Here is a 72,089-nt window from a genome sequence, read left to right as displayed (position 1 = left end):
ACGCACCCAATTACGGCGTACGCGCTTCGCTCAACCGCTGCCGCTCGATTTCCATCGAGCGGCCGTGGCTCAACCCCCCGGTCGTTTCCCAGCGTACAGCTCGTGGCAGACGTTTCATCCCCTGTGCTCAAGCTGCATAAATCGTAGGTGGGCTTGGTACACCAGCTCGCTGGATGGCTTCCGTGCCGTGGAGGAAATGTTTCCCGGCCCCGCGTTTCTTCCTACCGCAACGTTACGTCCACTGTGGACTACTGCCGTTCAAAGCCTTCGGTTGTTGCCACACACACACACACACACACACACACACACACACACACACACACACACACACACACACACACACACACACACACACACACACACACACACACACACACACACACACACACACACACACACACACACACACACACACACACACACACACACACACGCACACGCACACGCACGCACACGCACACACGCACACACGCACACGCACACGCACACGCACACGCACACACACACACACACACACACACACACACACACACACACACACACACACACACACACACACACACACACACCACAGCAGACGCAATCGTTAAAGCCAGTTGCGGCCGCAAGTTTAGCAGGTCTCGAGCTAACTATGAAACAATTGCAGCCTTACAGCCTTGCAGATAGCGGTGCTGAAGAACACATCGGTGCCCTACGGGTGACAGTGCTCAACGGTTCTTGTTGGAAGTATATAACAGGCCCCGCAGGAAGGAGTTTCGCCGTGTAGATATTCGCCAGAAGCTGACGTCCTATAGTTACCTCGTGTTCAAACTCAGCTGCTGTACCACTCCAATGTATTTGTGCACTATCATGTAACTAATAAACTTTGATTTGATTTGATTTGAATGCCGCATGCTGTCTCCAGCCATCTTGGCGCGGCACTTAGAACTGAGGCCTATCACTTCAAAGTAGCACATCCAGAGCAGCCTTCAGAACGATGTCACTGATAAACGCAAACTCGTACAATTTAGTCCTCCCAATTAACATATGCCTGAAGCAATGGCTATCTAAAATCGCAACAGGACTGTCGCAAAAACCTAACAAGAATTCCTGCCGTACGACAAAAAACTTTGTTGTGACAACAGAAGTCCTTTTGTTGCGACAAAGCCATCTGTTGTTACGACACACATTTCTGTCGTAACGAAAAAGTCAATTTTCTCAACGACAAACATTCCTGTAGTGACAACAGAACTGCCATTTACGCTACTTTTCAGAATGGGCAAGAACGTTCAAACCATGCGCAACTACTGAAGGAACATCAGTATCTCGACAAGACAGAACTTCGGCGTGACGGAACATCAAAATTAGGACATGAATGCGACACACGACAAAAGATAAAAATCTCCCCACGTCAAGAATACGACTCGATGATTCTATGACACCCAAAAATACGACAAACAGCAGAGATTTTTCTTGTCATTTTCGACTGGGTGATACTCGAATGGAAAAGCTTCCGCTCGATGCATGTGACAGAGAATGTAAGGGCTGCTTCATCTGCAGTGCAAGACGGCGATGACGGATTAGGCACAGGACGCAGAATTGGCTCCGAGGAAACCACGAACACTACACGAGGAGCTCCAGCGTGAGAAGTAGGAGTAAGCGATGCGATGACGTTGCGCGCAGGTCCTTGCACCATTGCGAAAAAAAAGGCCAGTGAAATTAAGCGAGCCTCGGGCGGCACAAGGTAAGAAAGGGTGGGTCACAAAGGCGATTGCGCTTATGTGTAGCGTGGATCGGAGCGACCGATACGTCCCTCCGGGGGACGGTATCCGTGAAGCCGAAGCTCCGTGCGTACGTTGTAAATACACATGCGCACACACGAGGCCACGTTCGGAGGGACGTCAGCGCCAGCAACAGCGCGGGTTTCGGTCGAAATGGGGTGAGACCTCATGTTGAATCAAGGTTCCTCAATGCAAGCGAGCTTCTAGCGTTGACGAGCCTCACGATCTTCTGTGGTCCCTTCATAGGTCGGAGGGCTCACTTACGAGTGCAGTCACGCACCCCCACTCACCACTGATGAGTGAGTGGTGAGTGAACCTCGCCATCGTTTTGGAGTGGCGAGTGTGAGTGCGAGCCCCACGCGTAGTGATCCCCGCTCACAACTCGCGAGTGCGAACGCCACTGGCGGCGAGCCCCTCACCACTCGTGAGTGCGAGAGCAACTCGCGGGGAGCCCCGCTGACCACTCGCGAGTGCACTCGCGCTATTCGCGCCATCTGCGGGGCTTACCGCGGCGATCGCCACTATTGCGCTTGTACTCGCTGTGGGCTATTCGTCGCAGGAACCGCTTGCTGACGGGATTGCTTTTAGCTTCGGAAATGTGTCGTCACTGACCTGCTCCGGGTGACGTGTTGATTTATGAATATGGTTGGGTAGGCATCTGACGCCGTAACGCACTAATACTGTTCGGTTCCATGACTCATTGGGGGCCTGCTGCACACACTCGCGTCCGAGGGGAGACGGCGAGTGGTGAGCGCGAGCGCGAGTGAGTGCGAGTAATGAGGGTGGCTCGTGAGCGTGAGTGTGAGTAAGTGCGCGAGGAATAATACATTTTTCTGTGTGAGTGTTAGTGAGTGGCGCCCAGTTTTTCCGGGGTATGGGTCCCTTGCACGCACAGATTTCAGCGTGCTCGCAAGCAGCTGCTTCAGCTCTGTGGAAAAAGGCCTTTTACTGGCCCGCCTACAATCTGTGTTACAATCTTTGTTACGAATCGACCATGTGTGTGTGCGTGGGTTGAGGCGGTGAACGGGCTTCGACAGCGCACAGCGCGACAGTGCGCCTATAGATACGTTCTTGGATAGCACTGATGTTCGGAGGAGAAGACTACTTGCTTTGGTCACGCGGTTTCGAAAATACGGCGCGGCCAGAACCCTCTCGAGCAGCTAATGGCGGAGGCGACTGACTCGTCGCTTCTCCGGCTCTGCAAGAGTGCTATTGTTTGTGTGTATTTGGCTCTGGCGTCCGTTGGAGCCCTCCTGTTTCCCTCTCTGCTTCTCAGCGTACGGCGGGCCTTATCACGGGACTTGTGGATTGCGTTTTGTATACTTGTACTTTTGTGCAATGTGCAGTGCGTTGGAAGGTTGTGGAGCGTTAGGACTCCTGGTTATAAAAAGTATCTCTCGACGAGCACCCAGTAGTTCGTATAACGGGCTCGACTGAGAGCGTTGCTCTGCCCGTTTGACTCAAGCGTTGCAAGAACGTCAGGCGGCCGCCACCTGTATTATCGCTGCTCTTTTCGAGCCATGCATTACACCCGTTAAGTATTGCGCTGGGCTCTGCATCATCGGAACGGAGGCAACTCCCCTGCTAACCGCTCGCCCACCACTCTTCCACGACATTGACGGAGGTCGGTTATGGGACGCCTTCGCCTATTAACACCTTCCTGCGTGCCCAAGTTTTTGAATCCTTTCTAGAAAGTTTTATTATTATTGTTTCGGAGCACGGAAAATCATTCAATACGATGTAATCTTTACCGGGTTTTAGGTCAACGCTGGAGTTAGTTAGTGGCAACCGATTATCAGGTTATAGACCTGGGTCGCCGAGTAACTGTAAAAATTGACCTTATATTATCGCACTAAAACGAAGGTGGTGATTTATGAACGAATAGTCAGTCATTGCTAAATGTGTGAGAGATTGACAACAAATATTACAGGCCACTTTTAGGGTTAAACAATGCCTTTTGTCCTCACGGCTATGTTCTAGAATGTCCAGGACGATGCTCGCTTCGTCTAAATGAACACTCCCCCAGAGTTGAAACGCGCGCTTGGATCTGGATGGTATTATCACGGCAGCCAGAGTAACTGTTATTCAATAAACTCCCGCAGTCATCGTCCACTGAAGAGGGGATCATAATGATCTAGGACTTCACCACACGAAAATAGTTACTCTTTTTTGTAAAACACGGAGCAGGCGTAAACGTGACGGGCGCTCAATTACCCCTAATGGACTCGCGTCATGCGGATGCAAGGCCAAAAGGTGCGCCTAGGTAATGTACAGGGATAGCTCCGAGCTCGCGTGACCACTTTTCGATTACGAACACCTCGTTGCTTGCGAAAGAGCGCGTTTCATGAGGATGGAGTATGTGCCATAGATAAAGGCCGCGTGCAACCCGTTTACAATAGCTGCGCTTCATGACAGTGAAGACGCAAAACAGGGGAATAATACTGAGACAAATAGCAACAACAACATCATAAAAACTAACAATGGCAACAAAAAAATTACACCATCTTCCCACGTGGGAACCCTGAGGGGATGCAAAGTCGTGGAGTAGTAGCGTGTTAATTGGTTGTTAGAGTAAAGACACGTGTAGTAGCGTATTAAATGTCTTCTTTATTTATCGAGTAGTGGGGAACGTTTTGCGGCTTCTCGTTCTCGAAGCGAGGAATCCGCTGTTCGACGCTGGCGTTTTGAAGCGTTGTCACGTTGCCGAACGCCATCTGGATCAGCTACTCGCCGCTGGCGTTCCAAAGCGGCTTCTCGTTCTCGAAGCGAGGAATCCGCTGCTCGACGCTGCCGTTTACGTTCGGCGTCGCGAGCTCTCCTCTGTGCAGCCTTGTCTTCGGAGGTGCTCGCGGTTCTGACAGTGTGCTGGCTGGCGCTAGTTGAAGGTGTGCCAGCCAGTTCGCTGACGGAATCGTTGGCGTCCATTTCCAGTCATCGGACGGCGCAGTACCGAAAAAGCAACTGAGCGGAGCGCGGACCTGGTTTATTTGCAGAACAGAGGGAGTGGAGAGGAGGAGCAGCGCGCATGCGCGTGATTGGACAGCTGGTGTGGAGAAGAGGAGCAGCGCGCGTAGCGCACAGGTGGTGGGGAAAGGAGAAGGGGAAAGAGTGGTGTGGAAAGGAGTAGAGGTGCGGACGCCGGATGACGGAGGGTCGACTAAGAGATGCTTTGCATCTAAAATAATAACGGGCAGGGAAAGAAGGAAAAGGAAAATTAATTTTAGGAAAGGTTATTGGCGACAACGAACAAATTTCCTCGCTTATTTGACGGCTACGTGACAAGGTATGGGCCAGGTGATGATCGCCCACATCTTTGTCTTTTCCTTCAGCGCGACGACACACCCAAAAAGCACACTGATAGTAACCGAAGATTGGATGGAAATCAAGGATCTAAAGAAAGTAGGACGGAAGAAACAGGAAAGAAAGAGGAGGTATCAAAAAGAAAAGAAAAAGGAACTAGCATGCCGATTCAGCTCTATACATTCTCCCTCTCTCTCTCTCTCTGTCCGTTTTTCTTTCAGTAGCTACTTATGAGAGGACCATACGTGGTCGGGCGCCTTAAGGGTCGAACACATGGGCGGAAAATCACGCGTGCGCCGAGAACCAGTTTGGGTGCCGGATGGCCCGCCGCGTCACCCTCTACCGCGCGCATACAACCTGCTAGATGTTTTCACGCGCCGCGTCGGAAACCGGATTGCTCGGACAGACACAAGTCCCCCGCTTTACACCGTGCTCTCAACTAAGAACTCCCTGTAAAGTATGCTTCAGCGTAAGTTAATTCATGATGAGAGAAAGCGAACTTCACGAAGAAGTACCCAGGGGGGTTAGCTGTAAATCGCTAGAACCTTTTACAACAACCTTGCAGGCGCTCAAACCGTCGGCCCACACCCTAACAGAGTATTTGCCTACATGAGTGTAACGGTAACTAAGATAACGTTCTCTACGAGGATTTAAATAAAAGAACACGTTCCGTACGAAAAAGATTTGACCCTTAAACAAGGTGGGGTGTGGCTGTGCACGTCGGGCCACCTTGGATGCGAATACGAGCTGTCGATGGAGTTCACATTTACTAGATGCTTTTATATTTCGGCAAAGTCCGTCCGTACGTCCTCGGTATTCATCTAACTGTTTTCATTTATATTTTAATAAAAAAAAGCGTGGTGTTTTTGTAGCATATTGCACACTAGGAACAAGAATTTAAATTAGAGATTTAACGAGCCAAAGTATATACGCTTGGGGTATACCGCGTGGGCGGGCTGAGGTTGGAGGGTTACACTTTTAACTTGCGCAGAAACTTAGTATCCAAACTGTCGCTTTTTATAAATTTCGTCTTCATTCGAGAAATACATGCCACACCCCACCGCCTGGAGTTGCATCATGCAGTGTGGACACGCCTTATATGCGGCTCCCATAAGAGGGTGTGTGGGCAACATTACAACGCTTTCCTGTGGTCATGTGCTTAAATGCAGCTCCAATGTGCAAAAATTATGCACATTACGTTATCGTTTCGCGTCGTCACAAAGTAAAAGAAGACATTAAGTAATGTGGGAGCCCTCCGGAGAGGGGGGGGGGGGGGGCTAAAAATTACTCCCAACTCCCCTCGCGGGAACCCCTGTGTAGATGTGACGCATAGGGGGTTCCGTTGTTGTTTCCGTTAGGTTGGTTCTCCCATCGCGTGAAACGTGCCGTGAACCCCTTGCTGCGGCTATGACGCAACACAATCCACTTTAATCCAATCCAATCCAATCCAAATCCAAGCCAAGCCAAGCCAAGCCAAGCCAATCGAATCCAATCCAATGCCCCTCGCGAGAGAGTGTTCGCTATCGGAGAGGAGAGGGGGTGAGCGGCGGAGAGCGCAGCTCGCGCGGCGAGGAGAATGGGGGAGGGGTGTGGACGGACAACAACAACGCCGTATGGAGGGACAAGGCGAGTGAATGAGATGCCGTCGCATCCAAAATTAATGCAACTGAAACACTTAAATTATGACATCCAGCATTTATATCCGGACATTGGTCACTGCTATAAAATAGTGGCGCTCAGTGAATAGACACCGATGGAACTCTTTTCTGGTAACGCTTTCAGTCAGCAGCGATGCAGTCGTCCTGTGCAGAGCCATGAACCATCATCAGCGAATGTCTTATGCGTTTTCCCGATGTGGGTCGGTTCCAAAGTTGTATATTTGTTTCGGTTTTTGTTTTGAGAGCCTTCGTGGCCCGTGGTATTTAATATAAGCAATAGAAAACATTCGAAACAGGAAATGGTGGCTAGATGGTGAAATATAACAGAGTGCTAGTGATTCGACGTTCTAAAATTTCAAACATTCAAACAATCACAACTCTAATTGCCTAATTTTAGAGCCGGCGGTTTCACCCCGAAAAGACGTCACTGCGTGCAACTTTACTACGCCTACCTGGCTTAGGGATAGGTTAAAACAGTTCCCGCCTGTTTCGTAGGATCTTCTAGGGATAGGTTAAAACAGCTGCTTCGTAGGATCTTCATGTAGCGGAACCGCTACACCGCTAACGTGCGCGGAGCTACAATGACACATCGCTACACACTAAACATCACATATCATTGATCATCGTGCATCATTCTCATATATACCTCATGTATTTCACAGCATTACAACTTTTGCAAAAGCTCCCCCAGGCAGAGCAGTGTGCAGCGTTCCGCAATGCTAGTCCCGCCTATTTTTCAAACGACGCATAACAAGCAACCATGAAGTAAGTCTTTGTGTAACGAACGAACAAGGGAAATTTCGAGATGATGAACTAAACAGAAAAGTACCCATCTCGATAATAAAAATTGAAATTACGAACGAAATAATTTAAAGACCAATTACCAATTCCACTAACGAGCCATTGAGCCAACAAACTACCTAATTGGCGAACTTACAGATTTTATTACTGCCTTGTTTATTAGCAAACAAAAGGTGCCTTACGCTTAGTAAAGCCTAAAAACATGGGTAGCTTTTTTTGTATGACCATATCGATAACGCAGCTCCCTGGTCTGGAATCTGGACAGAGCAATTAACTTTTTAACAGCGGAGCGGTTATAGGACTGCGCCTGACGACAGTCTGTCCTGGCATAGCGTCACGCTCCCTCCGCAGCAGGCTTCTCCCCATCGAAAAAACTGGGCAGCAGTATAAATTTTTTTAAAGATAGTAAGAAAATGCCCTAAAGCCTACTTTTTTTATATATACAAAACGACTTATACTGCCCCTCAAAAATTGTCGTTTCAGCATTGCATTTGTGTTGCGATGTGAAGCCGACTTTAAAAATTGGCGTAAGCCTGGTTTTTGAAAGCTGGCTTCTCCACAGTGCCTGTTCCGCAGTGAAGCTTGGCCATTGATGGAGTAAATGAATGAATTTATTGTCAAGGAAAAGGAAAGGAAAGACCACCAGCAGGCGTAAATTGTCACACCTAAGGGTGGACACCATAACGCCTGCTGGTGTGGGTGTTGGGGCAGAGGATGACAGATTCATAGAGAGGACGCCCTTTCGATGGTCGCCCTCCAGCTGCCGCCAGTTGGGTCTCCGCAGGGTGACCAGCGGCAGCGCGTACATCAGTAGCCCCACGGCCGAGGCGCTGTACAGCCGCCGGGCTGTCTGCTGGGAGCAGCCTTTGTCTCGGGCGACCATCTTCTGCACGGCCTAGGTGGCCAGTTGTGTATGATTGCAGAAAACGACTGTAACTATTTTGTTATCAAAATTATTGCGAAACAGATAAGTGACAATTAGCCGCTAAAACTACTCCACCAGTATGCCGAGTTTTATTTGCTTCTCATAATTAGTTCACAGGGAAGTTGTAAACGGTACAGAATTACTTGTCTGCTGTCACCACACGACCTTCCAAGGAGGGAGTGTGGTTACAGAAAACGTTTGTAACTGCTGGTTTGCAGGAAATAACCGAATGCTGGAAACAAATTATATGATAATTAGCCGCTGAAACTACTCTAACATCATACGCACACACACAAAAAAGCCGAAGCTAACAGGAATATTTGTAAAGACAACCGGAGCTTTGCTGTTTCAACAGATTTCACACTGGGCTTATAAAAGGTTTAATTCTTTTTCGCTCTCTTTTTAAAACCACCATTGCAATTTCTTCACCCCAGCGCCCAGTCAAAGAAAGCAATGAACACGGGGTGGTTAATCGATTCATCTCTGTCCTGTTCCACTCGCAGAAGAGTATTGTAACTTCAATCACGAAACAAACAGACGCTCGTAAACTTGCCTCCTGTCCAAATCGACAAGCAGGAGCTGCTGAACGAAAAGCACGCGCCTCTCTCCCGCTCACAGCCGGGTTCAAACAATGGTCGGCTCGTTTCTAATTAGCAAATTGCACGCAGCCGTCCGCGGCGGACTCAGATAGCACCGAAAGCCCTGACGCACGCTCCCATTCGATGGCGCACAATCCGCCGGTCGCCGCTGCCTAATCTCTGCAGCCCACTGTGCGGTCATTTCTCTCGGCTTCTTCCCAGCAGACGTCCCCCTCTCCCGCTGTGCTCCCACTGTAGTCCCAGTTCATTTCTGATCTCCTTTCCTTCACTTATTTATCACGAACCGCGTTGAGGCCGCGCAACCTCCATGCGTGTTCGCTGGCGTTTAGGTACTCGTGTACGTGGTGGAGTGCAAAAGGCACGCCGGCCTGCAGCCCTCTTCACTGCGACGCACGGACCACAGATCCGGGCTGCAGCTAAATTATGGACCGGATATAGCGTAGGGCTAGTAGAATAGAGGAAAGGATTGTGTGAAAAGGAAAATTTGCGCGCTTTTATTTTCACAGTGATTTGATTTCACGGGAATCGTTGATGACTGCACCTGATAATGGCGTCCAAATTCCTGTCGACTCACTGCTGCGCTACCTCCGAATAGCATGCAGCCCTGTCTGGCCGTGGTCACATGGCATCCATTCGGATAACGAGATTAGGAGCAGAAGGAAGTTAGGGAGACAGGCATTTATACACACCCCCTAACAACCCCCCCCCCCCCCAACACCCCTTCCAGATTCCAGAAGTATTTCGACAGCCCCCAAAAAGGGGCACCCTGCCCAACACCCCCATCATCCCCCTAGGAGGATTTCGACACCGCCCCCCCCCCCCCCCCCCCCAAATCAAAACTCTGGATAAACACATGGGAGGGGCCAGCTTTAAGTTCCTGGCAATGGACCTCTCCCTGTATGTGTGACGTCACGTGCGCGACGGGTGGTACCTGCTGGCGGCCGCAAAGGTGGTTGCAGCAGGGATTCATACACACACCCCTAACATTCCCCCCCCCCCCCCCCAGAAGGTCGTCGACACCCCCCAAAAGATTCAACATCCCATAGCAAGCACCCTGCCCAGGGGTTTATACGTAGCCCCTAACATCCCCCAAACACCGCCTGCCCTTGGAGGACTTCGACACCGCCCCAAAATGGCAATTATGGATAAATGCATTCAGGGAGAGACCCGCCTCGTGCACTGGGCATCAGTAGGTTAGTAGGTTGATGATGCTGATGATATCCTGACATACATACATCTACAGGTGAGGATCCTTGGATCCTTGCAGGATCCCTGTATCCTTACAGGAAATAAATCTTGTAGTACGTGGGCGTCTGGGTGTGCCTTTTACCCGACAGTGTACGCATACGTCAATCTACGTCAATTACCTTTTATTTATCTATGCTGAAGCTCTAAACAGCTTAGTGTCAGTGCTGTGTCCAGATATATTTCCGGCTTGTTTGACCTTGCCACCCCCCCCCCCCCACCAAAAAATAAAATAAAATAAAAACAGCTGTTTTATCCTCAGCCGTACGAGAAAAGTATCAAGTAAAAACCACGCTCCGCGGCGCAAAGAAATGTCGATGGTGCGCACATGCTGAGGTATACTTATTTCTAACCACAGCTCCTGTACGTTTACATGCGAATAGAAACTGTTCTCGGTCCCTTTATATCACAAAGTACACTGGCCTCAACGCTCATTGAAATTCATAAAGTGGAAATTTAGAAGAAAACGAAACTTCCCAATTATTCAATGCGGCCCTTTAAACACAGAGAGTGAGTATAGCGCCAGATGATATATTGCATGCACATCTACTTCGAATGTACAGTCCGGCTAGATAGCAACAAAAAATACATGCTCAGGACAGATACAGCGGTTTTCTTGTACCTAGACCATAGTGTGCGTGCCCAAATATGTTTTTGTGACCCACAAAACAGGTAGTTCATATGAGCCTTTATTCTAATTAAATATATTGCGCAGGGAAAAAAAAAAAAAAAAACGAGCCCGGAATAAAAGCGGCGCTGTTGCAGTATAGCCTCGCCCCCAGTAAGCCGGAGCGTGCCTCGAAGGGCGCCATGACGGCGTCACGCACCTGCGGCTCTTATTAATTTTGTCGTGGCAGCGGAGGTCGTTTAATTGATAACGTTTTTCCGGCCGTGTGTGGTCACCGGGGCCAACAAGCTGCTCGTTTTCGCCTCGACCCGTAGCAACCCACGCAAGATACGGGCGCTGGAGGTGCATAAACGAAATAAAATACGGACAATGACGAGGAACACAAAAAGGGAGTTAGAGGGAGAGGTGAAAAAAAAAAAAAAAGGCGTTAGGGCCATATTGCCTCGCGCAGAAAAAAGACCGTCGATCTTCGGCTGAAAAGTACGTGCTCAAATGCGTCAGAAGCACGAGGCGGTCAGAAGTTAGCAAAAAAAAGGAGGGAAAAGAACACACGCAGTGCACGCAGTGTATTCGTGCAACAAAGAAACATACGGCCGCCGTGGCTGAGTGGGTAAGCGTTGTGCCGCTGAGCCCAAGAATGCGGGTTGGAATCCGGCCACGGTGGCTGCTTTTCACATGGAGACGAAAAGCGAAAACTCCCACGTGTCGAGATTTCGTCACACCCATCATTAAAGAGACCCTAAAACACTTTTTCCAACTTTTTTTTTTTTTGAAATCTTCAATGTTTGCAGAACGTAGTCACCCGATAGACAAGTACTCAGATTAGGGGGTCGCAAAGTACCTCAGCCAAAAATTACTGCCCATCAGATAACTTGGAAACTCGCTCAAAAGATTTTTGTTTCTTTCCCAGTTTTGGCGTTCATAAATGGCGCGAATTACGTCACTATGGCCATGTAGCTGCTGTTGGCCGGTTTTCTTTCAGTTGCAGCAATGAACGCATCCGATAGCAACTTTACAAATAAAGCCACAAAAACAAAGCAGAAATGGAAGGCGTATCTGCTGCGACGAGCAAATCGCGCCGGACCACTCCGTGCTAGCGATAACTATAGCTTTCGCAGTGCGTCCAGACGCGAAGGAAAGAGGGAAGGCGTTTATCGGAAGTGTTGCAGGGTCCCTTTAATACGGTGCGCCTCATAGCCCGGGTGTGGCTTCGGCGAGTTAGACACGCAAATTTCTGAACAAAGCGACAGCAGCAGCAGTAGAGGATTATCTGACCAGTCCTCGAAAGTGGCGCGAGAAAACGCCGGAATGCGAGAGAAAAAGCGAGATTCGTCGAGAAAAATGGGAAGGGGGTGGCAGGTTAGGGTTTACTCGGGTACAACTTAAGAACGGCAACGCAAGTTGCCGCTGTGTCTTATCACCGCAGCCGGATGTTACTCCGTGCGGCGCAAGTTGTGCGTTACAGGGAATATTTTGAACATGGCGTGAGCCGTTTCCGTGATTTTTTGTACTGAATATGCTTAGAAATTACTGCAGCGACGACAAACAAACTGTGTCAGAAAAGGCAGGTGATATCACGCCTTCATAGCAATCTCATTTCAAAACGCGCGCGCCCGTTGACATCCGGGTCCGTCGCTTAGGCGGAGTGATACCGTACATGAGTTATTACCGTTCTTAACTTGTTCTCGAGTATAGCGGAAGACGAGGCAGTGTAGGTTGCTTCAACGCCGAGGTCATGGCGATACACTGCGGCTGCTTCATTGACAATTTCTCTGTTCTGATTGTTTGAAGTAACGAAGTAGGGAAGTCATCACATACAAAACGGTAACGGGTCGGTAAGCCTAACGGCGTTGAGAGACGAGTATGCGGTACACGGGGAGAGAAGGATGCGCCAAAGGCCCTGTCTGCATCTCGGTGGTGACGCCGGGCAGGAGCGAGTCTAAAAGAGGCGAAAGCGTTGGGAGGGGGGGGGGGGGTGGAGGAGGAGAGGTAGGTTTAGATAATCTTGGTTCGATTTATCCACTTCCCGGCTAACTCGCTCCCCGCGCTCTCCACGAGAAGGCGAGGCGCCTCAAATCAAACAGCGCTAAGCGGTCGGGTGCCAAAGTGAAAGGGACGAGAAGGGGATCGAAGCATCGGAAATTCGTGCGCGCACACGAACAAAAATCCCCCTGCAGAGAGACAAAAGCAAGTTTCTTTTAGTCACAAATAAGTAAATAAAGAAGCGATGTGTCGCGGGAGCGGCGCATCAGCAAAGAAAAAACAAGGGAAATGAAAAACAAGAATGAAAACCAACGTGGCGCACCCGCCATAGTTAACGCGAACACGCGCACGGTCACCAGCAGCGGCTCGACTCCCGAGCACCGGCAGCCAGAGGCCGCGATCAAAGGGAGCGTCGCCGAAAAGGAAAAAATAATAATAATAACGCGGGCGCGCCCTCGCTCAAACGCTCCGTGACGTCACGCGCTGGAGGGTCGCTGACTGGCGCGAGGGGCACGTCACGGGGCGCCGCCGATTGGGCAATTACGGCGAGCCAATAAGGGCACGTGCGCGACGGGCGCGCGCTTTTTTCCCGAGATTTTCCCGTTTTTCTTGCCCCACCTCCTCCTCCCTTTCGGAGCTGCGTCTTCCTTCTCTCCCGAAAACGGGAGGAGGAGGGAGGGCGGAGGAGGCCCGGGGTGTCGGCGACCGGTGGCAAAATCGCTCGGCCTCGCGCGCCACTTTGAACGGTGTGAAAAATCGTCGGACGCTCGGTGGCGGCTGCGCGCCGTACGCTTTGTTTTTTCCTTTACTGCACCGGGTTTTTTTCTTTTCTTTTTGTCCAGCGCACGAGTTCGGCCTCGGGTCTGTTGTGCTCGCTCGCTGGCTCTGCACCGGTCGTCGGAGCAGCCACGTCATGCTGCACGAGGTACCGACCATGCGCGATGCGCCGGGAGAAGTCAAGGGGGCCCCTTCGTCCAAGGGCGCCGAGAGGCGCCTCCTGCACGCCTACTCCATCGACGCCATCCTGGGACTTGACAGGTCTCCGTGCGGTGACGAGCGCCGAAGATCGCCCTGTCCGTCGTCCGCGGCGGCCGCGGTGGTCTACCAGGCCGGAACGCGGTGCACGTCGCCGGCGTGCACGGACAGCGGATCCGAGACGGCCAGCAACGGTACGTGATCCTTTCTTGCACTGAACTTCTTTCGCTGCCTTTCTCTATCTCTCTTTCTCTGTGAGTGTTAGACAAGCGCGAAGTCGGGCTATGAGTGTCGGATACATTGTTAAGTATATGGGATAAAAAAAAAAAGAACTGCATTAAAAGCTTCATGCTTAATAGCATCCCGGTAAGCTTAGCATCCCAGTTGTCTGCTAAGGCTGTGCAATGGCAGCGTTTGCTAAGTACGGGAAAAATGCGAACTAAGCGCACTATCCTAAAGAGTTTTATCTTTCAAGATATTCTTCTCTGAGTGCCTACGCACTCGGTCAACCTAGCATGCAGTTTTCATCACAAAGGCAGGAATCGACAAGTGCAGCGAATAGTGTTGGCAGAGTTGGTGGCGCACATTTATCGGGTGAAAATTTTCTTCTGCCGAGACATATTTTTGAGTAAGTAGACAACGAAAGATCTAAGGAGCCAAATCTAGAGAATATGGGACCAAGGAATCAGTTGAAAACCAAATTCATGAACTTTCCGGTGGTCGATTTGTGAGACGACGTGTTGTTTTCGTGAAGGAGTACTTTCTCGTGCGCATGGATGGGCCGTCATTTTATTTGCCGCACTTTCATGCACTGCAATAACAATGCGTTATTTTCTTGTTAATGTTGCGACTATTTGGATGTAGTCGGTAAAAAATATTATTTGCAAAAGAAAAAAAAATAACAAAAGCCCGATCTATCCTAGCCGTTAAAATGGTTTGGTTTCTTTGGGACATACTACTCTCCTGAGGCTGTCAATTCCTTCGTCTGCCGTTTCGACGCAGGGTTGTAGAGTTAAATGCATGTTTCTCCCATGGTCCCGTATGAACGCAAGAGGTCCTGCGGGTTGCAATTAAACACTGCGAGGAAATGAACTTTTGCTTGCGCTTTTGGTCACAATCGACTGTCGCGGCACACAAATGCACACAAATTTCTCATCTACAATTCGACGTGCAGGAGTTTGCGTCCTCTTTCACTTGAGATGTCAACGGTGTGAGCAATATCGCGCGCCGTTAATCAATGGTACTGCATGAAATGTTTTTATAAATCAGTTTCACGATGCATCTCTAGTGATGGACTCAACTGGGCGTATAGCGAAACCTTAATTTCGAGTTTGTGTCCGGGTCTGTTTGATATCATTCGTCCAAACATAAACAGCCTTCAGCGGTGGCGTAGCCAGAAATATTTTTCGGAGGTGGTTTTACGCCGGCCGTAAAAATTACGAATAAAAAGGCGAGGCACCTGTGCCAAAACAATGTCTTAGTCATTTTTCTCCCTTGATAAATCCAATCTATTAAATGCCTCGTCCGCTGTAATATCTACATAAAAAGTGCACACTGGACTCGCAGGAACCATTTATCAGCAAATTTATTTATTTATTTATTTATTTATTTATTTATTTATTTATTTATTTATTTATTTATTTATTTATTTATTTATTTATTTATTTATTTATTTATTTATTTATTTATTTATTTATTCAAAAACGCCCCTAGAAGCCCTCACTGGGAGGGTATTACATAGGGGGCGGTATACAGGATACATTGAAAACGAACAAAGCAAGGAGTACTAACAGCAGGTTAATGGGCAAACAAGTAAATACAAGCGGGTTCGAGGCAAAAAAGAAAAAAAGAAAGAAGGAAAACAAACGAAAAATCTGAAAAGGACTCATGAACAAATCTACGAAAGCACTTTTCAGTGAAGTTGACATACAAAGTAAGTGTGTAAAAGTTCTTGGAATTCGGTCGGATCGGTTACAGTTACAATGTAAGATGGTAGGGCATTCCAATCCACAGTTGTGCGAGGTATGAAGGATTGTGAATATCTAGCAGTGTGGCATTTCAGACGTGTCACTTTTAAGGCATGGTCTCGTCGGGGAAAGATGGTCGGTGGCGAAGAAAAGAATGAAGTGAAAAGGGATGGAACAGTTTACGAAACAATGATAAACGTGATAGTTTACGTTGATGTGATAGGATAGGTAAATTGACACTGTTCTTATCCAACGTTTTCAGGCTTAATATATCTATTCGAAGTGTAAATATCATGGGAAATGCAAGGATGAGAAGGGGGGGGGGGGGGAGCGGCACTGAGAAAATTTCGGGAGGAGGGAGGGGGGAGGAGTTATGGCACCGAAACGCCACCCCCCCCCCCCCCCCCCCCTGACGGCGCCACTCGCCTTCAGGGCTTCTTCACAGTTCCCGTGAACACCATGTAACTCGAGCTGTATCTGCATGCATGGCCAACCGAGTTCTTCAGCCAACAATGTTTTATAACTATAAAGAACTTCCTTCTTTACGCTTGTGTTGCAAGTGCTGGCAAGTGCGTTTTAAACGTATAGCAATTAACCCCTTGTTATAACAATGTCACTCTATTCAAAGTCACGCTCTCTTCGGAGTGTTTCGTGGTTCCCACATCTTACCCGCGTTTAACAAAGCAACTTTAATAACGAAGTCAGATTCTTGTACCGAAGACTTCGTTATTGCGAGAGTTTACTGTGTCCGAAGGAAATAGAGCCCCATTTGTCGATAATATATCACCGCAGCTAGACTGGGCGATCATACTCGCACGCCATGACATCCCCACCAGTATAATGGATCTTTCCTATTGAAATGTAGCAAACTTATCACAATACATTCGTGCTATTGAACCAGAGGGATTGAACCGAGCACGAGACGTGTGCAAGCCTTCTGCGTTTGCTAACGCGTTCTGTACCGTTCCGTGGTTCATAAAAAGAAAAAAAAATACTGGAACGGTCAAAGAGAAGCGATCGATAAAGTTGAAACAGCTGTGTCAATGAGGCATTGGTGAATTCTGCAGCATAAATGAACGAGCGAATCCGTAGTGCTAGTTTTATACGTCAACGAAGTCCTAGGATTTATGCAGTGTTCTTGGACGAACAAAAAGTTCATTTACTTTTTTTTAGCAGCAAGAAACAAACTTGCTAAACGATTTTTTCCCGCATACGGTGTCGTTGATGGGTGAATGAAAGTTTAGTTTCTGTTAAAAAAACAGATACATAAAAAGAAAATAGAAGAATATTAGTTTTGAGCACGCGCATTGCACACTATACTCGCAAAAATCAATTCGGGTGCGCTAGCTGGCACAATGCCTCCATAATGGCGACGTTGCCTCAAAACGCGCTGCAGGAAAGCGAACTTTCTTTGACCATGATGATGATCATGGGTGAAGTAAAAGTTTGTTCTAACGCGGACCTTTACTGGTCGAAAGCCAATGCCTTCAAAGTCCAAAGTAAAAGTTCAAAATGCGAACCATTACGCCCAAAACGTAGTGCAGGAAAGCCATCTTACACAATTGGTTTCAACAAAGGCACATCGAGCGCCTGAAGAAAAAAAAAACTACAATAAAAACCTCTTCCTGTGAACCTCAGCCCCTCGAATCTGGATCCCTGTGGTATGACGCCGATGTATATCCGATTGCGATATTCTGACACGGTCGAAACAGTTTGGATTTTGGACTTTGACATTGACTATAGTCGCAGTGGAAGAAAGCTTCTAGTTTTAACCATCTTTCTCTTAAGGAAGAGACTTTGATTTTTATTTTACTCGCTTCTCCTCTGCCCTCACAATCATGTCTCCGCGTGCATATGTGGCTGTAAAAACAATGAAAGAAAAAGTAAACGTCCAACTTGGGGTTTTAGGCACCAAAGCAGCAACCCCTGGGTGGTCTACAGAATAATTCTTTGATGAGAGAAATATTGTTTATCGGACATTTGAGTTTCTTGGCTGTCAAAGCGGTTTCTTTGCACCAAGGCGAGTACCACAGGCATAGCACCTGTATGCGGTGCCGATTACCGCTCCAGCCTCAAGGGTTTCCTGGTCGATTATTGCGAACGAAACGCAAGTGGGGAAGCGGAAGTAGAGGGTAGGATATGGACATCTTGAAAATAAACTGTTCAAGTTGAAACTGGTTGGCTCCGTACGAAGGCGGAAATGTCGGGAAGAGGGCAGGCTTCGGGCCAACGTGTGAAGCGGTCAACACAGGTCAGGATGTACCGGTAACCTTGGCAAGGGGGTAGGGGGCCAACGCGGTCAATGTGAACGACAGAAAAGCGTTCATCGGGCCTAAGGAATGGCTTGGCAGGGGGAATGGAATGCCGTTGGACTTTTGAATGCTGGCACGGCGTGCAGGCTCGTACCCAGTCTCGAATGTCAGCGTTCATACGTGGCCAAACGTAGCGGGACGCAATGAGTTTTTGAGATGCCCGAATGCCGGGGTGGGCCATGTTGTGGATGGCGTCAAACATGCGGTGACGATGTGAGGCAGGCAGGAAAGGGTCGGGGAACACCTGTGGACGTGTCGCAGACGAGGTGATGTGATTGTGCTGTAATACTTCAGAATATTTATACCTCACATGGTGAGGGTATTATTTTATATGCTTTGCGCTATTGCGCTTTTTGTATTTGTTTTTTTTTCGGCCCTTCGCGTTCGGTATTGTCTCTCATTTGATGTATGGGATTATTTAAATTTTGTTTTTAAGAACGAAGCTCTTTAGCAAATGGTAATTTTTCTTTCCCCAATTAAAAATACCAAGAAATTGCCTAACGCGCGCACGTGAGCGCGGGCCTCACGGTTACCGCCCAGTGTCCCCTGCGCACGTTTGTCAAGCCACGCATACCCACTTAAGGAGATTGGCCAAGATTGCGGCGACCGCCCGGCAGTTAAAGAAACCAAGAAATTGCCGAGCGCTCGTGTGTGCGTGGGTTGCGGTGACCCCGCCATTGTCACGGGTGCATGTTTGAAAGCCAAACTTGGGAGATTGGCTAAGATTGGCAAAAAAGAAAAAAAAACTCCAGCGTTCGCCGTAATCGTGGCTACACTTGGTCGGAACGAGAAAGAAACGTCATAGCGTATGCCTCTCCAAGGTAATGTCCAATGAATATTACTTCCAAAAAATGAGGGAAGCTCACACTTATAGCAACAATGATTGTCGCTGAGGCAGCGAAGAAGGAGCTAATCGGCTTCAGTCCTGGACTTAAACCATCGTGATTGTCGTGAAGGTTGCGTACAGCTTCGCTACCTCCAAGTATTACGCGTTAGTGTAAGCTTAAATCACTTTTTTCCTTTGAAACGAGATAATGCAGATCACGTCATAGCTAAGTACACGACGAGCTTTTTATTCTCAACTGGTGTATCTTACCACTTTTACTCTAATTTCACTCCCATCAAATACGTGCATAACGATTTTTTTTGGGGGGGGGGAGGGAGAAAAAGTTATCAAGTCTCAACTTTGTACTGGGATTCTGCCACAGGGCTCTTTGCCGTGCGTTGCACTCATTCATTCTAGAATCAGGACGTCTGCCGTGTTAGCTATCATTTGGCCCTGCTGGATTCCCCTGTCAATCGTATACGCGCGCCTAGCTCACTGCTTCGGCTGTACCACATTCTCTCTTCGTTATACTTAACTCTATTTTTCATGTATTTTTTATCTTTTTTACTTCTGTCTATTATCTCCTAACTTTCTCTAGTGATCCACTGCTAATTCATTCTAATATTTAAGTGTTTCTTTTCCCCCCAAAACTACATAGTTTGTTTTCGGTAAACCACCCCTTTCCTGGCCAATCCTCCTGAGTGGGTGTGAGCCATCTTTCTGGTACCACCACCACCACCATGTACTTCTTCCTTTCTTGAGTTTCAATTTCTGCCAATATGTAGCTGCTAGCAGGGTCAGAGATAAACAAAAAAGACAGTCATAAACATGGCCTAACTACATTATCAGATTAAGGTGGGGGATAAGTAGCCATGTTTCTGAGTTCTTTTTCCAGATTACGCACATTTATAAATGGTAAGAACGTGTATACGAAAAACCCGCTTACCTCGCAAAATCCTTCTAGCCGATATGGTCCGGCGTCTGGGACTATCCAGTGGTAAGTCCATTTTGAAACAGTAGACGGATTTTGAGCACGTTTGACTTGTATAAACTATGCGAGAATAGTTTAACTTTGACACACATTGTTGAAGTTAACCTTTACACAGATAACTCAAACTTTGAACAGTAAGATAGCATTATAAAAACACTGAAAACAGGCGTGTGACGTCATTGAGGGGGTTCGTATGGGGTCCTCGAAGGGTGCACGGTGGTTCTTTTCCTTTCGAGCTTGACAATTAAACTAAAGATGTATACTTACATGAAATAGAGCAATTAGTTTTTACAAGGACGCAACCACACGGCTCAGCTACCAATCAGTTTCACGAAATCATTCCGGAGGCGTCTACGAAGAATCACAGAAATTGAGGGGCCGTTCGCATAAAACATCCTCCTCCTTTTCTTGATTGTGGGGTTTAACGCGCCGACGCAACGCAGGCGATGAGGCGCGCCGTAGTGGAGGGCTCCGGATTAATTTTGACCACCTGGGGATCTTTATCGTGCGCCGAAATCTCGTACACACGGGCGTTTTTGCTTTTCGCCTCCATCAGAAAAGCGGCCGCCGCGGCCGGGAATCGAACCCGCGACCTCGTGCTCCTCCTCCTTTTCTTTCATCAAACTATCGCAATGGTTGGTTGATTGATTGATTGATTGATTGATTGATTGATTGATTGATTGATTGATTGATTGATTGATTGATTGATTGATTGTGCCCTCCCCCCTCCCTTTGCATCTGGTGATGGCGCGTGTCATTTCACCAAAAAAAGCTAATGTTCTATGCTGGGCTATTCTTTTATTTAAGTGCTGCGATTAGCGACAGGCTCAAATTAAATCTTGTCTGTAACATGAAACAGCTGTTTTACGACATATCAGAGCAATATTTTTTAGCCACCTCTGCAGCCTCGTAGTTCACCTTTTTCGTATCACCTTTAGGACCTCCGTACCTTTAGGGCCTCGGGAAGGCGAATGTTTCCCTCATACGAATTCAGCTGGATACGATCACCATCCGACGAAATGTGCTGAATAGTTTCTGTTTTCTTTCTGCAGAACACACGTGCCCCATCATTTTGTGTGTACTCCCCCACAAAAACATTCGTTTTCAAGCAATGTACCTGCTCTATAGCCTCGAAATTCAATGTAGTGTCCTTGAAGTTATACAAAGTTTTCTCTCTGTTCCAGATTTTCTCTTCCCTGTACATTTCTAACGTTTTCTATTTCATTATTCCCTCCATATATTTGTCTCTGTCTGCTTTGACCCTTCTTTGGTTATCTTGGCTGTCTTGGCTTCTACAATGACCTTCACATATTTCATACCTTCTGGTCGTTCTTATCTACTGCATGTTCACGCTTTCTATGTTGTGGTATTTAAATGCTCAAGTGGGTCCATTGTTTATAACTTATCCTAAAAGCATATTGTACTGTGAGTTTCGCCGTCCTCATCAACAATCCCACCCATATCTCCCAGCAACGCTTCGTTAATTTTATTATGCGAACCTAAAACAGAACAGCCTACCGTTTTCTGGTGCACCTCTTGACGTGACAGCGCGTCTGATTCAGAGCACAGTGTTCGCAAATGTCAGGCTCGGGATCATTACACATTTCTAAATTACATGCACCACATCGCACTGGTTATAACTGCACCCAATGTTTTACGCTTCGCAATAGCGACATTTCGCTTCCCTTTGATTTTAAATTTCGCCTCGTGACTTCTAAAGTAGCTTTAAGGCGAAGCTTCACTTTCCTCGCTGATGGCGACCGTACGCGAAATAAATCCAACTCTGCACAATTGGAGGGCACTTGATGATGGTCGGTTTCCACAAAGACACATCAAGCGCCTCAACAGAAACGCAGTTGTCTAGAGTTCCCGTCCGACGGCGCAGCTGATCGCTGCAGGCATGGCTAGAGTGCCGTCCGACGACATTCGAATATTTAAGACTAAGCTAGCACCGGCCAAAACATCTGTCGTTGTAGTGTAGAGGATCTGTCTTAGCTTCTTGATCCCAAGGTCGGTGGTTCGGGACCGGCTCTTGCGTCGTTTTTCTTTAAGTTTAAATTGAACTATAATTTTTATGTCTTAGGTTAGTTTTGGGGTCTTAAATTATTTCTTTGTGTGCGTTAGGTTTCCTTATGTCATGTTAGGTTAAGCTGCCTAGCATTACGTTATCTAGAGCGATGTAGTGCCAGACGCGACAATTTTGTCACAAATTGCCGGTGGACGTCGATATAGTGGAGTGCTTATAATGCCGTCGGACGGCACTCTAGACACGGCCTAACAGGAACAAAAAAAAAACCGATTGCGCCATTCCGATATATACAGTCGAAGTAGTTTGGATTCTTTGACTCAGGTTGCAAGGGAGCCGGAGCGTTTGAACAACCTTTCTGTTAAGAAAGGTGCTTTTTTTTTATCCACACTCCCAAATACTTGCATCCCTTCTCCCTGGGTATTTCTGCCATGCTGGATTAATACTGCGTTGGTGAAACTGTCGTTAAAAACCATAATTACAGACTTTATAGGGTTAAAATTCAACCGGAGGTATGTGACTTTATAATCAGCAATATTTATGAGAAGTTATCAGCTTTCGGGTTATCAGGTGTAATAACAATTAGCGCCATCTGCGAAAAGCGTTCCCGTAATACGATCTTCTACCACTCTGCCTTGCCGTATATGTGTCAAGTGTAATTCAAAATGGCCTGTTTCCAGTTTCTTTTCTAACAGTGAAATGGGAAGCGCAGAACAGTACGGGGTTAAGAAGAAATGCCTGTTTGAATCGTCGATAGGTGTTTACCAGGTGTGTGAATTCCAGCCCTTCCTGTGTCAGGGGCACCCTATTATCTTGGTAAATTCCCCACAGGAACTGTATTACCTCGTCATATAAGACCTACAGTTTGAGTATGCCTCACAGCAATTCTCGATTTACTTTGGCATGCGCACTTTTATATTCCAAGAATATTATCCATAATGACCGATCGTTCACCTTTCGATATTAAAATGCAATGTGTTAGCATCAGGGGCGGACTAAGAAATTTCGGAGCAGGGGGGGTTAACTTCGTCCTCGGGGCCCTAATGGTTACGACGGCGATAATGAAGATGACGACTATGTTAAGAGGCTGAATTTTTTTAAAGCCAACATGATAAGTGATGTGATAAGCGCGCTGATAAGTGATAAATATACGTCATTTTATGTTCCCGGAAATTGGTTTCCTGGGCTGATTTTTAACACTTTCAAACGGTTTTTCAAACTTTTTCAAACTTTTTAACATTATTTTAACAAACTTTTTAATATTTATCAAACTTTTTAACATTATCAAACCTGACGTACACTTTGGCCAGTTTTAATCGCTGATCGATTGTAGGGTTTCACACGCCGACGAGACGAAGGCGATGAGGCGCGCCGCAGTGTAGGGCTCCGGATTAATTTTGACCACCTGGGTATCTTTATCGTGCGCCGAAATCTCGTACACACGGGAGTTTTTGCTTTTCGCCTGCATCAGAAAAACCGCCGGCGTGGCCGGGAATCGAGCCCACGTCAGTTTTAATCGTGAGCCCATCACAAGTTCCCAATTGGAATAGTGCGTCGGATATGCCTTGCATGTCAATGAACAGAGGAGCATTTCCTTTTAAAACAAGAAATATAATATTAAGCCTTCTAGCTTAATAATATACTTTAAACGCATCGAACGTACAGTCCCAACCTTTGAAGATGGAATTAGCCATAACAATTATGTACAAATATTTCCCTTATAAATGAATGTTTCTACAATACAATAAAAAGCGATCATGTCGGACTCAAACTCCACCATTCATAATAAAATGAGAACAAAGAATGACTTCATTCACGCTGTGCACAGGCATTAAACAAAAACAAGAAAATGAGAGGAATTGGTATTAATCCGAAAGCCCGAACAGACATAACATTTTAAAGTGGCATCTTGCGGCCTTTCAAACTCGAAAATTCCTATATTGCGTCACGAAAACAAATACCCCACAGCAAGTCATTTCGATCGACATGGTGGCTAAAGAATTCAACTGCCTCACGCCGACAGTGTAGCGCATGATACATTTTATTAAGGAAAGTTATGAAAAGGAACGCTCGCTCTTGCAGTTTGTTGCAGGGATAAAGCATGCATGTTTGGGAAAACGCATACCCTATCTCTTTGCTTGAACATTTTAAGCAGACCACTTGCGTTTCTATCTTGTCAGCAAGAACTAGACCAATTCAGCAGAAAAAGTCGAGTCGAGGTCGCTATTGTGCATTTCCAGTTATCTACTAGCTTGACTGATGACCGATAGACATCCATAGAAAACGCTATAAATATAGACTGAAAATTCTGGCAGAGACGGTTGCACGCAGATTTCCGAGCCTGTAACGCCGTACTTAAGTTGTACATACATACATACATACATACATGCATGCATACATACATACATACATACATACATACATACATACATACATACATACATACATACATACATACATACATACATACATACATACATACATACATACATACATACATACATACATACATACATACATACATACATGTATTGCGAAGCATGAGTGTGCGCTTGCGCATATGCAAAAATACTCCGGGTACTTATCATTGTTATATGTTCTTAGTTATTAGTGTAGGAATAGTTAGCCAGATTGTTGGGTATTTTGTTGTTCCGTCTCTCTCTTTTACCTTCTCTACCTTCTCTCTTTTCTGCGATGTATTTGTGACCGGTCTCAGAACACATTCTTTTAGCTTTATACAGTCGCCACATCATACAGGAACCCCGAATCGCGGCATCTTCAAATCTAGGCCGGAAAATGTGCACCCATATTGCTTATATTGCTTCGGGTGCAGGCTGGTTCTTTTCTTCCGTCACGCCATCGCATCGTCGGGACCGAACATGGACTGACATATACGCTAGCGGAAGATGTTTTGGTTCCGGTACCGCGCCTGCCGGTTCCGTCTGCGTAATCCGGCGTGAAGGGTATGGACGCAATCCAAACCAAGCGCAGCCGCCACAGAAGCAGAACGAGGGGTGTTTTTCTGCATTGCGAGCCGCGCAACCGGCTAAGCCTAATCGTGAGTGACGTTGAGGAGTCAATGCGGAAAGAAATCCGCGTCGGTTGCTGCCGCCGCGAGGCCTAATTTGAAGTGGTCCGGATTTACGCAGCCACCGGATAGTCTCCTAAGCCAATTACTGCTGTCAAACATGGCAGCCGGCCCTCTGCTGTCTAAACATTTAACCGCGCGGTCGCAAGCAGATATTTCGTGGACGTTTCCTTTTGTAGCTGCTGCAGATGGAATGGCGCTCAGACCAGCTCATCAGGCATTTGGCGCCAAATGCAAAAAAGATGTTTCTCCAGTAAGCACATTGCTAATACATATATAACAGTAATGCTGTTCCCGGAATCTTGGAATGCGTGTGCCCCTTTTTCACAACGTGACGTCACAAAAATGAGTTGCCGCTGGCGTCGCTGAGAGTTTGTTTGTTTGTTTGTTTATCTTTCTTCCAAATTTTGGAGATTTAATGCGCCAAAGCTGCACCCGGGCTTTGAGGCGCGCCGTGGTGGGGGGCTCCGGATAACTTTTGACCACCTGGGGATCATTAAGGTGAGCCGAAATCTCTACATACGATCTTTATCGCTTTTCGCCTCCATGTGCACTGAAAGCTTCGGTAGCGATATTTAGGTCTGGCTTCTGATCGCGCATACAGTTGAACCTCGTTATAATGAACACGGATATAGCTAATTATCGGCTATAGTGATCTAAACACAAACTTTGGTTGGTCACGCTTCATTCTATTGATGACACTTCTTCCGTTAGAACGAAACTGAAACCGTGAGAGCCGCGTGCGATATCGGATATAACGAAGAAATATTTTACCAGGAGTCTGAAAAGCTACATGAAAATAAAAACCGTCATCCGAAACTGCAGCAGTAAAAGCCCTTTTGTTCGTGGACACTCGGGAAAACTTCATCCTGCTCAGTGCTGTGAGTAGCCTCCAGACTAAGATCACATCCTTCATCAAATTAATAAGGACGCAGGCTTGTTTTGTCAACTGAACTTTGTTCTGTCGTAATTTCACGTACTCATGTTCCGGTTCACTGATGTTGAAACGCAACAAGGAGAAAGGTAAGGATTACCTTGTGTATAGTGGATTCGAAGCCTCAAAAAATGCGTTCTTGTATAGAGTAATTTTGCGCGAGCCAGATTTTCGATTTGTTAGAGCCTATCTCTACCTCTACTGTTACAACGAATGTCGGATATAACGAACTAATTTGCTGTCCCGATACTACTTCGTTATAATGAGTTTCGACTGTATCACCATTCTATCACGACTATGTTAGGGATGTATTACTCCTGCTCTCCCACCCCGTTCTTTTTTTCTTTGGCTCTTTTATCTCACTCTGTTCACCCCCATCTGCAGTAGCAAGCCCTACCATTAGTAGAGTAGACATCTTCAGTTTTCCTTGAAGCTTTCTCTCTAAGCATACATATTTTACTCCGACCTCCTCTAACAACGGTAACGTCGTCTGAAAGACGCAACGCTACAGCAAAATACTGACCGGACCCACAACAAACGATAAGATTCATTTCTTATCGTTTAACTTCACGCAAGAAAAAAAAAAATGTTAGAGTTGTGAAGTGGAAGTGCTCCCTCAAAAACAGCGTTGCCCATCCCCTCCTCACCTCTTCTAAAAAATCAACAGGAAATAATAGACAAGGACAGCGAACAAGAACAACGTGGCTTCGACAACAGTGAAGTCTGTTCAGTCATCTGCAGGAAATTGAGGCAACTATGAATGTTTCTTTGATGGGGCAGAACAAATATTCGCTCGCTTCGTACTTTTTGGTTTCCACCCGCCGCTTTAAATGCTCCTGCTCACGGTGCAAAGGCGGCTTGCAGGCATGCAGGGCGTGCGACAACCAACAGTTCCTCGAGGACCCCACCCCGCAGGCGGCATCTCTTTACCGTCGCCCACGGCCGGCCCTCCCAAGTCGTTTCGTCTATCTACAACGAGGAGGCGGTGACAGCCCCGATAAACTTTTCCTCCCTCCAAGCGTTACGTTCCTGATATTTTCCACTATACAACGGCAAAAAGAAGAAAAAAAAAAGAATAAGAGAACAAACTCGACGCACACATACGATCAAAAAAGGAAGTAGCGTGAAGAGGAAAGGGAGGACTTCTGTGAAAATTAAAAAAAAGAAAGTGACGGAAGCAGCTTTTGACGATTTCATAATAGAAAGGCGCTCGTCTCGTTTGAATGACCGAGCGCATTGCGCGGATGACGCAAAGGCGCGCGTCCGCGCCCCTCCTTCCCAGTCAAGACGCACCTGCATCACAAACGTACATGTGAAGGCAAACGGTCGTTCAGTCAAGTACAGACGCAAGCACAAGCGTGTGGAACGTTTCGCGAAGCGGAGCGAGACGGTGAGAGTGAGTCAGGCGACTCTGCGCAAAGAGCGCCAGCTTCCACACCCTGACGGGAGAGAAGTCTAATCTGAACCATACGTCGACGTAGGGGAGGGGGGAGCAGCGGAAAGGAAGGAGGAGTAGGAGAAGGCGCCGAAAGCGGTAGCCCCAGCCGTGGTCCTGTAGCCGCACTGAAATTTGATGCATTCGCGGGAACTGTCGTCGGACTGCAGTCACGCGCGGTTGCTGGCGGCGTCTCAAGTTGCACAAGAGAAATAAATGGCGATGCAGTATGGGATCGACGGTACGGCGCCTGCATTCAAGAAAGACGGAATGCTGGAAGGAAATCCGCTACGTTTGAGTTGAATGAATGGTCGCATTCATTTACTGTCGCTACTGTTCCTTTCTACGTGAAGGTGGTGAGCAGGGAGAATTCCAGTGGGAATTGTCGAATAGTCCACTCTGCTCTACAACGACCCTTTTCGAAGTGCATTTCTGGAGGACATTTTTCTAGGGACAATAAGGAGTTTGATATCAAGGTATGATGGTCCTGGGACATTTTAATGAATGGCTTAATGAGACCAATTGTATCCCTATGAAACGCTATGCACTTAGTTCCTTAGAAGTCGGCTTCACTACTATAGTCAAGTGCACTACAAAGGACAGTATTTTTAGGGGCCATACAAGGTGTTTGATATGGAGGTAGGAAGGGTTCAGCGGCTTTTATTGAATACCTTTGAAGAACCCATGCGGCGCTATACTATACGTCCAGCCGTTTTGAAGATTTGCCTCCCTGCTATACAGAAACGTATTGTTGGGAAGACATCCTTTATGGGCAGAACAAGCGGTCTTTCGTAAAACAATGAAGACCCAGCATTCTTTTAAGCTGAGAAAGTGTGACACGTCTACCGTTTAGAGACGGGCAGGCGCGTCACCTCTTCGAGTACACATAGAAGTGCTTATGCGTTCCTAAGGGGGGTAGATATTGGGGCCTAAGTTAGGGGTAGATGATACTTGCTTGATTTTATCATCAGACGGACCCTGTTACCCGGCTTTGCGCGTATTTCTTAAATGGAAAAACAAGTGAGTGAGATACATGCATCTGAGCATTACGAAAAGGAAAAATAAAAGGGTGTTTGCTCCTCTCCCCGTGCACCCGTTCTACTCACGTGCCGTCGCGGTCACTTTTCACGCGGTACGCATGCAAGGTAATTCTGTTCCCTCATCTGGCAGGGTGCCAAGTGGTAACGCATCGGGCGCCTTCTCTGGAGGCCCGGGTTAGAATTCCACTTGTACCTAACTGTGTTTTAGCGGCGAAGCCCCTTCGGCGCTGGTGATGGGGCTGTTGGCGTCTCCTGTTGTCGTCGAAGTCATCGTAATCATCGTCCCATGTAGTCGCGGTACCAAAACAGCGGGAAACTCGTTTATGTCTCGCGCTAGAACGTAACGCGCTAAAAAAAAAAAAGGACATTTGTTTACGCCTCGCACTGGAGCGCTTCGTAATCCTTACTGAAAAAACATCGAAACGCTCGTTTACCCCTCGCGCTAGAGAGCTTCGTGCTTCAAAGACGAGACTTTTACAGCAAAAGCTGTACACCTGTACCCCCCTAACTGTTTCGTCTCCGTTGGCAAAAAACCCAAGGTTCTAAGAATACACTTATACACTGCATGCTTCGCTTCTCCCCAGGTTTCACGTTATTTGTTTGTTTCTTTTTCGCACCGGCGGCCATTTTGGTACCATTCGTGGTACCCAAATGGTATTATCTAATCTCTTCGCCGTAATAAACTAAAGTGACTTCACCTATCCGATTCAGTTTCCAAACGGGCGCATCATATACTCTACACACACAGTGCAAGCTTTTGATGACGGGTCCTCTCGGTGACGTCATTGCGGCCGTACATAGAAAGCTGCTCTATTTAAACAGGCGTATATAGCGCGCCTCGGGGGTAAGCGGCGGCCGAGTGCAGCGCACGGCCCTCGAGCGTATTCGGGCGACTCGGCCCCTCGGCTTGCGCGGAGGTTAAACACGGGGTTCGGCGAGAAGAGCTCGTCGAGCTCTTCTCGCGGGATCCGCGTGCCTCGGCGGCATAAGCCTCGTGGGGAGGTGTCGACGCCGCCGCAGCAAGCCGGGGGATTCGGCCCCGTAAAGCCACCAGCCCGAGGCCCCGTTCGCGGGCTAAAGAGCAAAGAGGGCATCCCCGGCCCTCTCATGAACGCCGCCGTCAAAACAGGTCTCCATCGTTGCCGACCGGTCGGGATGTCAAGGGTCATGGGAACGCAAACATTTTCCACAAGTACAGTCCCTCGGCGGGGGAGTTCGGGGCGCGCATGCGTGGCGCCCTTCGTCCACTTTTATGCGCATGGTACATATACGTATTCATTGACGGCGATGGCGTCCCTTTGCCGCCCACGAGATCGGTACGGGCGTCATTCCCCTCGGTGTTTGGTTTCAGTTCGACGCGTGACCTTTTTAAGCCCATTATTGCTTTTTGTTTCTTTTTTTTTTGCATTTAAACCTTACTGTTGAAAGTGATGAGTCGTCCAATAAACCTATTGTAAAGGCTGCGATAGATTTCGCTGCTAAACGCCATAGGAGATGAAGCGATACAGGGGCTCCGATGGCACATGCGGGGCTTGCTCCTTCTTGTTTCGCGGTTGGTAAAGCATTGAGGCAACGTGGCGTATGAATGAGGGCGAAAGGTGTGGGAAAATTGCAATGCATTGCGATTGAAGTTCTGAGAAAATCACGCCAGATTACTCGGTGGATAATAAAGTCACGGGAATGAAATGAAACAGCGTAGTCCTATATTATTCTGCATACTGTTTCTCTTCGTAGTAAAAACAAAAACAGAACAAGAACACCAATTCGAGACGTGTCAGAGCTGAAGATTTAAGTTCTCAGTCATCTTCTTCGCCCTTTTGTTGCCGCTTTCCTTGTATCGTGAATCAATGAATGAATTTATTACCAGACTTTGTGAGTGTGTGTGTGTGTGTGGGTGTGTGTTAACTTGTAAATATGCCCCTATCGTGATGCCTAATTTTTTTTCCTGCATTCTATGCGTTACACGGCGCGATCGTCAACTCGCAGACTTGCGTCGTATACTCGTAATTCGTGAGAGCTCATCATTAACCAATGGCTTGCTTCATTACACTGCTCGGCCGCCCTGTGGTGGAGCTTACTTTAAATGCGAAAATTGTCAATCAGAAAGGTGGTTTCTACTTGTAGCAAGGTTCTGAATGTAACAGCAACTTGTACGCAGGATCAATAAATGGTATGTGAAAACCCCTAACGATATTCATGTAAACACGGGTGTCCGTTGTGTGCACATTGTAGTGCATCCTTTTTGTTGTTTCTATTTTGCTGATCGAAGAGAAATAAGGAACGTTCCTGTATCAGCCGCTTTCGTCCCAGCGTTAGCGCTGAGAGAAGTACGAAAACAAAAGCGAAAATAAATTCCTAGCTACAGAGCACAAAGAAACGGAAACGGGATTCAGAAGAGGGCTGAATTCGAACGCCAAAGAAAGCAAGGGCTGGCGGACTCTCGGGGCGGTCGCAATTAAAGTTCCCGCTTCTCCGGAAGCCCTGCGCTCGGCGACCGGGTGGGCCGAAACGTTTGCCGTGCAGCTTAAACGAGCGCGTGCCGGGCGGAGAAGCACATCTCCCCGCGGGCGCTGCGTACACGCGTCTCCATTAAGGAAAAAGGACCCGTCGCCTTTGCTTTATGAAAGCGCGAGGCGCTCTCTCGCCCGCCAATAATCCGTGGGTACTTCTTTATGTCTGTCGGTGCACTTCGATCTATTTGTTTCAACCTCCCGCTTGTCAGCCCAGCAGCGAGGACCTCGAGTACGTCAGGCTCGTCAAACGGTCAATGTCCGTTCGTGCACAGCGCGTGTGTGAACGCAGTGCTGTAGACCTTCGTTACAAGAAAATCGCTTTAATAAAAATCTCGCCTCATTCGAAGTGTTTTGTGGTTAACTATGCAGTTCAATGACAGCACATGTACACATGCTTTTAACGGATTATTGCTTATAACGAAGCCAGTTTTTCTGTCCCTATGCCCCTGCCCAGAAACCCATACTCTTACGTTTATGTGTTTGTCTGCCGGTATGTGATTACTATATATCGATCATCAGCTAGTATTTGGGTTAGTTTTTACTTGGGTTAGGGACAGACAACCGTTTTATTGTCGAGTATATTTTCTCTATCCCAAATGAAATGAGGTATTAATCGGCTAATTGATAGATTAATCGGTTGTGTTGGTTTCTGAAGAAAAATGATTGAAGGTAATATTTTAATGAAAATGATTATATATTCAAATGTCAATATGCTCTTAGGCCTATTGACAGACACTCAAGATGAGGTAAGGAGATCATCATCATGGCGTTGATGTGATCGGGACCCTCATAACTGCGTTCCTCCCTCGCACTATATCTAGAATTAGAAACATCGGCACTCGCCATAATTGCAATTGGCACCGATTAATCGGGGTTTACTTTCGCCATAGTTAGTTTATACAACGGTCAAACAATATAAATCCCCGCTCCTGTTTTTCTGTGGTGCATTTTTATTTCAAGAGTAGCCGTTTTTCTGTCTGTCTTACTATCAGCTTGTGGTTTTAATCAATATCATCTATGATCATACTTTCATCGTTTTCTATTATGATGTATGGTGGGTTATTTGAACACGAGCATTATTCTCGACATGCTTGCGCGCGATTTTAACACGATCCTCCTAGCTGTTTCATTTTGTCCACATGACTTCAACCGATTAACCGGTTAAAAAATTAGCCGCGACTAATTAATTAATCGATAAATAATTGTAAGGTTAATCGATCCACCGCCCACCCCTAATAATGACCTTGCATTCGGCATAGTGTGCCCGTGTGGAATGTGTGCGCTTGTTCACCATATAGGCCGGCTTCGGGAAACTCTGCGCTCAGTTTTTTGCTATACGCCCCCTTCAACAATGCGTCCATGGTAAGCTCTCTCATGTCGCTCCATATTGCTTGGTTGACTCGAATCCCACTTTGTACGTTCTCAGTCCCTCATTGTTCTGGCCAAGTAACTTGGAACCTTGATTACCTTTATCACTGGCTTCCAATTTTTGCTTTCTTTTAACTGCTTCACTGCCTTTCTTTTCGTAGTTTAAATCACGGGAGGATTTCCCGAACGCATAAACTCTTCTAAAGCCGTACAGCTGACGTGTTTGGAAACGCACACAGCTGAATTTAACATAATACAAACGAGTAAGCACGCATAAAAACGCTAAAAAGTACGCAGTTAACTTTTAGTGCACTGTGCGCATTGATTTCAACAAAGCGCGCGCGGGGGTTGAGGCAGCCTGTTTAGACAGGGCACACGAAAGGACGCGCGGCCCGTCAACGCCACGCGCGGGCTTTCTGCTCGCGGCACGTGCTGGCCGCACGTGCCGCAGAAAGGGTCCCAAGCCACGGCACGAGGTTAATCCCGCCTGATTGGCCGTGTGCGCCCACGTGGAACTTGGCCCGAGTTCACGCCGGTCTGCCGCGCCCCCGTCCCCCCTTTCCAGCACTCGTGATTAACTTGGTCGCCTCTGTGCGGCGCACGTATATATGCCCTTCGGAAATATGGGCTCACGGTGCCATATTTCACACTTAAGTCGCGCACATGTTCGTCTCACGCTTTTGTAATCCTTGTACAGCCGATATGGCGCTAGGTCATCGGCTTATATTTTGTTCGCGACGAAGGGGCAGGATATACCTTACGGCGTGAGGACATGTGCGAGATAACTGGCAGGTGTTACCTGTATACTTAACGGAATTGATTGGGATTTAAGGGGAGGAAATTCGTCACTGATGAAAAGCGTTGTACGTTTCCGACGATTATTAAAGCGAAGCTTTCTATGTCTGCCTGAAGTCGTCCGTGCGCACCGCGAAATGCGCGCTGCAGGAAAGCCAACTTTCACTGGCGTGGATGATGATCGCCAACCGTCGGAATCGAATATGGGTCCCTCGCGTTATGAAGCCGGCGTCTATCAGATCGCGCCAATTGGACAGGGCCGAAGCAGTTTGGATTTGGAGAAGAGTACACGGACGAAAAAATTAGACAAAAATCATACACACCTCCGTCTAACGACGACGATGTTTGAACGCGATGCTTTCTCCGTGCGAAGTCAAATGGGGAAGGGTCAAAGTCAAAGCTACGGCGATGAAAAATGCTAACTGCGTGCTAGTCAAAGTCAAAGGCCAAAGAGTCGAGATCCCAACCGTCGGCGAGACAGACGACGACCAAAAAATCCCTCAAGAGAAAGCTTCACGTTCGATTATTGTCATCGTTCGACGGATGGGTGCATGATTTTTTTTACCACCATGAGTAAAAAAAAAAAAATGTTCGTAGCGATACATCTACACATTTATTCCGAAAAGGCGAAATGATCAAAAGGGGAATGATATGGTCGGAAAAGAAGTGCAGGTTGCAGTATTGTGTTGAATATGGACGAAAATCTAGTTATGTGAAATATCGGTGCTTCACTTCTCTCGCGTTAGCTTTTACTGTCTAATGAAAATCCTGAATGCTGGCTGCTAACAGTTGCATTGCACGCACATCCATATTTTGCCGAGTGACAATGAACACGTTGGGCAACGTTGGGAACCAATAACCTTGCACTGCACCATGTTTGAAACCACTGGCGTATGCATAAGAGAAGAGAAGAATAAATGAGGCCACTGACTTAACCAGCTTTCAAATAACTACTATTGATCTTTTTGTTTTTCTGCCACAGGCTACCCCCGCACCAAGATTTCGCAGTCTAGGCCTCTGCTCTCACCACCCCGATCCCCTTATTCGGCAGTGCCACTTAACAAAAACAAAGGAGCAATCGAAAGGTTGAATAGAGTATACACCCACCGCATGCCACCGTTTACGTGGTTAAAACGAAATGTTTTTCTTTTTACAGTAGAGCGATGGTAGGCTGTCCCACATTTTTTGCGTCCGTAATACAAAAAAAGCCCCTCGATCCCTTATCTCCCGTGCCGATGTTCTCTTTTGCCGTAGCTGGCCGAACGTCTTTTCCTCTGGCGCTGTGTACTAATATGCACACCATCGCCCTTAACCCACCTATTCACCTCCGGACCTTCTTATTTTTACAATTATTGACATCTGCTGCGCCCCCCCCCCCCCCCCCAAAAAAAAATGTCTTTCTAGCAATGCATTTATGCCTAGTAGGGAAGCAGACTTTAAAAAATACCGGTGTAATCTTGGTTTTTGTAAGCTTTCTCACATTATGTGTTGCACAGTGAAGTCTAGCTACGCACAATATCGCCGAACACTTCCCCAGTGCGACGGCCCTGTTTCAACGTGTGTTTGCGGCCAACCAATAACTCACCAACAGCTCCGCACCTTTTCGGAGTTGAAAGGCGCTGAATTTTTTTAACTTTATTTGCTCGCCAAACGTTCTCGCTCTCCTTTTTTGTTGTATGTAAACACTTATACATACAATCATTCATGCGTATATGCACACATATGCCCATACATGCATGCATTCATATACACACATTCACGTATGCATGCATATATACATACATACATGCATGCATACATACATACATACATACATACATACATACATACATACATACATACATACATACATACATACATACATACATACATACATACATACATACATACATACATACATACATACATACATACATACATACATACATACATACATACATACATACATACGTACGTACATACATACATACGTGCATACATACGAATGTACCCACGTTCGTGATCTGGCAACTTCAACTCACTTTTAGTCCCCGTTCCTAAATGAGGCAGATGGAGACAAGAAAATTTGTAGAGCGCAAGCGGTGTGTGGTAGCACTATGTTTGGATTGTCCCCGTCCTCGTGAGGATACAACTGCGCATGTGCGATGGCGCAGGTGCGCTCCTAAAGGCCGCTACCAATTGAGTTGGGCATCCGTTGCGGCGAGTTGAAACACGACGAGTGACGTCGTGAGAAAATGCGCCGGACACAGGGGCGGCGGTTTTCTTTGTTGTAGTGTTGTATCGACTGGAGGGCGGATGGAAACTTTGCAGCAGGAGCGGCAAGCTCTGCAACTACCAGACATACTACGGGGAGCAGAGAACACAGCGAAGTGAGACCGCGTTCACTCTTATTTTCAAAAATGGTTCCATTGGGGCCATTGTCCGCCATTCTGACATTGTTCCCTGCTTAAGCTCTCACTACTTGTTCCAGTCGTAATGTCTGTTTAGTTTACAGCTTGCGCTGTTAACCACTGCGTTTTACGCAAAGTTCAAATAAATGGTAATCGATTTTTGTTTTCTTAAGCTACATTTGCAGTTTCTTATTGTATTCGCCGATGCATTCGCTGATTACTTCAAGAGCGCTGCCTTGCACATTATGAAAACTTGCACAAACCATATCTGTTCCTCTCTCGCACTGCGTACTGTGGCGAGCTTCAAACGGCAGTTTGCCATCCACCCGCGGAGATCGTCACTACGTCATCCCCATTAGTTATATATGCACTCGTGAAATGGGCCTACAGGTCACCCCCTTCCCCTGTACCGTCCGCGCGCTCAAGTTTTGTTCGGTGAGTTCAAATTCCAGCCGCTGCCAGCACCGGCACAACCTGCACGTACACTAAACGGTCGCTGATGGCTGCGCGAGCTGCGTTTCGTCTTTTTTTTCCACCACCGTGTCCGGTCTTTTCACATCATCCCGCATTAGTAACGTAAACCGGATGATTACCCTCACTTATCTTATCCGTCCGTTCCCCAAGTAACTGCCAAATCACTCGCTTCTCTGCCCAACTGCATCCCCGCCTTGTTGCAGTCTCCCCTTCACTTTCCAGTGGGGGAGGAGGAGGAGGAGTGCTAAGCGGCGGCAACAAGCGGGCACCCATAGACTCCCGTGGTGCCCAGCTTCGCGGGGAGCTAATTTTTATGCACGTAAACGCGCCGTTTGTCTGTTCCCTTAGCTATTTTTGCCCTCCATCCTTCTTTCTTCTCTTTCAGCGCGCACGCCTAGCGATCTAGCTGCTCCCCCTTTCCGGCCGTCGTGTTATTCTATGCTCGTCTAATCTCTTTGAGCAGCCTTATCGACGTCCCCATTGTCGACAAGAGCTGCGTCCCGCGACACAAGCGCGCGGTTATGAGCGAGTACAAAAACAGGTTATTGTTGTGACTGCGGGGCCTACCTCGTACGGGAAGAGGATGGGTGAACGAAGATGGGCCCGAAGCGGGCGCGCGGGTCCGAAAGGAGGACGCGCGGTGCCACTTTGGCTCTTTGTCCGTCCAGCGGGGTAAACGGTAAAGGGAAAAGGGGAGGCGGCTGCGCGACAGGCTGGAGCCAGACGGAACTTAAGTGCACCTATGGTTATGTGCGTCCCCCTCCAATCTCCGGCCTATCGACCCTCGCGGAGCCCCCCTCGCACGCCAGTCCTCACGGGCAGTGAAGTACGGGTAAATGCTTTGATGGCGCCTGTTTGCGGATACATGTTGCGGCCCCTAGCGCGCGAGGACGTATCGTAATCGCCCCCAACGCCGCCTCCAACGCCGCCTTGGAGCGAGAGCTTTGAGACCGTTTGAGACCCTTGCACTGTGTCCTGGCACTGTGGGGATGAGAAATGGATCTGGTTTCTGAACTCAGTGGCTGACATTACAAATGCCTGTCAGGGGAATGAATGGTTTTGTTCTTTTAGTTGTACCCGCAACAGATAAGAGACACGCGAAAAAAGAGGGAAGGACATCGGGAAGGAAGGGATCCACAAGGACACCGAGGAAATCTGAGTTATGCAGCGTTTAATATATGCAGGAGTCTGTGGGGTATGCTACTGCTTTCTGGGGCCCATACTAATTTTTGATGTTGAAGTATAGCTTCGATATCAGTGCTTCAATTGTATTTCTATGCACTCAGCTGCTCCAGTGTGCCGTGGGCCGATCACAAATTCGATTACTTCTTTAGGGTATGGGCTTACAGAGTTTATACGTCAGTTTGACCACATAGAAACTATAGTGTAAATACTCAACCTCAGGTCTTTATTTCATACCCCCAAACTATGCTTGGGTTACGGGACGCTGTTATAGACAGCCTTGTATTAAGGCTGCCCTAAGCTTTGCCGACTCTCACTGCGTAAAACTTTAAATTTGCACCTAACGACTGTACTTGTATACACACAACGGTGATATATTTAGAGAAGCATCAAGCTAACAGCGGTTGAAGTCAACCGACTAGGTTAGGCTTCGCCAAATGAGATGCACGCGTCCGTCACATCTAGAAACATTCCAGAACTAGCCAGCAGCCCCTTGAAGGCGACCGCAGTCCCACTTCTATACAAAAGTTAAATAACGTTAAACAGTTGCGAAATATGCCTCCCTCCAGCATTCACGTACTGATACCAGGGCATCAAATCATGGGCGACGACAATACAGCCGCCAAATTTTACAAGCCAACCAAACTAGTAGACAAAAGAAAACACACCACTTGCAAAATGTTGCAGCGAACTTGAGGCGAGACTACAACTGGAGTTCTTTAAGCTACAGTACCATGGACATGGGCGTCCCTGGGATAGAAGAAAAATCCAATAAGAGGGGGGTGGGGGGGGGGGGTGGGGGGGAAGGCAGGACCATTTTACGGGGTGCGGCTGATATGGCGATGTAGTTGTTAATGATGTTGATGTGGAGGCGAGTTGAACATGAAGATTGCTTTGATAAAGGAAGGTTGGCTTCTCAGTGCTCAACATACAGTAAAAGCTCGTTAATTCGAACTCGAAGGGGACCATGAAATTGTTCGAATTAAGCGGAGTTCGAATTAGCGGGAGGGCGCTAGAACGAATGGACATCACTTCACACTGCGCGGGCAGGACACAATGAAACCACCTCTGGACTTGTTATCGCAAATTAGGCGCTACTACACGTTTGTGGCAGGTGATTTCGTAAGTAATGTTCATGGAGGTTGAACAGCGAACGCAATTATCGATCAGTCAGTTATACGCCCGAAACAGGCACTGACATTGCATTCGTGTGAGCAGTGAGCCGTAATGTCGAAATAATAACGCTGTTTATGCACGAAAACAACTTTGTTTACTAGGTGGGGTCGAGGCAATCAAAATTAAAAGTAATCGTTAATACGCATGTGCTTGCGTTTCTGCTGCCCCGACTCTATGAGAATCGCTTGGAGCTTGCGGAACAGCTTCAGCGCAGCGTCAGAATTGTCATCTGCTGAGAAATAACGTGCTGCAACATCCAGCCTCGACACTGCATGCATCTCTGGCAAATTTGGTTAGGTTTGGATTTGCTACACATTGTAATCACTCTGGGCCGACTTCTTCTGCGAGGGCGATGGAAACCAGTGAATCCCAGTTCGAATTAAGCGTTGTGGATACCGACACGTTCGAATTATGGGGAGTTTTGAACCCCTATCGAAATATACAGGGCTGTGCCGGGACCAGGGCGTCAGTTCGAATTACCCGAAATTTCGAAATAACCGAGTTCGAATTAACGATCTTTTACTGTAATTCATTTCCCTATTCATGTAACATGGCGCCACGCCTTGGCTATCGTATCAGCCGTTCGATTTATCGAGCATTCTTACTCGAAAGAAAAAGAAGAGCCGGTACGCGCCCATAAATTCAAGTTTCAAGAAATTTATTATGAAAGCTTTTCGGGAGGCTCTGCGATGTGTGCGTGTAAGGGAACTAACGAACATCCCTTGGCTTAGGATCAAGTTTGTCTCCCGATGGTTCCACGCTGAGTAAATATCTGGATCTTGTTCGCGATAAACCCAAATTTTCAGTTTCAGTTTCACTTTCAGTTTATTATTCATTCCAAAAAAGTAGTACAGTAATATTATTATACAGACGAGGGTCCCAAAGTTAAAAACTGTAACGGGACCCTCGATGCATTACAGCAATCAATAAGTTAGATAAAGTAAACAAGCAATGAGTGAATGGCAATCAATTATACAATATAATTGGGTGAGTAATCATTATAAGCTAAGTGACACATCAGGCAACGAAAAGCAACGCAAATAAGGAAAGAAGAAAAGAAGAAGAAGAAAAAACGAAAAAAAAATTACATCAAGTTTAATGGCGGACATTGTCAATCAAAATACAATTATCTAAATTGCATAACCAAAAACCCAATGCCTCCAAAAAGCCCATAAACAGGCAGCTAATAATTTAACAGAAAACTTTTAAGCGACTTTTTGAATGATGACAATGTAGGCATCGTTTTAACAGAAAGAGGCGTGTCATTCCATAAAGTAATGACCGCAAAGGCACAGGTCATTTTCCCATAATTTGTGCGCGACGCGGGTAGCAAAAAGTTAAGGTTCATTGCAAATCGCAGACGTTTTCCAAATCGCAGACCCCCCGCACATTTAAGTCAAAAGTTGTTTGGGATGGACGCAAGCGCTTGCCATTGCTCTTGAGAGGACTAGAAACGCAACCGAAGTAGACAAATGGACTTTTAAGGAGACTTGTACGGAATGTTTTGGCAACGAACAAGAAAGGTGACAGAAGGATGTCTAAGCATCAAACTTTGAGCATCACTGGCACTGTAGCCTCTAAGAACAAGTTGTTTGCCCATAAAAAATGCCACGACTTTTGCTTTTCATCAGATCTCTGTTTTTTTCCGCAGCAGAAATACGCATATTTCGTTACTGTGAATTTCGTCTTACGACTGCCCAAAACATGTTTGCACATCATTTTCCCTTCAAAGGAATTCAATTTGGTCCTCTCATGTTGCTGCGGGGCTTGCATTCTGCAATAACTGTGAAAAAAAAAAAAAAAATCGCAGAAACAGACAGGGGAAATAACATTTGTAAAATTTCAAATTTCAGGGCTGTGGATTCATCTTTCTGAGCTTTGTGCCAGCTCGTTTCAGAGAGAGAATGGTGGCAGTGGCTTGTAAGGTTATTAGGTTGGCCTTAGTAATAAGGTTCTTGCATATGTAATAATGACTGAAACGATAGATAGGCCCTTGATGGCAGTTTATGCGAGAATCAGTTCCAGTCAATTCCAAATTTTCAGAAACATAAAAAGTGCACAAAAACTGCCTGAATGGGGACACGGGTGGATACGGAATTTCTTTTGGTCAGTTACTCAGTAGGGCCATCAGCATTTAAGAAAAAAAGTACGTCCTGAATAAAACGCACGAACCGCGACCTACATTCACGCGCACTTACGGACCGCTGAACCGGCGCTAACACCACTCGTGCCGGATCCACTACAAGCGGGCACAATTAAGTGAAAAGCAGCGCCATCTGCGGACATTCACACGAATCAAATTTCCGACCAATGTAGGCACACCGATCAGGGCCCCTCGCTGTCCCGCGTCCCCTGTGCAGCAGCGCGCGTGCGCCTCCTGTTGGGGCCTCCTTTTGGAAAGCTCTCTATCGTGCAAAGCGGGGTTAATTTAGTTCCCCAACGGGCCTATTTAGCACAAAAAGGGAGGGGAGTCGGGCGTCACAGGGAGGGGGTGAGCGGGGAGCCGAAGAAAGGGCACCGCAAAATTAGCGGTTGTGAACGCCGGGTCCCTTTGTGCGTAGGGAGCACGGGCTGGTGTGAACGCGGGAGGGGACAGAGCGAGCCCCTGCGGGCCGCCACTACGCGCCGTTTAGCAGAAGCAGACGGCGACAGACACCCTGTCGCCGGTTGCGCTTGTCGTCCGCTTCACAGAGCACGGGGTTCCAGTCGAACTCAGGAGACCGGGCACGGCTGCCAGGAACCCGGCTGCGCGCCCGAGAAGGGGCGGACGGGAGCTTCTACAAACATTTGTGTAGCGCTAGCTCCGAGCCCGCCTCCTTCATCGCTCCCCCGCTTTTTTATTCGCTTTTTGTGTGGCTGTTTTTACTGGAGACACTCTTAGTTATTTCTTCCTCGCTCTTTCCAACCCCCCCCCCCCCCCGCGCGCTTTGTGCATCTTTTCTCCGGGCATAAGGGAAAAGATAACATATCGCGGACGAAGCAAAGCGACTAAGGGGATGGTGGCGGCATCGTGCAAGTCCGGTTATAAGGAGGCCGGGCGGAGGGAAGACGCCGGCGGAGGCTTTTTTGTCAGAGCTCTAGGTGCATCGCCGCCGGCCCTTCTCCCATCGCTTCCCCATTGCCTCTCTTCCGAGCTGCCGCGCGCGTTTTCATGCGAATGCCCGCGTGTCTGCTGCGTTCGTCTCGGCGTGTGTACTATATACAATCGAGAGCAGGGAGCGCTGCTTCGGGGCACTGGAGACACGCGCGTGTGTGTGTTTGAAAAGCCGCCGCCGACGACGTCGTCGTACTACCGGCTCCCCCGCCTCTTCGAGCCGCGTTTTCTGCGCATTGTGAGCCACTGAATGCGCCCTACAAAAAAGGTTGTTTTTAAGAGTAGCCATTTGAAGTAGCTTAAGCCTTTGAGCGGAGCCGTTCGAACACGACGAACAAGAACGAGAGTGGCATCGCGAGGCTAATCTGAAGCGCGCACCCAGAAGCGACAACAAGGCGCCGGATGTGCGTCTCCGCGAAGCCCTTTAGAGGGGAGGCGATGGACGACCCGATTCTTTCGGGGGCCAGCTTTCGTATCAACCGCTGGTTTTCAAAAGATTTAAAGTGCCTGATAGCCATCTCTTTCGGGTTTCCGCTTCATCGAGTGGCTCTCTGCAACGTTCGATCTAGACTTCATTACATTAAACAAATTGAATTTGTCATGCAACCTCAATTACGAAGCTTTCTGGACGAAAGCAGAGTGGGGAATATCAGGAGTTAAATTCAACCGCTAACGTCGTAGCTCAACACCTAAAACGTTAGGCCACTGATCACGAGGTTGCAGGTTCGATCGACGGGCGTGGGGACTATTTTTCTGACGGATACGGAAAGCAAGCACGTTCGTGGGTCGGGATTTCGGCGCATGTTAAAGAACTCGAAGTGTTCCAAATTATCTACAGCTTTACACAATGGCGCATCCAAGAGGTCAGGCGTGCCATTGCGAGAGTGTGGTTGGAACGGGGTCCGAAAGACGTGCGATAAATGCCGCGTTGTGGACTTCTGAAGCTGGAGCTTGACATGCGTATCGCGTCGTAGGTCAAGTTTGCGAGAGACAGGACGGAATGCTCACGCATTCCTAAGATTCACCAATCAGGCACGTAGCCATGGGGTTTCGGGGTCAGAACATCCCCTGAAATTTTTTGATTGGTGCTTTCCTTCGCATTGCGGCTGTTTCTCTCGCCCGCGCTGTTCACATTCCTCATGGGTATAATAATATGTAAAAATAAAAATAAGAAAAGGTGATAAGAAAATGAAATTAAATAATATTTTCTCGCAGGATATCTTTCCTTTTAGTTTTTTTTGTTGTGTGCTGGCGGCGTGTAGCACCCCCCGAAAAAATATTTCTGGCTACGCCACTGAAACCAACGGATCGTCAACTTTTTTGCAAAAGGCCGTGGAAAATCTAAACAGAAATTATTTGCAACAGCACCGTCCATTCAACAATCATAAGAAATGTGTCAATGGTGAGCCACAGTGAAAGACATTTTGTGTAAAGGCTCTTGCTGAAGACTTGCACCAGCCAATAAAAAAGAAGTACCGACATACGATCACGCTGTAGGGGGCTTACCAGACTTTTCTGCCCCTTAGTTCAGTTCCTTCGTGCCTGAAAAAAAAAAAAAAAAAAAAAGCGTGCCTGTAGCCTGCTGAGTAAACAACAGCTGTTTCAATGATAAATTATATTTTGATGATGACCTTTATATATTCATAACTTCTCAAACTGTTTAGTTGCCTTTCCACTAAGCTGCATTGCTGTATGTCCTGATGAGTGTGAGTTTGTAGGGGTCACTTAATATCTTAACGGGAAACTCGCATCTCAAGAATAACTACAGGATGTCAGCCACATCCCAGCGATCAGAAAACTTCCGTACTGTTCGCTGCAAAGTATATCTTATGCTGATAGATTAGACCTCAAATTAAAAAAAAAAATTTAATGCAGTTAGAGAATTACAGGTAAGCAGCATCTTCTTATTTCAAGTGAAATTAAATTATGTGCAGCAATGAACACAACAACCCTCTTACGCGTTATAGATAATAATGATGGGTTAAACTTTCGATTTAAATGTTGGAACACTGTGTACTCAGTCATAATTGGGTCATTTCATCCTCATTATCATCATCATTAACCGCTCATTCGGGTCTAAAGCAGGACGAGTGCCTCTCTCATTGAACTAAGCAAGCTTCTGTCTTGCGCTGTCCGAGTTCATTCTTGTCCTCCAATTTTTTTTATTTCATCTTTCCATCGAGTTAATGGCCTTCTCGTTCTTCTGGAACCATCTCTCAGTATTCACTCTTATCCTGGTGATTTCGTCTCACCACATGGCCAGCCCAAGTCCATTTCTTTTTATTAATTTGAACTATTCCCCCTCTTACGAGCAGTGGGTGGCCTGCCTGAAAAGTCCGCCATCTGGGACCTAGCGCATACTGGTGAAGAGGGCCTGGACTGTCAGCCAAGGCCAGGGCATCCCGGACTAGGGACGCCTCCCACCGGGCGGGTGCCCAAACAGCAGCACTAGCGCTCGTGGAATCAACATTTATTCCTCCTCCTCCACTCGTGTTCGCTCCCTGATGCAGGAAGCTCGTTTCCTATCCCTAAGCGCTACTCCTATCGCACTTCGTTCCATGGCCCGTTCAGCCGACCTAAGCTTGCTTTCCAGTTGTTTAGCAAAACACAGTTTCCGCTAATATGTCACCGCCGGTAGAACGAATTGGTTGTACACCATCCTTTTTAGTTACAGAGGTAGCTTACTTTCTATTAATTATTTCGGAGTGCTTGCCGAGTGCACACCAGCCCATTTCAATTAGGTGCCGGATTTTTTTCTCGAGGTTGGGATAGGCACTGACAACGTGCTCAAGTTAGTTATATTCTTCTGCGTCTTCTAACGTTTCATTAGCTATGTTGAAGAGAGTGCTTTCAGCATGTTTATTTATGATTAGTCTATTCATATTATTCTTCAGCCCCACGTACAAGCTTTCTGACTGCAGTTCTTCAAGCATTTATTTTGCAGATTTTCTGTTGCCTCGCCCAGCAAGGCTATGTTGTCTGCGAACCTCAAATGGCTCAAGTATTCCCCTTCATCTTTAATGCTGCATTTTCCCAGTCCAGCTTCCTAAATGCACTCTCTACACATGCTGTGAACAATTTTGGAGAGATGGTGTCTACCTGTAGTACTCCTCTTCGAATAGGGAACTTCTCGCTTTGCTTGTGACCTACGTTGTATATGTCGTCTAGGAGACTTATGTGGGTCTCCTCTATTCCCTAGTTTTTAATGCTTTCAGCAAAGCTTCGGTGTCTATTGAATCAAGCGCTTTTTCGTGGTTTATAAATGCGATGTAGAGGGGTTTATCAAGTGGATGTAAAATATTTGTAGGAATTAAAGAACAAAACAAGGCGCCGTACGCGGCGTATATACATCGGGACTATGATTCATAGGGTAGTGGAAGGCAATTAATTTATTCTGGCCCCGGGCTCCCCGTGCTTGAGTTACGCCAAGTGACGGCGAAGTCTTTGCGCCCAGTTTTCTTTATCTAACTGCTCCATGGCCTTCCGCCGTAATGAGAGTCTCCGCTATGCCACGGTCTTCAGCCGTGATGTGTGACTCAGTTGCGCAAGCTTAGTCGTACCGCCACAGTCCACCGTATAGTGCGACTCTCCGTCGTATATTCAGCCGTGCCGGGATCGTCCAGCGTAATGACACCTCCGCTGTCATCATCATCAGCCTATCTACGCCACTGCCGGGCAAAGGCCTCTCCCCTTAATCTCCACTGATTCTGGTCCTGCGCTAATTGCGACCAATTTATCTCCGCAAACTTCTTGATCTCATCTGCCCATCTAACTTTCTGCCACCCCCTGCAACGCTTGCCTTCTCTAGGGATCCACTCTGTTACCCTTAATGACCAGCGGTTATCTTGCGTGCGCATTACATGCCCTGCCCATGCCCATTTCTTCTTCCTAATTTCTACTAATATGTCCTTAACACGCGTATGTTCCCTGGCCCACTCCTCTCTCTAATTGTCCCCTAACGTTACACCTATCATCTTCCGTTACATTGCTCGCTGAGTCGTCCTCAATTTAAGTTGAACCCTCTTAGTGAGCCTCCAAGTTTCTGCCCCGTAGATGCAGCTGTCATAGACTTTCTTCTTCAGGGACAATGGTAGGCTGCCATTCATTATCTGAGAATGCCTGCCGAATGCACTCCACCCCATTCTTATCCTTCTGAATATCTCTGCCTCATGGTTGGGATCCGGGTCACAACTCCGCTCTCTTCTTGTCCCTTAAGTTACACCTGTCATCTTCCGTCCCATTGCTCCAGAGAGTTCCAGAGAGTTATAGCAGAACAAGCGACCGGGGCACTGCGCGTGCCCAGAGGCGGAAAAAATGGTTGTCAGCATGCGCACGTGCACTGGGTACCGTAACACGGACCGGTTGTCCGCTCTGCTATAACTCTCCGTTTTCTTCTCTCTCCAGACTAAAAATGGACCTGAACGAAACACTTCCCGTTCTCCCCAAAACTTGTTAGCTCGAATTGGCTCCGGGAGCGACTTTCTACGAAACCCCTTTCGTTTGGGTCCGTTGAAGACAACAGGGTTTTGCTTTAATGCGACCGTTCGCCGTAGTGACTCAAACAACAACGAAGACAACATCATAAACAGTGTGTATTCCCACTTTACCGCGCGCAGCCGGCCTGGAAGTGTCGAGTGGCCCGGAACTGTCTCCCGGAACCGGAAGTCGCGGCAGTCCCGGCCTCGAAGGCGGCTCGTCGCAGCTGTCAACGGACGCGGCGGCCGGCGGGTCCGGCTCTGTATCTTCGTCGCTGTCCCCCTCCGCAGCGGGCGGCAGCGGCAGCAGCAGCAGCGGAGGGGGCTCGAAGAAGAAGCACAGGCGCAACCGCACGACCTTCACCACTTTCCAGCTGCACGAACTCGAGCGAGCCTTCGAGAAGTCCCACTACCCGGACGTCTACAGCAGGGAGGAACTGGCCATGAAGGTCAACCTGCCGGAGGTCAGGGTGCAGGTGAGCGCCCCTTCCTCCCCCGTTCATTCATTCATTCATTCATCCAAGGACGCGAGTTCGATTCCCGGCCGTGGCGGCCGCTTTTCTGATGGAGGCGAAAAGCAAAAACGCCCGTGTGTACGAGATTTCGGCGCACGTTAAACACGTTAAAGATCCCCAGGTGGTCAAAATTAATCCGGAGCCCTTTACTACGGCGCGGTTCATCGCTTGCGTTGCGTCGGAGCGTTAAATCCTACAATCAATCAATCAATCAATCAATCAATCAATCAATCAATCAATCAATCAATCAATCAATCAATCAATCAATCAATCAATCAATCAATCAATCAATCAATCAATCAATCAGTCAATCAATCAATCAATCAATCAATCAATCAACCAATCAATCAATCAATCAATCAATCAATCAATCAATCAATCAATCAATCAATCAATCAATCAATCAATCAATCTTCATTCGTCACCCACCTTAACAGCCTCTTATTTCTTACGGTCACTAGGGCAGGTTTCGTAAGCCTAAGGTTAAAGTTGGTAATCCCAGTCCACCGGGGAGCGCAGCCAGTTTTTGACGATTGTTTGTGTGGTCGCTGTTGCGCGTCAGTTTGCACCACATACATAGCTAATGCATAATTAGAACGGCCGGTTTGCCTACTCTGGATATTATCAAACAATAACATTCATCGTTTAGTAGTTCAAACATGAAAAACCGTATTTTTTTTTGTTAACATGGGCCTGTATTTGTGAACGATTATAGAAAACTACTCGTCGTAAATGGATTAAGTTTGCTGCGCGCTTACTAGACATGCAAATTGATTTTCTGATGAAAGTATATTGGTTTCACCGTTTAGATGCTTTCACCTGACTGCTGTAGAAAGCAAGAAATTGGCGCAGCTTGCACTCATGGTGCAAGGCTGGAGAAACAGCACAGCTGACGGCCCCTCTCCCTTCATCGGAGATCTGGCTGTTGCGCCTCACGGGGAACTTGCCCTTGAAAGTTTTCTGTGACTGGCAGGCCCGGATAGTTTCATCCGCAGGAGGCTTTCACATCTCTCCCAAAGTGGACCGCATTAGCACCCGCTAGAAGCCGTGGTACCCGGCTTCGCGAACTCGGCGTCTGCGCTCCCCACTTCAGGCACGAAAGCACGTGAACTGGAGACTAGAAGAGCCCGCGAGAGATCACGCCACGAACACTGGGCGGAGGGTTCTCGAACGTCGAGCTGGCCGAGCGCTCTTCATGAGAAACGCTCATGTGCTCTCGGTAATTTTTCATTGTATTTTTTTCTTGTAACGCTGGACGCCGGAACCAAGAGCTTATACAGCTGAGCTCTGCTGTTAAAAAATCGATATAAGTTGTTGTTGTTAACGGTGGTCATTAACGGGTGGTCTTGGACTTGCATGATGTGCCGGCAGTTGCTTCCTCTATCAGTACCTTTTACACGCTATGCGCGGGAGATCACAAAGGGTCACTTAGGCTCGCGTCCTTCAAACACTGCAGGATCATGGGCAAGACGTCTCTCTTTGTAATCCAATAACCGTTATGACGTCATCCAACGAGTCATGTGGGGCAGCTCTCCTTCGAGGTTCTTTAAAAAAAGCTGACCACTCCATCGCGAGGTGTCGGCATTCCATGAAAAAAATGTCCGACGCCACCTGTCACACCATACGTTGGACACAGAGGAGAGGAAACAAAGTTTAGCTTAAGAAGATACGCCGGTGTTCCCGCTGAATTTGACCGGATGCAGAACAGTAACGACGCCTCAGTCCTCTTAATTTATTTGGTAACATACGATTGGTGTTTTGGTCGCCAAAATGATCTAAAATGCTCTTCAATTACGATCTTTAAAATGCGCCGTTCATCCGAAACCACTTAAAAAAGTAAACGCAGTTCCACGAAGTGCTAAATCTGCTGAAACAGTGTAGCTGTGGGTTGTCTTTAGGAAGATTCTTTCGAGCTTTGGCTTCTTTCTTGTGCGTAATGTTAAAGTCGTCTTAGCGGCTAACAGTCCTACAATTTTTTTACGGATAGTTCCGGTAAAACAGCAGCTACAGACGTTTTCTGTAAACATACGCCTCCGTAAATGGCTACACTAATTTTTTAACGCCTACAACTTCACTGTGAGCTAATACATAATGACAAGTAAATGAAACTCAGCGTAATGGTGGAATGGTAGTAGCCGCTAGTTGTCATATAATTTGTTTTGGAATACTTGTGGTAACACAACAGTTCAAACAGTTTCTGTAATCATACTCCCTCCGCAGATGGTCATGCTTCACTGCGCAGCATGCAACGTGAGAAAGCCAGCGTCAAAAACCAAGCTTGCAGCGATTTTTTTTAAAAGTCAGCTTCATCTCTAAACACAAAAGCATTGCTGGGGAGGTATTTTTCAGAGAAAATATAAGCCGTCTTATATATATATCTATATCTATATATAGATATCAATATATATATATATATATACGTCAGAAGATGATGCAATTGGCCCAGTGAAAATACCGTAGAGCGAACAGACGTACGGGTAACAAACAAACTTTATTGACGTTTCGGCCTGGGACGTCAGAATGGCGTTGTGAACTTAAACCTATGGACTTAACCTGTCGACTTAACTTTGATCACCCTGTATGTATATATATATATATATATATATATATATATATATATATATATATATATATATATATATATATATATATATCAAAGTTAAGTCGACAGGTTTTTTTAAAAATAGGCACTTAGATTTACGCGAAGACCACCTCTACAGTGAGGTTATGCGCCCAGGGGGACACATAATAAGGAGGTAATTATTGATGTAGGTGGCTTAATTAATTAAAATTGATTAAGTAACTTTTTCGTGGCTACAGTAACCAGACATGTTTGTATTGGAAGGTTAGACGCAATCGTGTTTCTACGCAGTTTCAATTGACAGAATTCTTCTAGTTCATCCGTAGTCCGGGATATCAAATGGCGAAGTTTAATTGCCGATCGCATGATTACGCATGCAAGACAGTCTGCACCGGCGCATAGCTCCTCCCTTTTGTTCTGTGTTTCCATAGCGGTTCCGAGTGCTGTAGATTGCGATAACGCCAGGCAAGAATGAATGGGTGCCAGTTATCACTTTTTCCTGTGCCTCCACCCCTCTGTCGAACTAAACACCGTGCACAGCAGGCACGTCACAGAAGCGAGGAACTTTGCGCCGGTGCAGACTGTCTTGCATGCGTAATCATGCGAACGGCACTTAAACTTCGCCATTTGATATCTCGGACTACGGATGAACTAGAATTCTTTCAATTGAAACTGCGTAGAAACACGATTGCGTCTAACCTTCACATACAAACATGCCTGGTTACTGTAGCCACTAAAAAGTTCATTAATCAATTTTAGTAATTAAGCCTCCGAAATCAATAACTACCTTCTATTTATATATGTCCCCCTGGGCGCATAACCTCCCTTTAGAGGTGGCCTTCGCGTAAATCTAAGCGCTTATTTTAAAAAAAAACCTGTCGACTTAACTTTGATCACCCTGTATATAAACTGTGGTTGATTCCTCTGTCATAGGAATCGGTGAAACACGAAAGTGAAATGTGCCGCGAAACCGGCAGCTGAGCATGATTAGCGGGTCGGCGGCTGTCTTGTTGGTGGGCTTGGGGAGCGACGTCCTGCTGGCGGGTCGCTTCGGCAAAGGTGTACTGGCGTTATACGGCGTCAGTGAAATCTTGGTGTACCCCGGCATAAAACACTTTCGTGTTAAAATATAAAACTCGAAAATGAACAACCCGAAGTATAACGTACTCAATGTGCAGGGGTGCACCCTTTACAGGCCGCTTGCTTTGTTTTACTGGCGTCATATCTGTGACGGATACGACGTCATGAAATCGTGGAGTATCCAGGAATAAAACACTTTCGTGTTAATATACTGGGAAGCGGTTTTCGCGGGGTGGAGAAGTCTGCTCCGGAGGGAGCGTGACACGATACCAGCAGCTACCGTCGTCAAGGCAATCGCTAGAACAGCTCCGCTGTTAAAAACGAGTCTGCGATATCGCTCCACGGGAAATCTTGTCTGCTCCTTCGTTGCATAGCCCTCCTACGTGTGAAGGGAGCCACTGGAAGCGAACGCTAAGGCCGTTTTCTTTTAGCTGCGGAACGAGACGCAAAGAGCGTTTGCAAGCTCTGTGTGCGGGAACTCCATGTTGCAGAAGTTGTAGGGCTGACTTGTAGTCCCTTAGAATTTCCGCACTCTACACGCGAAGCGATTTAATTTTTTCACGGCCGCCATTGTGGATGACATCATACGATCAATGCGAGCTGTCCAAAAAACCTTCATGCCGGGAATCACAAAGGCCGCTGCGCTGGTCTTTAATCCTCTGTCGACAGAGCCGTCCGTAAACATGCGAACACAGTCTCCCTACATCCGGTCCAAGTGTTCAAGTACCAAAACCTTCCCTTCGGCCACTGCGGTAAGTCTCTTCGAGCGAATGCCCTAGATTGCGAGCCGGCACTCGAAACTCTCGAAAGACCGCGGGGGTTCCAAATTATGTTGATTCTTCTACCATTGTGGGTAGATAACGCTCAGAAGGTTCAATGCCGCGTGAATCAGAGATTACTCCCTTATTCGAAGACGCCTGAGCAACGCCTTTCCGGCATGGGACTCTCCCAGCTGGACGAGCTATAAGATCAGCCGCCGTAACGCTATACAGCGTAGCTGTGGAAACTGGGACTCGTAAAGGACCCTTTTATTTGCCGCCGCTTAGGTGAACTCCGAGAGATATCTTCTTTCTTTTTCGCTGAAGAGCTTCCAGACGAGCATACTTGGACTGCGAGGGAAAAATACAGGTAGTTAGTAAAGAGCCCGGCTCAAGGTGAGCGCCGAATGTATCCAAAGCACAGATTACGGGTGACTTGCTAATAAGCTGCAGCAATTCATCGAAGCACATTTAAACGGGGTTCCAAAGACGGGATGAGAGATTCCAGGGTCTGCCTCCAGAATAGCTTATAGTCGATGGTGATGCCGAGAAACTCAACGCGATTAGCTTACCGGATTGTCAAGCCACGTAATGTGAGCTTCAGGTGCGAAGCTTCCCGTTTCCTTCGAGGGAACAAAATAAAACAAGATTTTTTCGCGGATACAGTTAGTCCCACCGACCAAAGATAGGCTTCTACCGGATGGACGACTCCTTGAGCAATCACAGCCAACTGTTCATGCTGATACCCCAAGATACAGATGCACATCTTGGGTGCGTATATTGATAAATTCACTGACTTGCAACCCTGTTTTAGTGGCCCAGGAAGGCCGGCCGTGGCCGCATTGAAGATTATAGAGGACAAAGCACTTCCCTGAGGCACAGCTCAAGATACACTTTTTGTGGTACTTAGAATGTTCCCCGACCGCACCTGCATGGATCAACCCGTAATGAATGCGTCCACAAAACGGAGATTTCCCATTACTCCTATTTCTTGTAGCTTTGTAATGATGTAGCTTTGTAAGACATTGTCGTAGGCTTAAGAAACGTAGAAAAAAAAACAAAAAAACGTCGAGGACTCTGTCTTGCGCGCACAAGCGTTGCCTGAAACCAGTCATGCGCGACGAAAGCCTTTTCTTAGTTTCGAGCCACCACATGAGCCTGGGAGAATACACTAACAGATAACATTTACATGGCCCAATGAAAATAAATTATATTTTGTGTACACGCCGGTAACACATGTATTTTCCTAAATGGTGACTGCATTTCGTTGAGAACTTCTTTAGTTATTAAAGCGAAGTTTTCAATGCTTTACTGATGGCGTCCGGTGCACAGCAAAGATCTGGGAGCAGTGGGTTCCACGAGATACGTCAATCATATCATACACACACACACACACAATTGAACAACGGGGAGCAAAGGCCTACAATGTCCATATAGCATGGTTCCGTCAATGAACGGAACCGTTCCTGCATAGATCTGACGTTTGCAAACGAGCTGTGTCGCGTCACGATGGCAGAACCCCTAACCATCTACTACAGCGTTCCATACTGTGCAAGTGTAAAGCCGTCGATGCAAGTGGGAACGTGTAAATGATAAAAATTACCGAATCAATAAAGGCAATACAGTTAATAGTGTATCCATTAAACTAAGCGATTAAGTGCTACCCTGAGTGATTATTACCCTATGTTAATTCTTGTTTTGACTTTAGCACGTTGCCATGTGGATCGCGAGCAAGATAGCCTCGCATTTTAACCATCGTCGTCCTTAAACGGACGGGTGTTATAATGTTTTAGTTCTAAATATGTCAGTCTAAACCTATACGCAGGAAAGAATTACAGTTCAACATATGGGACCATTCATGTGTGCTTATTGCCATATCAGCCAGGGCTTACATGTGCAGTAGTGTGCCGCTGAGATGGTTGGGTTGGAAGACTTCCTGTCCTCTTCTTTCAACTTTTATAAGCAATGTACTTTGGTGCAGTAAGTAAGCCTGCTTTAGAAGAGCTTAGGGCACTGTACAGTATTTCAAATCAAATAAAATCAAACTTTATTTTCCTTGAGCATACAAGGAGGGCGCAGTCACAAAAAGCTGCACGACATGGTAGCTTGGCGAGGCAACTGTCCCTACATTCTACAGCACCTGGCGACACGAGTTTGTCGTGCCAAAAAAAGAACACTTACAAGATCGGTGTACAGGTCGGATTGGAAAATACAATAGGAATTGGGAGTGTTCAAAAAAAGTCTAGGAAAAGGGAGGGAGAAAAAAAAAACGAAACAAACAAAGAAAAACACACGTACGGGATATTAGTACCGCAATCGTAAAGTTCTTTTATAGGGATACATAAAACTTTATGGAGGTACTTAGTATAAGGCCCTAGGGCTGTCGAATTCTCTTACGCGCAGTTATGTTGTCCCTAAAGATGTCTTTCTAGCTATGCATTTGTGTAGAGTTGTGAAGCCGAATTTGAAAGGGCTGGTGGGTTGAGCTTTGTAGTGATACGTAGCGTCTTTGAACGGGTATAATCCCAGGTACTAGGCCCTTACTAGTTTGATCATTTTATGTGGTTGTTAAGAGTGTCTCCATAGCATTAAATTTGTCTACAGTAGGGAAGCCAAACCTAAATGGGCCAGGCATGTAGAAGGAGTTGTACGAAGGTATTTATTGGAAGGCTCTAGGGCTCTCTTCGGTGTCAGACCGCTTATATGGCTCATAAAAAAGTATTCCTACAAATGCACTATGTGCGTAGTGAAGCCGACTTTAGAAAGGCTTGGCGCATTCGTGAATAGGAAAGTGGCTTACGCATTTATCCGACAGTTCTCACTTGCGAGTTCCTGCAATGTTTTTGTTGTTGGAGTTCCCGACCAGGTACGAGTTTAGAAAGGATAACCTCAGTGAGCGGGGCAGTCATTCACGCTTTCCTGTCATACGATGCAAGAATAATTCACACTGCCAGCCTCTAAATGCGCTCCATTTTATTTGATATCGGCAATGTTACTCCAATATCACAGCAACGGATTCTGAGGCCTTACAATAGTTTTGTACGCTTCTCATTTAGCTTCATAGGTTTAACCTATACGTCTTAGTGAACAAAATTTACATCTTATCTGGTGAAAATAGATTCTTAATTTGAGCGCCCGCAGCAAGGTGTTTAATCTGTTCACGACTATAATCTAATTCGCCCGCAAGGTAACAACTATTGTGCTTTACCATGCACTTAGAAACACGGAGCCATGTTAGGTCGTATGTGTGGTACATTTTCGTAATTATCGTCCCAAGCACAGAAAACTTCGCCTCTCATTTGCGATTTTTTTTAGCCTGCGAAGCGGGAGGTACAAACAGGCCTCGTCACATTTGCGGACCAAAACACCGTTTTTTTCTCTCTAGCCTTCTCCTTTTTGTTTGTCGTGTCCTCTCATTAAAATAGGCGCTGCGTAAACTGCCCCACGAAAATTGTGGCGCGATCACGGGTCAAGAGGTGTAACGATGAAATGAGCGGGCCCTGCAAATTAGCGCCCCCCACGTGCGCGTTTACCGCGAAACTGCTTGCCGAAACACACGGCCACCTTTTAATTGGACTCGTGGGCTACCACGTGCGCTTGGACGGAGGCCGCCACCACCCCTGCCGCTACCTCGTCAGTCTTCGTGGCTTACGAAGCTGCCGTTTCCCTACAAAAAAAACGTGAAGGTGTGGAAGAAGTGGGTGGTGGGGAGAAGTCCGTCGGACGATCGCAATTAACTCTGGTAGAACCCACTTTTTCACTCGGTTGATCCCCAATTCGCCTCTCGCACGTCCCGCAGTATAACCCCTGGAGTGAAAATGGGGCTGCGCTCCCGCGAGGCGGCAGCGTTAATTAGACTCGCCTATTTTCCCCAAATAAAGCGGAAAGGAACCCCTCACGCCCTTGGTCTCGCCCCTCTTTCTCTCTGCGCGAACGCATAGATACACACCCGCTCTTTCTAGAGCTGGCGACGCCTGACGGCCAGCTGGGGTACTGGTGAACTCGCCCCCCCCCCCCCCCCGCCTTCCCCCAAATCCCCCTCCTCAAACGTCACCTCAATAAGAAGCCCACACACATGAAGGGCACCGTCTTATCAACATCGCGCCATTGGTGAGACATGCCTTATTTTTTCTTTTCATCGGATGTGTTCTAGCGCTTCATGTACCGTTAGCCACACGCGCCAGCTTGGTATGGCCTATGAGTGAAAACTTTGCAAGTAGGCTTTGCCTGCGTCTAGGAGGTGTTTCTCCGCCCCGCGAGGCTGCTGGCGGGGCCGCGTTCTCACGACAGCCGCCCACTGACGAGTTTCCTCAGTGCGCCCTCGTCCACAAAGACAAAAAAGGATAACAAGAAAACAAAAGGGGAACATAACAAACAATTCGCGACAGATTCATTTTACGGTTGGCTGCTTCCCACGCAGTCAACGCTATACGCCCATACATACTGGACAGCCTTTTCTTACCTCTTTTTATGTTTGACTATCTCTTGTATATGGGTCTCCGAAAAATGAGGGTGGGCGTGACGCTTGCGTAGTTTACCCCCGAAATGGCTATGTTTTCCTTCTCACTATGTAGGGCATACTCGACAATTTCAGACGCGTGGACCTTTTTTAGTAGGATAGCTGCTGAATCAGATTGATTTGATTGATTGTAGGGTTTAACGCGCCGACGCAACGCAAGCGATGAGGCGCGCCGTAGTGGAGGGCTCCGGATTAATTTTGACCACCTGGGGATCTTTAACGTGCGCCGAAATCTCGTGCACACGGGCGTTTTTGCTTTTCGCCTCCATCAGAAAAGCGGCCGCCGCGGCCGGGAATCGAACCCGCGACCTCGTGCTCAGCAGCGCAACACCTTAGCCACTGAGCCACCGCGGCGGGTGCCGCTGAATCAGGACACACCGTGGATATGTCAGGCATGCGTTGGTGTTAGGATAGATAGTTGGACTTCCAGGTTGAAAGTGTTTCGGTTCATTCCAACTCTAAAAAGATCATCAGGTGGCAGAGGACCAGTGGCGGTCCCAAGGGGGGGGGGGGGGGGGGGGGGCGAAGGGGGCGATCGCCCTCCCCAAAAAGGTCATCAGCTTCTTATTTTTTTGTTTTTTTCGAAGCATTCCACTTGCGCGAGGTTAAATCCCACTTGTGTGAGGTCGCAAACGTGTGGCGACCGTCAAAAATGCGGGCTCGAGTCAGCCGTAGCACCGCCTACGGGGAGTCAAAAACCACTGTGTCGCTTAGTGATTTGTGCGCAAGCGGGTTACACCACATACGCGCACACGCCGGCATGGTTATCTCCTCCGCAGAACTGGCGCAAGGAGGGGAGCGGTTCCTATTCACCCCACACACACAAAAAAAATCGCCCCCCCCCCCCAAAAAAAAAAAAAAAAAAAATTCCCCCCCCCCCCCCCCCCTAAAACCAATCCCTGGGACCGCTACTGCAGAGGACCCATGTAACCAAACCATGCAACCCAACTCCGGCTCAGAGCGCAAATATCGAACGATGGACAATGTTGCGTTGTTTTTGCAGCGCGGCTATTTTTAGACGGTCGCTAGCTTGCACGATCGTTGTGGTCACAACGCCGATAAACCCATCTTTTCACGTAGCCGGAGAAGTGGACAGACGGCCGCTGTCCATGGGGAACAAGCTCGACAAAGTTTGAAGAATGTGCTCCCGCCATTTACAGCGCCACTAACCACGTTATTGGAGGAAGAGCCAGCTTTGCGTTTGGAAAAGAGGTTCTCAGGAAGCGTGTGCGGCAGAGGCGACGGGAAGCGACGCCTCCACGGTTTAACGCACTGACGCAACACCGAATCTGCATTGCCTTGCTCACACTTGGAAGTCCATTTAGACTTACGCCAGTTTCACTGATGAGATCGCACACACTCCCTGAAATAGTAACACGATAACGTTACACTCACTGAGTGATTTTCTATGGGTGCTAGCCGTCCGGAGCAGCTGTGGCTATCAGACGTGCTCCTTAAGCAACTCTGGGAGGACGTCACCACCGCCATCCAGAAACGACTACGTAGAAGCCAAAAACAAGCAACAAGCCATAATGAAGCCGATATGGCGTTATTTTCAGTCGTCGCTGATGACGAATGCAATGGGATTCGGGGGGATTCGCCATCCCCTAGGCGAATTTCGTTGAACATAAAATGAGGCTGTCTGCGTGTAACAGCCAGCCTGTTCGCTTTACATTTCCCAAGCTTTCTTGAAGAGCGTCTCGTCTGGTTTTGTCTGTTTTGTTTTAACGGGAGCGGATGAGTTCAAATTTGGTCTCGACGTGCCAAAGTTGTTTCCGGCGGCTATGCGGTTTTATGGGGCAGAGGACTAGAGAATAAACTGGAGTCAATTGGGACTATTCGACGTGCGTTGAAATCGCGTACACTAGCGTTTTCGTTTTTTGCCTCAGCCACCATATAGATCCCGCGGCGTCGGGGTCATCAGCACGACTCCTTCAGAACTGAGTCACCGCCGAGATAAGTCGGTGACCAATTCAAATTTAAGTTGGTACTAGTGTAATCTTATCTAGCGACACTAGTTGGGACCAACCAGAGAGAGCTTTTGGTATTACGAAGAGTACACTTCAAGCGATTCAATAACACTGGACGCTTCAAATAAATGTACCGCGCATAATTCAAGGCTGGATTTCCGTAAAAGCAGCCAGGTGGGTTGTATATATTTTCATTGCTTCTGTATTAGGAGTGTCTGAAGAGCACTTTCAAACACCTGTAACAATAAAAAAAAACGTTCACAGCACCCCACAAATGTCATCCATACCCCTTCTTTTCCTTACATCCCAGGCCGTTACTTATCGTTCCCTCTCCGAGCACGGTCCGTGGATGGTAGCGCACAAGCGATACAGTCTCTAACTGCGGAGGGTGAGAGGCGTGGTTCGGGCAACAAAGGCGAACGGGGCAATCATGCATTCCGGTCACAAAACGCGGCCGTACACACTCGAGGTGTCGTTAGCATATTCATAGCTCTATTATCGGCGCCACGAGTTCTCCCCCTACCCAAACGTTTACGCGCCCAGATGTGTTGAACCGCGACCGTGTCATACGCAAACAGTGCGGCCAACGCTCGTTGCCCTGGGGGCACTCGGAAAGAAGTGAGAAGCATACACGAACTAGGATAGGAAAAATTAAGAAAATACAACTAAAACAACAGCCCTGGTCTCATGGGTCGTCGCATGGATACCGTGACTGCTGCAGCTGCCCCGGTTGATACGGGAACCTCTGAGGTTGGATCTCGGCGGAAACTAAACGGCCTAATAAAACGCTCTAATGCGTTACTCCATTTTACTTTGCGAAAACCCTCTCTGCGCGATGCGCATACACATAAATTAATGCCCCGGGCGCATGCATTAGACGTGTTGCTGCGGGTGCTTGGGATAACCAGCGGGACGCGGTGACCCGGCGACTTTGGAAGGTGCCGCACAGGTTCCCGTTGCGGCAGTCGTGGGAGCGAGAGTGTGGTACCGAAACACAGAGGCTTAGCGAGCACCACACCATGATGAAAATGCCTGTCGTAGTGCATGTAAGCTTAAGGTGCCCGGACACTCATATCTGGATGGACTAAAATTAACAACGATTATGACACGGCACAAGTAGTTCCGCAGATGGAAAAAAATAAAATATTGAGAAGTAAGGGTGGTTAATCGGCAGACATTCTTACCTGGGTCGTGTTGGCTTTAGCCACCTCGGTGCGGATACGTGAGTGTGGAACCTCTGAAGAGAGGCTGAACGAATGAATGAGGGCGAGGAGGCGTTGGCGACCCACCGTGACTCATCAGGTATGCGTGTCACTGTCGCCCTCGCTGAGATATCACACCGTGACACTCGCTTCCCGGCTGGCGTGCCGAGATTCGTTATTCCCTGGACGACTAAAACCCTTTTCTAATTCCCCTAAATTCCCCTCTACCCCTTACTCTTCTTTCTTCTTAATTTCTTTCTGTTTTGCAGCTACAGGATGGTTGGGTCACTGTCAGAGATGTTGAAGTGCTTTTTGTTCTTTTGGTTGCGGGGTCTTGCATTGTGTCAAACTAGCCGCACTCGACATTAATTAGGTCTAATGCATTCGAGTAATGCCGGCAAGTGACTCTACGGCGTGTCTTCTTCGTGTATAGTCGGCGAAACTGTCTCTTCGAATGACGGGGGACGAGATATTTTTGTGCCCTGTTGAATACGTGGCGACCAGGGGTTCTTTTGAAGGGATCATAGCTATATTCTCGGTCTGCATAATGGCAGAAGAAAAGTCGTTCAGCAGACCTTTTTTCTGGTAATCGAACACATAGAAACCGCCATTGGCTTGTTTTCTAACCCACCTCTTTGGAAATTCCGATTACGTGCTCGTCAAGAGAAAAACTTGTGTCTTCAACTACAAAAAAAAAAATACAGTATAAAATAGGCCTAGCATAAAATACGTAACATACATGAGTATTCGAAAGGGTGTCAAAGGCTAAAGTTGCCCAGCCCACTGGCGTAGCCCCGCCCCCATTGACCATTGTATACATATTGGACAGTTCGGTGAGTAATCAAATCAAATCAAATCAAATATTTTATTTCCAGAATGAATTCTGGACGGTTCCCTGACTAAAAGCTGTGAATCAGCTTGACGAAGGACAGGGAACAGTTCCATTACATAGCAGCCAGCGTAAATAAGGGAGTGTAGGTCAACCTTTGAAAAATAATGTGCTGTACCCATGTAAAATATGTAAAATCCCATGAACCCCAAGGGATAGCGTTTGCCATTAAAGAAAAAATCCTAGGGCATCTACGCTATTGCTTGGAGAGAGAGAACAAACCTTTTTAATTTCGAGCTCAATGGTACAGGATGGTGAGGCCACTGGCCCGGTGGGGGGCGTCCGCTATTCCGGGATGCTCTGCTCCTTGCTGTCTGCTCGTGCCCTCTCTATCAGCATGCGTTGGGTCGAGAGGTCCGCGCTGGACAGCAGGTCCAATCACTGCTCGTACGTGGGACAGGGATCGGGTGTGAAGGATGGGCATTGTTGGCATTCCCAGACTAGGTGGTACAGGGAGCTTGGCTGGGGGCAAAAAGTGGGAGGTATTATAACATTGGGTGGGATAGATATCGTGGAAGGGGGGTACAGCGCGGGTAGGAGTTGGTCTGTAGCCGGCGGAGTGAGGTCGCTTCGGCTCTGACATGTCAGTGTGCGGACCATATGATGAACAGCAAAAGCCAGCGACATGCTCGTTACTGGCGCATGGATAGAGACACAATGATTATTGACATGGGCGCCGCAGCAGTGTTCTAAAGGAACGGAAGCATGCGCTTGATATACCGGGAGAGGGCGGGAAGTAACAGTATTGCCCTTAAAAATAAATAAAGTAACAGTATAATGTTAAGGATTGCATTCCCTCTGGGGTGACTTCTCTTTCCTGCAATATTAACCCTTTCACTCAGAGTTTTTCTTATAGTTTATTTTCACCCCCTGCCGGGTTTTTCTTCCAGTTTCATTCGGTGAAATTTTAGGCTTGTAGTGAAGTACGATGCTCTACAGTACACGTAAATACTTTTTACAGGATCACCTTATCCAACAAGAGTACCAAAAATCAACACTAAATTATTACAAAGGTAATTACCTATTAATAAATGTGCCCATGTGTTTAGAAAAATTTTAAATTGGATATTTTTCACCCATTAAAAAAGGCATCCCGCTGCTAAAGTCGGGTTCAGGCTGTTGCCGCAACTGTCGTAATAACTTTAAAGAATGACGTCACTTCCCGTCTCAGCCAACCGAACTGCGTGACATGCCGTTTTTTTACGTGCATAGACCACAATATGGCTTTTGCGTCGGTATACTCTGAACACAGCCTAACAAGCAGATAGCGAGCCTCCCCTTTATCGCTTTGGTCGCATCGAACTCGCCCCGGCCAACGCCACCGTGTTGCAGATATAGAGATAAAGCGACGTGGAATGCGCTCCATCTGTTGTCTGGGCGCCACAGAGGAAACCATAGAGTCGACGGCCTTTCGCCAATTCAACCTATGGTCGAGAACAATTCCTAGAAATCGAACATGAGTAGCTTGGCGGATGGGGATGCCATTCAGTTCTATCCTGAGACGCGCAGACCGGCGTCGTACACCAGGAAATAGTACTGCGGAGAATTGCCGGTGTGACGTGGGGAAATCACCCAGCCTCTATGGTCAAGTTGCACGAAGCCTTGATCTTGAACCGCATGCTTTGTCAGCTGCCTCTCATATCGCCTTCAGAAACATAATACGAGCGGTTTGAATCCTTACACAGGAAAGGGCTTAGGCTGTCTCTTGATGTCCCTCAAGCAGCTGGAAACAACAAGATCCTCCATGAGGCGCAGTCAACACCCCTTCCTCTTCAGGCGTCTCAACGTTTGCTTATGCAAGTCCTGCGCCTTGGAGAAACAAGTGCTGGCTTAGCATTACTGCGGCATCTACGATTAAGGGTAGAGTCTCGTGCTCATGCAACACCAAACACTCTTGGAGTGCTGTGCCCCAAATGGCCTGGGAAAAGGGCTACTTCGGACGCGCCTTGGTCCCACGAGAGTGTGGATTGTGCATTGACCATCCCTCATATGCGCTCGAAGCGTTGTACACCTATTGCTGAAGCACGATCGCTGGTGCTGGAGCATTTGGAACGGGAATACGGGGACTCTCTGCACATATACACTGATGGATCGGTTGACCCAAAAAGTGGGGTGTGCGCGGCGGCTTTTTTCATACCCAGTTTGAATATTTCGTGGGCTGCCAGGGTGACGCCTTTGGTTTCATCTACAGCGAGTGAGTGTGTTGCCATAGAAGCTGCCTTGCGCCAACTGTCATCGTTTGAAAGGCAAAAAGTCACAATATTCAGCGATTCAAAGTCAGCCCTTCACCTGTTGCAGCGGGGTATACCTGTTGAAAAGACCTGTCAGCGATCCCTAGTTCTACTAAAGCGGCTTAAGCATGAAGGCTTCACCGTGCAATTCCAGTGGATCCCGTCGCACGTCGGTGTAGCAGGAAACGAACATGCTGACAGCTTAGCCAAGGACGCCTTATCTTCTACAAGAACGGTGCAAACGCGGTGCGATTTCCAACGCATACAGAAACAGACCGTTCGCGAGCACTTTAGGCAGCTGTGGCGACCAGTACATCAACCAGTCGTGACGAAGGGCCTGAAAAGAGCCGAAGCCTGTCTGCTCCACCGAGTAAGAACAGACTCAGCCCGTGCACCAGCTTGGCTACATAAAATCAACATTGTTTCATCCCCTTTGTGCCCCTCGTGCAGTGTGACTGGTGACATTGATCACTTCATTATGAACTGCTCCAAAACCAACCCTGAGCGGACGAACTTTTTTCGTGATCTCCAGAAGTTAGGAGTGCCCCATGCTACATCGGAGGACATTATTTTTCCTAAGGACCACTGGATTGTGCGAAGAGATGTGTCTCATCTCCTACTCGGATTCTTGCAGTCCACAGGACTAAGTGAGGTGTGGTGACATTGCGTGTCTGTTATTTTAGGACTAAGTGAGGTGTGATGACTTTGAGAGATTTGATATGGTATTGGGGACGATTAGGTGGAGCAATTGCCGGCAGCTATGCAAGGCTACGTCCGCCTTATTCAACAATACTTACTATTACTACTACTATCCATCTGTTGTCTAAAATTTACCCGACACTATTTACCCACTCACGTTACTTTCCAATAAATGATGTGACATGCCCACAGCAATTTCTTTTTACACGAGATGTCTCGGGAGTAGCAAAGATGCAACACCAGTATATTCGGGCGTGGCGGGGGGTGCAGGCGCGTGGTTGCCGGAGTTGGCTGAAGAGTAGCAGTGAAAGGGTGAACTGGAAACTAAGGTTCATTCCAGTTTCGGCCTGAGATCTAATGTGGGCGCTTGCATGGCTTCCGTCTGCGGATGCCTATCGGCAGGGACAGACGAACGGGGGACATGTCGGAAAAGTTTACTTTGCTTGAACATCTGCGCAAGCTTTAATGTTGGCTCAGGGGCGTGTCTTCAAATATTAATTTTGCATTTAAGTTTGTTCCCGCTGAAAAATCAGCTCTGCCGTAGAGAGAGCACGTTTTGTCTACGAGCACACAGTGCGATAATGACATTTCAAACAGCCTTTCCCGTAAAACGGCAGGTATTTCGCGTTGATTAGGAGCAAATACAGGAAAGAAACCTGCAGTCGGTCTCTGTACTACTTCAATAACGATAACACACACTCGCACGCACGCCTAGTGTGCTACCGTGTTGACACAAGCACAACACTGACGGGCGTACTCCGGGCGCCCCCCTTTCGCCCCTCCTGTTCCCTCCTACCCTCACAGGTGTGGTTCCAGAACCGCCGCGCCAAGTGGCGGCGCCAGGAGAAGATGGAATCTCAGAGCGCGCTGCAGCACCGACTCTCGGGCGGCGGGGGATCGCCTGGCCCCGGCGTGGGGCTGGGGGCGGCGGCCTGTCCGGGTGCACCACCCACCATCCCGCTCGATCCGTGGCTGGCGCCGCCGCTCCTGTCGGGCGCGCCCTTCCTGGCGGCGGCCGCGGCAGCGGCGGCCGCCACGCAGCCTTCCCACCACTACCACCACCACTTCCACCCCGGTGCGCCTCCGGGAGCGGCGGCCTTTCACCTGCAAGGGTGCGTGCGCGCAACGTTCTAAACACTCCTCCCTATACTGCGTTTCATACCGGGCGGGAAGGAACGCTCCGCGGAGTCCGAATGCCCGACCAGGCAAATTATCCGAGAAGGGGCATATCGGACTTGTCTTAGATATTTTTTGTTTCGTTGAGTTTCAGTCACTGTCAAATCTTCCATCTCAGTTTGCATGGCTGACATTTGACTGCGTGATAGTCGTTCCTCCTTTGCTTTGTTTCTACGATTGCAGAATACCTCGTTATTGTGGCATTACACTTTATGTAGACCCTCCCATTCCTACCTGATCTGATAATTTGATATATATATATATATATATATATATATATACGTACGTACATACATACATACAGAGATTGAGAGATAGAAGAAGGACGATAACTCGCTGTAGGGATAAGATAAACAAAATTGATGAAAAAGAATAGATTCAGGCAGTGCACCATTCCTGCAGTTGTGATTCAATGAGAGGGACCTTGATACATGCTGAGGGCTCATACAAAGCTTCCAAGAATTCGTGATTACCTGGTGTGATTTATGTATCACCAGGGGTGCGCAAATTACAATGCACGCTTCCCTCTCTACCCTTTACAACTATGAACTCGTTGCGTCGCGTGGAACAGATGGTGGTTTTCGCCACATTGATACTCATTTGGTGGGAAAGCCAGCTTTGAGTCATTGGCCGGTTTACGTCATCATACTGCCTTTCTCCACTGATTTGCCTCTAGAACATGAAATCGCCAAGCGAAAACTTATTGAATTCCTTTGCAACGTATTCTCTAACTTCGCCCCCTCGGCGTGAACAAAAGAACCTGGCGCTGGTGTCAGCTTCTGAGGGGAAACTAATCTTAAAGGAACGTCACCAGCGTCTGGTGAAACAGGTGATGGTGTAAAAGAGATGTCTAACCAAGGTTATCAATACTAGACGTCCCAAACGACATGTTGTGTTCTTCACTTCCAACCTCGAAGTTTCGGAAATACAGAGGGCACATCAAGGCCACCTTAATGAAGCTGTAAGGTCACTTGCTAGAACTCAGGTTGTTCGAAATCAGGAGCTTTAAGATTAAGCTTTAATGGTAGATGTGGTGCCGCAAAAGGGCGCAACATCAAGGCCGGAAGTTACTCCATCACTGATATCATGATTGCAAGTAATGTAATTTTCAGTTATGGCATAATGTATGCCTCCAGTGACGTCATCTCCCTTGTCCTCAATGCCGTGCAGTGCAGTGACGTGTTTGTTTTTCCATAACTACAAGTGTATCCAAACTCAATAAGTTCACAAACATCGTATCAAAAACTGCATGAGTGTATTTTTAGCCCCTTAATATCCATTAGGTTCAGATGCTATGAGAAATGGACACCACAGACCACACACAAACACACACACTGCACGAACAGCTTGGTACGAGGGTACGAGGATGACTAGATATTTTTGATAAAGTTTCATTACTGACTCAAAGAAAACTGAGTTCGGAGAAAAACATTAAAATAGGCTGAGGTAGGGTAATCGAAAACGGTTATTTTGTCTGAACAAGGAGCGGACATTTCAATACAGCGGTGTCAACTATGTACACGCAGAAGAACATTAAAACTATTCGACCAGTGTCCCGGTAGTGCTTCCAGCAATGATAATCAACTCTTTTATTCTATTTTTTATCAACTGTTCTATTTCAACACCTATAAATTATTAGAAATGAAATGCTCTAATATAGAGCCTGCCCTGCGTGTCAAGGTGCCTATCTTCGCTTTCGGGCCACTAAATGTATTAGGGTTGCAGCCCAGGAGATTTATTTTGTCAAACGGCTTTCTCACTTCCAAAGTGTCAGTATTTATGTATTTTAATAATCATTCCGTCAGCTGAGCGTTACAGACTTAAGGCCAGAAACTAACCACCCTTGGACGGCACATAATACGCGCTTTGTAGACGTGCTTAGATCCAACGCACTTGGCAGTGCATGCATGGGGTGCTTTGAAACTTAATGAGTGAAGGCAGTTAACGTTCAACGCAATGTTTGAATGCATGCTGTCTGCTCTTTGATCGTGTGCTTTTTTCTCATGCCACACGCAAAAGAACTACAAATGTTGCAGGTGGGGACTAACCTGACGACCAAGACGTTTTGGCTTCGCGCAGGATCGCAACTCCGAGCAGCTCGCCGTTGAACCTGACGCTGACGAACGAGCCGAAGCCGCAGCCGCAGCCACAGGAAGACGGCGGTGAAGAAGAGTCGGCTAGCTCGGGACGCACTTCGAGCATCGTCACACTTAGGCTACGGGCTCGCGAACACGTGCAGCTCTTGTGCAAGGGTGTGTGACGTCGGCTCTGGCCGGACGGCCTTGCAGGGCCGACCGTCCGATCGAGGCGGGAATCAGGATTCGCACGAGAGACGAGATAGTGTAAATAGAACGCTACGAGCTTATGCACCTTGTTGCGGCCGTCGTAACGGCTACGAATTCGCTTCCCCGCAAAACACAGCAACACCCACTCACAAAATCGTCGACCCACTCAAAAAGCAAAAGTACCAGGATTATTAAGAAATACTCAGTAAGCCTGCAATGATTCACGTATCAACAGCAACAGCTTTGTGGGATTTATTAAATCTATACGGGAAACAAATATATATATATATATATATATATATATATATATATATATATATATATATATATATATATATATATATATATATATAATATATATACGAATTGGAAAAAGATTGTGTGGGTCTTCTTTCGCGCAGTGCATCTGAAAGAACAATATCGGCGTCTAAGAGAGAGAACCTGACAGACGTATAGACTGACTCAAAAATGGGACCTGCGCTGTGATATCTTGCTACGCAACACCTCACCACCATGTCACAGACGAGGCTACAAAGTTCGAGTCAAATTGTATGCTGGCCAGGCCTCGACATTGATTTCTTTGCGCCTTTGACCGCATGAATCGGTCCTTGAGGTGCATTGCAGTGCAGAAAACCCACAAAATTTTAATGCACAACCAACACTTAAATTAGACACGTTAAGACGCTCATGCGCAGAGAAGGAAAATTTTAAATAGCGTTTTTATGTATGGGTTATTGCATAAACAAGACCTTTTAGAGTAAAAAAAGGAATGTGTACAAGCAAATAAAAAGCAGCGCGTGTTTCAAAGGCACGCTTTACCAACAGCCTTAAACCCGCCTCACCACAACTCACCTGAACATCTGATAGTGCCCACGAGAGGTGCCAGGTAGATCAATGAGGAAGCCCAGCAGGCGATTTCATTCAAATATGGTCTGTGGGTTAAGGAAGTTCAAGAATAACGTTTTGTGCTGCGGGGTGTCACATTCTTTGAGTCATATCACACGACCGGCGTCTTCATCCGTCGAGTTCGCCTCCCTTCGACGCCATGAATGGTCGTTCACGTGAAATATAACAAAATCAAACCCAGAAAAAGTATTTGGAGTGCTTGGCACTTGCAAGGCACTTGCAAGTCGTGATGGTTTGGTTGTTTTGCAAAAATAGTGGATGAGAAAAATTTCCTACTAATTTTCCTTCTTCTTTTCTTTTTCGAAGCATAATTGAAGCCTGTACTAAGGTGATGTGGAGCAAATAATTGGTTATTGTACTGAGTTCTGAGTCCGCGCTGAGTACAAATACAGGTAGGATACATTTCCAGATAGTGTAAGTAGCTTAGTTGGAATTCTTTAAAACTGACGAACACCAGGATGGTGGTGGTGGTGATGATGTTTATTGACGGGTGGACCTAGCCTTGCGTGGTATGCCGGCAATTGCTCACCCGATCAGCACCTTTTTACCGCTATGCGCGGGAATTCACCATGACTCGCTGAGGCTTGTGACACGTAAAAATTGCAGGATCAAACGAAAGATGTCCCTCCTCGTGATCCAATGGCCTTCCGGGAAAATTAAATCGTTCAAAGAGGCATGCGGAGCGGCCATCCTTCGCAGTTCTTTAAACAAAGCTAACCGTTCCTCCGCATGCTCTCGGCAGTCCATAATAAAATGACCGATGTCGCCTGTAGCACCACACGTTCCACACAGAGGTGAAGCGATAATGTTCAGCTTATGGAGCTACGCCGATGTCCGCGCTGAGTTGGTCCTGATCCGGAACAGTGAGGTTGCCTCTGTCCTCTTCATTCCTTTTGTGAGAAACATCTCACGGTTGTTATTTCGCATGCTTGTCGCTGAGCTCTTAACTTATATTAGCCTTCGGGAAGACTCTACTGGAATGAGCATGCCTTTGAATACAATACAAAACTAAATTTATCGCACAGGATACGACGAAAGCTTCCCCCTGTGGCTTTGTTCTTTCTCCTATGAATTGCAAGCGTGACTCAAGTGTTTGTACATAACATAGAACTGTTTGCTTTGAGTCTTCTGCAATATAAATATGTATAAAGAAAGAAAATAAAAATCTTTATGAATCAACTTTGAGGCACTGCTTGCACAGTTTGTATTCTTCGTTTTGAAAGCGGAGCTTTCTATGCCAAACCGAAGGCAACGTTGCCCCAAAACGCACTGTAGGAAAGTCACCTTTCTCTGTCGATAATGATGATCGCGAAAGATGTGAAGGGCAAGATGGTTGGAACGCAAAGATTTTTTTTTTTTTGATCGAAAGCCAATGTCTTCAAACTCGAAAGTCAAAGTCCGAAATCACAATGGTTACGCCCAGAAGGCACTGCAAGAAAGCCAGCTTACACAATGGGTTTCCACGAAGGCATATTAAGCGCATCAAACAAACAAACAAACAAACAAACAAACAAACAAACAAACAAACAAACAAACAGACAAACAAACAAACAAACAAACAAACAAACAAACAAACAAACAAACAAACAAACAAACAAACAAAGAACAAACAAACAAACAAGCAAGCAAGCAAGCAAACAAACAAATAAACAAACAAAAAACAAACAAACTATCAAAGAACAAACAAACAAACAACCAAGCAAACAAACAAATAAACAAACAAAAAACAAACAAACAAACAAAAAACAAACAAACAAACAAACAAACAAACAAAAAGCTTCTCTCGGGAAGAACCGAATCTTGGGAATACCAGGTGTTATGGAGCAAACGGCTAACCGAATGCGTCGTACCGACACGGTCGAATCAGTTCGGATTTTGGACTTAGACTCAGGCTGCACGGGAGAAAGCTTCGCTCTTCAACCATGTTTAAATTCCCTTAAGGTACGGGCTTTGATTTTTTTTTTTTTTTTGAAGACAGACTTTCGCGGGAATTCTAAAACGAGTATAATGGGTGCCCCATAACAAAACCTCAATTTCCAGCAAGGAACAATAATACGTAATGCGAACTAATGAAGTTGTTAGAGCTAGAGTTTATGCGTATCTTGTTTCTGACTAGCTTTTGGGCATGAAACGTCTCGAGTATAGCTTATCCCGTCTTTACAAAAATCACTATGTCTGTGAAGCTGGACGACCAGCGGAGCTATGAAGACTGACCAGTGGTATGTGTTTATATATATATATATATATATATATATATATATATATATATATATATATATATATATAAACACATAGAGAGAGAGAGAGAGAGAGAGAGAGAGAGAGAGAGAGAATAAGAGTGCGCCGCAGCTTTGAAACTAGCGTAGAACAGCTTCGCTGTAAAGATTGGCGTTTGCCGGTATTGATCCACGCATGCGCACGCTTACATGTTATCACGTAGAAAATACTCCTGAAGTGAGGGGATGGTTCCTGAAGTGGGGACATGCAGCAACTACTTTTCTGATACGAATAGATTTTTGTGTCCAGGCAATATTTGCCAATGGTCAACTGTCGGAGTTGCGATGGGCAGCAGTCAATAGCGGATGTGATCGTACAGCCTCACACTGGCTAAAGCTGGACGAATGTTAATGGCCCATCTACGTGGCTAGCAGTTGGCCCTCGATGTTGGGCCAAAACTTGGAGCCGATGATATGGCATTGTCATTACGTTAGGTTGTAATGCAAGCACAGCCTTACCATAGCCTCGTGTATAACGCCTTGTGCCTGCTCAGTGCCAGAAATTGCGACGTTCGCTCTGGTGGCGCCCTAATCCCAGGTTTTACTGTGTTGGCGAGGGCACGGTAAACATTTGTCTTCACACCTGGAAACAATGAGCGGTTAAAAAAAAAGTTGTCAAGGCCCTTTGCAAACAAAAATTTGTGTTCTATTAAGAAGATTCTGGCTCTAGCACTGGCGGGCAACTCCTTATTAAACAAAAAAGTATAAAAATTCATGGGGCCTTTCACGAAGCAGACAAATAAAACTTGACTGCGGTAATTACAGATGAAATGGTCTTTCTTGGGCTACCTTGTCCGTTCGTAAATAATTTAACGCAGAAGTTTTTTTTCTGCGTTCCACTCGATTCAGCCATGAATGTTACGGGTGAGTTCGGTAGTGGGTTTGCGACCCACTGGGAATTGATCGCTTATTCGGTATCTGATTGGTGAGGGAAGAATGAGTGTAGCGGGGAGAAGTATAGAGATAAACGAGCTTAGTGTGTGCTGAACAGGGTGTCGAACCGGAATTTTTTCGGGTTCGGTTCGGGTTCGGGTTCAAGCCGTTCTGGTCCGGTTCGGGTTCGGTTCCGGAGCACCATTCCGTTCCGGTTCGAACCGGTTCGAACCGATTCAAACGGGTTCGAACGGGTTCGGAGTAAAAAAAAAGCAGGCGTTTTTTTTCTGTTAATTTTTTGTGTGTTCGGTTTTCGTTTCCTTGTCAGGTTTCCTTGTCAAAAACGATGCCATAATGTAGGTTTCTTTGTGCAAACGTTTTGTTTTGGCCAAATTAAAGCAAGCCTGCAACACTTTTTTCAACTTTGTTCGAAATCTTGAATGCTTGCAGAAAGTAGTCAACCAACACGTCTAGTACTTAGACCAAGGAGTAGGAAAGTCCCTCAGACATAAAGTACTGCTCTGTCCCCATCAGATAACTTACAAACTTGCTTGAAATATTTCTCTTTTCCCCAGTCTTGGCGTTCTTCTACCGCTGGAATGGCGCCATTACAGTGATTTAGCGGCTATTTTCCAGCTTTCCTTAACTTGCGACATTAAAATGAAATCTACAAAAGCGAAGCAGAAACGGAAGGCGTATCTGCTGGGACGAGCAAATCCCGCACTGCTCCTCTGTGCTGGCAATAGCTATAACTTTCGCAGTGCCTTCAGATGCGAAGATAAGAGTGAAATCGTTGATCTAAAGTGTCGAAGAGTTCCTTTAACTTTAAAATGTACTACAAAATGTTTTCTATAGTAGGTCCACGATTACAACATTAACTGAAGTGAAATGAAAAATTCGCTCGGACACATAAGACTGCGTATTTGTATGAATTGGAAAGCCCTGCTGTAATGGCCACAAGTTTATTTTTATTGATTTATTTTCTTTCAATTTTGCAATTCAATTTATTTTATTCTTGAATCATAACACTGAAGTTTTATACCCCGAAGTTGTTTTCTTGAGGAAGAAAATGGCGGACGATTACGACACTCACTAATGCGAAATTTTAGTGCAGCGCGAACTGTAGTCCTCTCGGCGACGGCGCATAGATGATGTGTCTCAGGAAGTGATTGCACCCGCCGCGGTGGCTCAGTGGCTAAGGCGTTGCGCTGCTGAGCACGAGGTCGCGGGTTCGATTCCCGGCCGCGGCGGCCGCTTTTCTGATGGAGTCGAAAAGCAAAAACGCCCGTGTGTACGAGATTTCGGCGCACGTTAAAGATCCCCAGGTGGTCAAAATTAATCCGGAGCCCTCCACTACGGCGCGCCTCATCGCCTGCGTTGTGTCGGCGCGTTAAACCCCACAATCAATCAAATCAAAATCAAAATCAGGAAGTGATTGCGTCATCAGCTAATGCATGACGGCGCGCGGTATACTCTGTCATTATCTTGTTAGGCGTCGCCACTGTGAAGCACGCCTAGCGCGGTCGCGGAATTACGTCCTCCCCCTTACACTTTCATGCTTTCAACCTCCGTTTTCCTGCTAGCTCTATCTTCCGTGGCGTCTTCGTTCTCTCGTTTACAACGAGTCCGACGCTGAGGGACTACGCGAAACCACAGGAGCGGGTGCTTAAGGGCTGCGCTCTAACGCATGGCTCTACGTAGCCGCTGTGCAGCCATGTGATCCACTCCCATCGCCGACAAGTGACGGGCCGCACATCGTCTCCAAATAATGCGTTCTCGCCACAGTCTTCTGGAAGGCAAACAGGTAGCCTCCTGACCAGTGGGCAGCACACGGGTGCCTCCGACGCCTACCCCTCGGTGCATCTTCGCCAGAATCTTCTGGTAATGGGCAGCCTCCCTGCAGACTGCCTATTGCCCCGCCGTACTATAAGCAGACTGTTGAGGGTGGCCGAGCGGGTACGCCGAGGGACCGCCCCGGCAGAGCACGCAGCCCTGAGAGACACGTACAGACACGATGCTACCAGCAGGAACCTCACCCGCCCCGGCGGGGAGCTCGCTTTATTAGCGCACCTAGAATCCACTGATGATGATGGTCGCCGTGGCGCCATCTAGTCGAGACGCGACACACTACACAGACGACCCGTCCGTCCACAATCGTTTTAATGCGTA

The 72,089-nt window shown here is 47.2% G+C and overlaps 1 protein-coding gene across 1 annotated transcript; it reads left to right on the top strand.

Moving 5' to 3' along the window:
• Window positions 1-13,633: 13,633 nt before the first annotated feature.
• On the top strand, window positions 13,634-66,168 carry LOC144167558 (retinal homeobox protein Rx1-like). The gene is made up of 4 exons (XM_077696787.1): window positions 13,634-14,068; window positions 46,102-46,436; window positions 63,209-63,516; window positions 65,660-66,168. The coding sequence occupies exons 1-4, from the start codon at window positions 13,813-13,815 to the stop codon at window positions 65,838-65,840; spliced, it is 1,080 nt and encodes a 359-aa protein (XP_077552913.1). The 5' UTR covers window positions 13,634-13,812; the 3' UTR covers window positions 65,841-66,168.
• The last annotated feature ends 5,921 nt before the right edge of the window (window positions 66,169-72,089 follow it).

This window comes from Haemaphysalis longicornis, unplaced genomic scaffold (assembly GCF_048455015.1).
Source record: "Haemaphysalis longicornis isolate Haplotype H1 unplaced genomic scaffold, Haemaphysalis longicornis Haplotype H1 scaffold_2, whole genome shotgun sequence".
Taxonomy (NCBI): Eukaryota; Metazoa; Arthropoda; class Arachnida; order Ixodida; family Ixodidae; genus Haemaphysalis; species Haemaphysalis longicornis.
Note: the sequence above shows the minus strand (reverse complement) of the source record. Positions and strands in the feature narration are given on the sequence as shown.

What these genes read in the sequence shown, in the direction of transcription:
- LOC144167558 (XM_077696787.1), top strand. Translation starts at nt 13,813, where the DNA reads ATGCTGCACGAGGTACCGACCATGCGCGATGCGCCGGGAGAAGTCAAG. An exon ending in ATCCGAGACGGCCAGCAACG is followed by an intron (nt 14,069 to 46,101) that starts GTACGTGATCCT and finishes TACCGCGCGCAG; the next exon opens with CCGGCCTGGAAGTGTCGAGT. An exon ending in GCGGCCTTTCACCTGCAAGG is followed by an intron (nt 63,517 to 65,659) that starts GTGCGTGCGCGC and finishes GGCTTCGCGCAG; the next exon opens with GATCGCAACTCCGAGCAGCT.